We start from the raw sequence: 72089 nt of genomic DNA on the forward strand, positions 1-72089 counted from the left end.
ATATGTTTTTAGTATATTTAATTTTGAACACACTTTAATAAAAATTGATTTGTCAAATAGGGGCCCCGTTTTAAGTTGTTCTTAAATCTCGTCTAGGACCCCCGAATTCTCAGGAACGGCCCTGCCCACCACCACCACCACTGCCGCCACCATCACTATCTGTCACCTCCACAACCACTTGCTGCCACTTAGGCCACCACTCGCTCGCCGCCGCCACCACCTTCATCTGTTAACGTTTTTGGTCGCCGTAAAAATAGTTGGCAGTCGGCACAACAATATTATTTTTAACAAAAAAATTGTTTAAACTATTACGATGTGGTTAACGGTAATATATAGCTACAATGTTGTGGTTAGCAGTAATATAGCGTTATACGACTGCTCATCACAGTAATATTATGGTTAACCACAGTAATATTACTGTGACCACAATATTATTGTTGACAACAGTAGTATATGACTTTAATGATGTGGTGAACAGTAATGTACCACTATACTACTGCTCTCAAGAGTAAAATAGTATTATATTACTGCGAAAATTAATGTTACTGTGAACATTAATATTACTATAAAATAAAATACTCCCTTCGTCCCATATTATATGTCAATTTTGGTGGTTGGACGTATATTAAGATACTCAATAAACATGTATAGATTATATCAAAATAACATAGTAAATACTAAAATACCCTTGTCATTAATTATTTTTTAATTAACTAATTAATAGTTATAAGGGGCAAATTCGATAAAAATGCAATTAATGTTTTATTGGAACTCTAAAATGATAAATAAATTGGGAGAAAAAAAACACTCCAAAAAGACATTTAATATGGAACAGATGAAGTATCTTTTTTTTTAAATATTAATGTTCTTGTGAAAAATAATATTACAATGGAAAAAAAATTTAATAATTTTACGAAAATTAATGTTACTGTGAAAATTAATGTTATTGTGAGAAAAAAATAATGTTACTCTGAAAATTAATATTATTGTGAAAAAAGAATTAATGTTACTATGAAAAGTATGTTACTCTAAAGAGTATGGGACTGAAATTTTGGTATGTATATCAATATACCAATTTTTTTATTTAATTATTTATTTTTTATTTTAGTTTTGGTAGAACCACCACCATAATGAATTTTATCTAAATTTCGGTAATGATTTTTTGGTACAACATGTTGGTTAGAAGTTTATTTCCTGCATGTCTGAAAATGAGATTAAATGTTGAGACATGAAAAAAGAGGGGCTAAAAAGTATCTGCATTGGGCATCGTGTTGTTTTTATTAGTTGGCAAAATTAGGCCACTAATTAAGGAGCTTCCAGAATTAAGTCAGGTGTCCATATTTGACCACAATGGAGTCAATTTATGAGTTATTACAATGTGACCCGATCAATCTATGTGCATTATATTTTATACTTAGGGCTATTACGAATAAGTCAACGGTGAACATACATACGTTCATAAAAAATATTCAATTGCAAAAAAATATAAATATTGTTGTGATGTGTATAAAAGACTAAAACATTCCTTCAGATTTTTATATACTTTAATTTTATCAATTTGACCTCAATTTTACCGGGTATTCAATTGACTACAAGCTAATTTCGATATCAATCGTCGTTGACCTTTTCTTTTCGCCAATGCTATTGATTTTTACATAAAAAAAAAAAAATTTCTTAAATTTTTCTAAAAATATTTTTTTACGGGTGGTCCATATCAACCTTTTTTTTCCTGAACAATATTACTGTGTTACAAAATAATATTATTGTGTAACACAATGATGTTCTTTTAAAAAGGTCAATGAAGGAGACTAGCGTTGACCGCCGATCAGCGACGACAAAAAAAATCAAAAGAAGAGGAAAGAAAAAAGTCAAAATCCAATTTTAGAGGTTAAAGATCATGAACTTGAAGTTAAATTAGGATTTACAATTAGGAATTATTTATTTGATTTGACTCCAATCACACTGCACATGCTATTGAATTAACTATCACGAATTCTTCACTTGAGATATCAAAAAAAAAAAAAAACTTACCCCATTCTCATGATCTTATCATTCTTCTTCGAGATGTTTTTTTTTTTTGAGCTGGTATGGTTTTTTGATCGAAAATCCTTCAAATTCATTTGCATTTATACGAAACTCTATATCATGTGCTCGAGTGACCAATTCTTGAAAAAAAATAAGTTGAACCCCTTAAAGAATATACCGGGGTTCCAAACGCATTCTCTGAATACACAACTCAATAACTGATGTCTCAAACAATTGATCTTTCCAATTATAAGATTCCCCTTGTTCCACTGACGCAAAATTGGTGAGCTGAATCATGCTTATTGTCTTTTGTGTGTTGTAAAAACGGTTGATAAATTCTTATTCTAATTGTCATTCGAGTTAGCCTACAAATCAATGTACCAATTAAACGTATTCTCTTATAGGGATTGGATGAATTGCTTGACAAGGTAATCTGTATACATTCCATCATGATTGCAAGTGAAAATGAGGTTGCATTTGCCTTCAAATTGTTGAAATTTTGAGAAAAGATGAAGTTCTTGTATTGAAGCCTTCTTTTTTGTTTTGTTGGTTGTTGCTTTGCAGATGTCTCTACTTCGGCATGCACATCCGTCTAATTTTTCATACTTTGACTAACATCAAATTTAGCAATCTTATTGATCAACTTTTCGATATAAGAATCTTGTTTTTAGACATACTTTGTGAGTCCTTCAATAGTGTTTGTCAAAATAGCAATTTGCTCTTCATAGTTGTGGTAGTTGTCATGATGAGTACTACTCGACGAGAGAAAAAATAAAGCGCGACAAAATTTATAACAACAAATTTCTTATCTGGAAGTTTAACAAACTAGAAACATTTGCAGAAATCAAATTGATTTATTGAATCAAAATAAATATTAAGCTTTACAAACAGTAACATTTAATCAAAATTCAACCAAAGTAAATATTGAACCAAAATTGATATCTCGAATCAAATTGAATATAAGTATTAATTTCTTTTTAATATGATTCTTCTCTTAAAAATATAAAAAAAAAATTGATTCTTAACGAACGTTGATACTTTTTCAAGTGGATTGATATGAAAAATTAAAATTTAATGTAACACTGATTTTTATTTCAAATTTTAGTTAAAAAAAAATTAATCCAAAGAAAATAAAAATATTGAGAAGAAATTAAAGTAATTGCAATCAAATATAAAAAAAAAAAAAAAAAAAAAAAAAAAAAAAAAAAATTATTTATGGAGCTTGCTATGATTAAATGCATTTTACAATTTTTTATCCTTCCACTCCATAATGTTATGGCGTATCCAACGCCACGTTGCCCTTTTTCACTACCTTACCTCAATATTGGTACTTTTTGCACCAACTTGATTGTTGATCCCAAAATGTACTTTTCTCATATCAATCAATTGACAAAAGAAAACATAAAAACAGATTAATTAATTGAAACTTTGAATGTGGACATGACATTGCCATTTTCTTTTCTTTTTTCTTTTTCCTTTTCTTTTTCTTTTTTTTTTTCCTTTTCTTTTTCTTTTTTTTTTCTTTTTTTTTTCTGTTTCTTTATTTTTTTTTAATGATAGCTGCAATATAGAGGTGAGCAAAACTATGGTGAAAAGGGACAAAAGGTACACATGTGGTGGAACTTTTTCTTTGTTCTTTCCTGAGTTAGGGATTGTTTGGCATGTTATATGGTAGCTCGTGGTATGCATCACATGGAATTAATTATGTCGAGTTTCTTGTTTGTAAAGCTTATTCTATTTTAGTCCTTGTGATATGCGTGTTTTAATTTTTTTTTAAGCTAAAAAAATAAATAATAAGATTTGAATTTCTCTTTTTTTTTTCCCAACTGATTTAGTTGATTCCTAATAGGGGAAATATGCAATACCCCTTCAAATAGAAAATATTTTGAACTAAACCCAATTGATTATTAAAGACTTGGGATTATTTTGTAGACCCTCTTCATTTCCAAATTATATATAACTAACTACCAAGTGGATTACACTCTAGGGGAAACCCCCCTCATTTCGAAAATATTTTGACATACCCCCCTGGGCTACCTTGAAGTTCCTATAATACCCTTCTAAAATCAGTTTTAAACCCTAGCCACTCACGGTCTCTCTCTTCTTCTCTCACAAATTCAAAATCCCGCCTCCACAAACCTCCCACCGGCGAAATTGCTTCCCGGAGCCATAACTCTCTCTCCGGTGGTCGGAATTCGATGGATTAACTACCGTTGGATTCCTCTCGTCGAGCTCTTTCTTTTGGTGGTGATTTCATCCAGTTTCGAACGCTGATCTGTTTCTGCAATTTTTTTTCATTCGAGAACGGTGGTCTTGCCGGAGTTTTATTTTGTGTTCCACCCGTCGAAATTTGACGGGTCATCTACCGTTGGATTCCTCTCGTCGGGATCTATATTTTGATGGTAATTTCATTTATTTTTATGTTTTCAGATTTATTTCTATATTTTTTGCATTTGTGGCCGCGCGGAACCATTGGTGGTTATTAGCGGCGTCGAGGGTTTTGGTAGGAGGCGAGGGGGGTGAGGAGTCACTGTCTGTTTGATTTAAAATCTGTAGCATTTCCCAGCAATAATCTCTCCCTCTATCTCTCGATCTCTTAATGTTTGGTGATTTTTGAGTGTTTTGATGTTTTTCTTCAAATTTGTTGATTTGCACTAAAGTAATTTCTTTTTGTTTTGATTTTGCAATTGCAGCTTAATGAAGGCCATTAATCATTTCCTTGAAGGTGTCAAATTTTTGTTTTTTTAAGTTACATCAGATCTGTTCAACAGACTGTATACATTACTATACATTACTATACATTACTATAGTAACATGTAGTTACATATGCGTATATTTATGTATTTTCGATTTGTATTTTTTTGGTTCTGATGTGATTTATAATAAAAATTATTTAAATTTGTAAATTTTTGTTGGGGTTTTATGAATTTATTTTGTAGAAGTCAGTATTCGTGTGTGTATACAATTGATCGACTAAAAATATGGGGAAAAAACGAACATAACTATGAATTACTATAGGTACTATAGTTACATGTAGTCGTCATTTTCAGTCATATTGTTTTGAAAATTAAAAAAAAAAAAAAATTTAATTTAAAAAAAATATATATATATATAGTCTGGTTCGAATATGACTATTGCTGATTCACTCGATTAGTGATTTATTAATTTCTCATGTTCGTTGTCTCATCGATTTCTCTCTCTTTACACCACCATCGTCTTCACATAGATTTGTACACCACCACCACCGTCGTCGCTCGTTGCCGCCGCCTCCTCCTTCGTTTCCACATAAGGCTCTTTCTCTCTTTTTCGTTATCTTTCTCGTTTTCTCAGTTTTTTTTTTCCAGATGCCACCACCACCACCGTCGTCGTCTCTTTCACTCTCTTTCCTTCACCACCATCCCCGCCGTTGTCGTCGACTCCCATCCCTCTCTCTCGTTATTTTTCTATCTTTATTTATGTACTTTTCGATTTTTTTTTCAGATCTGAACAAGAGCAGTAACATGACTATAGTCATATGCAAGGTTGTAAAAGGCGGTAATCGGGTCCGAGTCGGTCAGGCACCGACTCACGATTAATCGGTGCGGCGGTGATTAATCGGTAATAAATCAGAAACAAATCGGTTTTTAAAATTTAATATAATATATTTCTAAATATTATTTATAAATACTCCAAACATATATAAAAAGATATTTAACATAGTTATATCTCCATCATTTATATATCCTAATAACATAATAAAAGTTTAAAAATTATAAGATCATAATACATAAATATCCTTATAAAATATAAATAAAAAAGCAAAATTTTTGAATTAACATTTATTCTTGAACATTCCTAGCATACATCATTAGTTTTTTAACAATAACAATTAACATAAACAAAATAAGGCATAAACTCATATTTTCTTTTATTAAAATCCAACTTTTATTTTGAATTATAAAAAAAAAAAAAAAACCGATTTTTAACCGATTTTTGCCACCGAGTTTGACCCGCCTTAAATGTTTGACTGCCTCAAACCGCCTCGAACCGCCTCAGACCGCCTAAAACCGCCTCACAGGCAAAAAACCGATTTTTCAAACCTTTACACTAAAATCGTAAAGGTTTTGGACCGCCTCCGCCTCGGAGACCGATTAATCGGCCGCCTCGGCCGATTTTTAGAACACTGGTCATATGTAGGGGTGGTTTCGGTACGGTTACCGGACATTTTGTTCAATACCGTGTACCTACCGTATCTTTCGGTATTGAAAAATTATATATCGTTGCCGTACCAACAATTGCGGTATACCGTTATTCGGTATACCGTTAGTTTCGGTACGGTATGATCGGTACGTTGTAATCTACCGTACATCATTTTGTTGATTAACTCGGATGATACCATAATTAAGATGAATACTAAATAAATGCATAAATACAACAAATTAAGCAAATGAATATGGTAATCATGCAATTTACACGAATGTACATTATACGACCGTAATATGGTAATCAGACAATTTACATGAATGTACATTATACGACCGTAATAGCACTTCAATTAACTAATGATTACTAAGATATCTATAGAAAAATTGTAGAAACTAATGAGCAAAAAAGTTTCATGGTTTATATAAAGAGAAATAAAAAAACTATGTTGCAATAATGCAAATGAAACAAAAGGCTGGGAACTTGGGGGGAAAGAAAGGGAGAAGAAAATTATGGCAAAAAATATTCCACCAATAAGAGATTAATTGGACTTTGAAACTAAAGAAGTACGTGGCATAAACAACTTCAACGAGAGCCAAATATTGAGTTTGCATAAATATATGAAAATAAAAAAAAAACAATTCTACTTATGTATATATAATATAGAGTAAACTGCAAAAACTACCCCTGTGTAATCTCGAAATAGCAAAAACCCCCCTGTGATAAATAAACTAGCAAAAACCTCCCCTGTGAAATTATTTAAATAGCAAAAACCCCCCTATGGAACTATTTGAGGGTTGACTTGATATAAAAAGACACAAATACCCCTGGAGTCTTGCAATTAATAAATTCTTATATTTTATAAATATTTTAATTATTTTATTTAAAAAATAATCAATTTAGTTGTTTACTATTTTTTTTTATTTCTAAACAAACAAATTAAAAAGAATAAATATACATATAATATGTATATATATAAATACATTTTGAGGGACAATTTTGTCATTTCAAGTCTAAAAAATCAGCTAGGGGGGATTCTGCCTTTGACTAAATTTCACAGGGGGGTTTTTGCTAGTTTATTTATCACATGGGGGTTTTCGCTATTTCGAGATAACACAGGGGTAGTATTTGCAGTTTACTCTATAATATATATAGGATGTATCATATCTTTATTCTTGTTTTTTATTTTTTTTAGTAATATTTGTTGACTATATTTTTTTATTTAACAATATAAATGGAAAAATATGTTAACTAATTTTTAAAATAAGTTGCGGTACGGTACGGTATTACCATGGTATTGAAGATACAATACCGCTATCGTACCGTAAGACAATGGTACGGTACCGATACCGTACCAAATGCAGTGGTAACCGATAGTTCGGTATTTATTCGGTAATTTGTGGTAGGTATACCGTGGTAATCAGTATTTGGTAATTTTTGCCCAGCCCTAGTCATATGTATGTATTTTTCGAATATGACTGTAGTCATATTCGAATATGACTATTGTTGAATATAATCTATCTTCTTGTTTTCAAGTTGACTTCTAGTAAGTAGATTCAAATTGATTTTTTGTGTGGATATTGATTGGATTGTTTTCGTAAACAATAGGGAATCTTCGTTGTTTTATATGATTTGGTAAACATGACTATGCCATATAATCGGGTTTTTTAAGTTCAAAATATAAAAAAACAACAATATAAAGAAAAAATATGACTATAGTTAATATAGTCACATATAGTCATATTCAACTATAGTCATATTCGGCGTTGCAAACATGTGGAGAGAAAATTTTCAGTTTTTTGTTTAAAAAAATAAAAAAAAAATAAAAAATTATTTTTATTAAAAAATATTAAAATAAAAATAAATAAAAAATGGCTAAATAAAGTCCGAAAATAATATAAAAATAAAAAATAAAAAAATAAAGTCCGAAAATACTTTTTCTTTTTATTTGGTAGCAATTTTTTAGGAATTTGGAAGCATTTTTTTAGAAATTAAATTGTTATTATGGAAAGAGAGAAAAAAAATGAATAATTGAGATAAATTATATTAATTAATCCTAATTAGCGGGATTTAGGTCCTCATTAATAGGAATTTTGTTGCCTTATTAATAGGAATTTTATTAAAAAAAAACGTGGGATTTAAATAGTAGATAATTATAAAAAAACGTGGGATTTAGTTGCCTTATTAATAGGAATTTTGTTAATGCTATATAATTATTAAAAAAAACGTGATGGGTAGTAGTATAAGGGTAAGATTGGAAATAAATATTCTAGGGGGTTTTCACAAAGGAATAATTATGGTATGGACATATCACTATTTTTTATCTATAGGAGGGGTGTATTGCTAATGACCCCTTCCTAATATTGTAGATGATTAGTTTAGTTGACTGTCATAATTTAGTAGTTGATTATTATAATTTAGGGTTAACTACAAAAAATCCCCACGTTTTTGCGCTTTATCCCTGAACGAAAAAAAGTTGCACGAGCATACATGAACTCAATTATTTGTAGCACCAGCAGTTAAATTGTCTAGTTTAAGCCAAATTACTCCCCGAATTGCACACATGTGATACACACGTGAGAATGGAGGGGCAATTTCGATAAATCATAAAAGAAAAAAAGAAAAAGAGAAAAGGAAAAAAAGAAAAAGATTAGTATAGTTCAATAACACAAATAATATTGATAAGTAATGGGCCTGCAATATGTCTAAAATAATATTTTAATGGTCATAAAATTGAAAAAAGAATTACTTATTTGTTATTGTTTACTCAAAATATATCGAAAATAAGATTTCACCCCGAACCCCATACGAATCCTTGTTTCTCGTACTCTCGCCCTTCAAACACATGATCTTGAGTCCGCCCTGCATACATCATTTTTTTTCATAGCCGACTTACACAAATTACGGTATGCATGCATGTATGGCGCATTGTAGTATGCATTTAGAAGTTAAAGTTGACGTAATAGAGATATCGCAATTGAAGAAGAAGAAAAAAAAAAGGAACAATTTGGCATACATGCGTCATGAACCCCTAATTTATGGCATTATACGCCACAATATTGACTTCTAAACTGCATAGTTTTAGTATTTCGAGACGAGTTTGAAAATCCGTTTTTCTTTTTACTTTAATATTCTTATCCATTCATATTTTTTAATAACGAAAAAACTCACAATCAACCATGTAAATGAGTTTGTTAATATTTAACCTCGTGCAATAGTCCCATCGAAGAAGTTTAAATGGGTACATGTAAATTGTCTGGTCACTTGAGCATAATTAACAATTTTGTAAAAAAATAATCTCTTTGATGGAGGTTGAAGAATTTAATTGATTTTCTTGTATTTTAGATCCATTAACCACTCTAGTTTGATTTATTAAAACCAGACTAGAATAGGTTAAATGGACAAATAAATGAAGATGAATAAAAAAAGAACAAGTTTAATTGATTCCAAAAGGAATATATCAATTATAGATAAGATAAATCTATAAATTAACATGTTAAATCGAGCATAAACAAGTTAAATTAATAGAAGCAAATGAATCAAAAGGATAAAATTAGGTACAACCGGTCATAAATACGTTGGATTAATAGTGAATCCATATTAAATTGACGTAACGAAGATATCGCAATAACTATTTTAATGTGTCCGGCAATTGAAGGAAAAAAGAAAAGAAAAAGGAACAATTTGGCATACATGCATGTAGTATGAACCCCCAATTTATGGCATCATACGCCACAACGTTGATTACCAAATTTAGTATAATGCATAGTTTTAGTATTTCGAGGCAAGTTTGGAAATATTTTTTTTCTTCTTACTATCGTATTCTTATCCATTTTTCTATATAACGAATGAACTCACAATCAACCATGTATGTGAATGGTTAAAATTTAATCTCGTATAGTCACGTTGGAGAAATGTTACATAGGTATATGTAAATTGCCCAATCAATTAAACATAATCAACAATATTGTAAAAAGCTAATCTCTTTGGTCGAGGATGAAGAATATAATTGATTTCTCTTGTATTTTAGATTTATTAACCACTCAAGTTTGATTTATTAAAATTAGACTAGAATAGGTTAAATTGACAAATATATGAAAATGAATAAAAATTTAACAACTTTAAACGATTTCAACAGAAATATATCAATATAATAGATAAGATAAAACTAGAATATAACATTCTAAATCGAGCATAAACAAGTTAAATTAATAGAAAAAAGAGAGGAAGAAAACTCATAAAAATAGGTACAGTGAATCATAAATACGATGCATTTATATTGAGGACAAGTTAAAGCTATGGATCCATGCTGCAAACTATATTGAATGGCTCGAAAAGATTCAATTAAATTTCAATTGAATTTAACATGGATTGAAGCTATAAAGATCTTTGATACAAAATAAATATAAAGACCAAATTAGATTTGAATCCACATTGTCATACTTAATTTGACCAAATCCTAGTTGTTTTAGCTGCAATTAACTTCTTTGGATCTAGTTGTTAGCTGCATATATTGAAAGTCGTTTCATTATTTTATGTTCCTTTGTATTATGTTCGTCTTTCAATTATTTTTCTCGTTCTAGACTTTTCTTGTTAGATCTTATTTTCTTTGTCGATGGATATTTTTTACAGTTGCCTTATTTAATATGATTTATATCTTTGCGTGTTTGGCAATCCATTTTTGTTGCTATTGTTCCTTAGATTTATAGCTTTGGTTAGGTGCGATATGTGACACTCATGGACCTTAATATACTTATTAAAGTGTATCTATCCCATGTATTGACGCACTCACAATTATAAATCGTGATTGTTGAATTGCAAAAACTAGTTCATCATCTTTTTTTGCACTCTATTGATTATGTGCAAAGATGTTATGCTTTAATCCTTGCGGACACGAAATTATTTTCACAAAAGTTGATCATGGTGGATATATTTCATCAGCTAAATAATAAGTTACTGTGTAATCGTGTCCATTAATTAAGAAGTTTGCAGGAGAATCACGACCGTCAAGTAATTCAGCAAAAATAGAAGATCGATCAAGCACGTTCATATCGTTAAATGAACCCAATCCAGCCAATGCTTCTAAAATAATTCTAGGTGTATGGATATGTCTAGTATAAATCTTTTCATATATTTCGACAATTATCTTTTGAGTTGGTGATAAACCAAGAATTCATGCAGCGTTCTTTCTTTGTGAAAATCAATTATCATGAGATTCTACAACTACTTTAATTTAGAGAAATAATTTACGGCTCATCTGAAATCTAATACAAAATATGTTATAGGGAATAGGGATACATAGAAAATAGTCTTTCCAAAGCCTTTCGTGATCTTCTTCTCTATCATGTTGAATTACAACACGACCGCAAATAGACCCACATCAAATATGATTGTCATTGTTGCGTACCACTTTCTTCTTCTAAAATCACTAATTATAAAGGCATGTTTTTTGGAGTTTAAAAAAATATTGAAAAAAAAATATATTGATAGTTATCTAAAAAATAATAAAACTAAGGGTAAATTACGGCCAACCCCCTGAGTTATGGTCAAATACGAAACGCCCCCTCATATTTGGGTAATTAAAACCACCCCACTCAACTATGTATTGTCTTATGAAAATACCCCTTCAGAGGTAAATTTAGGGATGTTAAATCGGTGAAACCGACTGAAATTTCGGTAAGCCGACATTTCATACCGTTTATGAATATACGATTTGGTTCGGTAAATAACCGAATTACATAAATTTTATGTACAAATATTTAAAAGGAGGGGTGGCTGTAATTACCCAAGAAGGGGTTTCGTAATTTAGCCATACCTCAGGGGTGGCCGTAATTTTCCCTAAAACTAATATGAACTCTTAATAAAAAAAGAGACGTGTTGTTTCCACCCTCAAAGTATCTTATTACACCACGAAATTAATTTTTTTTTTGCCATTTTACCCCTTCTTCTTTCACCTATATTTTTTACAAATTTATAAACCATCAACCACTGAACTAATTAAAATATTTATAAAAAAACCCACCATTTTCACTCGAAATCTCACCATCTCCACCTTAAATGAATAATACTTTCGTCAGAGGAAAAAAAAATCGAATGTCAAAAAGAGCAGGAATTCACTTTTTTGGAGAAATAAATTATGATTGTTTGTATGGAAGGGTCCCGAACTTCCTCCAGAATTAGTCAATTTGGCTTAATATAATTTTGTTTTCTAATAAAAAAATACATAATCTATAGTATTACCTAATATGGAAGTTTAAATATCTTGTAATAAATATTTCATTGCAAAAAAAAAAAAAAAATTAAAAAATTAAGAAAATAGAAATAACTTAGAACACATGAAGATTAAGTGCATATAAGGGTGGTGGGTTATAAATTTGATGGATATTTATGACATTTTACAATATTTGATAGGGAATTGAAATACTTTGGAGGTGGAAATAGCACCACTCTAAAACAAATTGACATATCTTTTGAGAGATGATGCTGAAAATAAGCTGAAATAGAAAACCAACGACTATTGTTTTTATAGTGTGATGTTTAAATAATATAGCCATTAGAATTTATGGCTCCTTCGACCCTACACCCGATGATAAACACTGGATGAGTCTTCTGCTGCCACGTGTCTTTTTTTTATTTTTCTAAAACCCCTAAAGGTAAATCACAGCGGAGAATATATTATAAAATACAAAAAAAGACACGTAACAGCAGAAGACCCACCCGGTGTTTATCATCGGGTGTAGGGTCGAAGAAGTCAGAATGTAATTGTTGTATCTGAGAGTTGTAATATAGCCATTGTAAATATAGCCGATAAAATATAGTCATTGCAAATATGATTGTTAAAATATAGTCATTGTAAATAATAGGGTAAATTATGGCCATCCCTGAAATATGGCTAAATTAAGAAAAACCCTTTTTGTTTGGGTAATAATTATAGTCACCCTCCTTTTAAATATTTTTACATTAAATTTATGTAATTTGGTTATTTACCGAACAAAATTGTATATTTAGTTATAAACGGTATGAAATGTTGGTGTACTGAAATATCGGTTCGGTTTTACCGATTTAACACCCCGAAATTTACCTCTGGAGGGATATTTTCGTAAGATAAAACATAGTTGAGGGGGTTTTCGTAATTTGACCATAACTCAGGTGGTGGCCGTAATTTACCCTAACTAATATGAACGTATTATTTAGTAAAAATAACATTTATTTGATATAAAACAATATAAATTATAACTTATTATTCAATAAATTAATACGTCTACAGAAATATATATATATATATATATATATATATATATATATATATATATATATATATATATATATATATATATATATATATATATATATATATATATATATTATTTCTTATAACTAAGTATTAAAAAATAGTAAAATATAATAGTTTACTAAAAAATAGTAACTAAAATACAATAAAAAAAAAAAAGCTAAACTTTAGATCTAAATCGTTTGAAGCCCAAACTCAATTAACTAGTCCACTTCCAACAAACAACAGCCCATCTCTCCTTTAAACTCTAAAAGAGCAGCAAAAATCATATTAATTAAAAAAAAAAAAAAAAAAAGAAAAAAGAAAATGGAAGAAGCAAACCTAGAAAGCTTCCTTGAATGGGGTGCTGCAATTGGAATCTCAGACACTCCAATTTCCGACAACCCTTCTTCCTCTTCTTGTCTCGGCCATTCTTTGTCCGTTTCCCATTTTCCTGAAGCCGGCGGGTATACTGAATATTTCTGCATATGTATGTATGTATTTCTATCACTAACTGTAATAAAAATCACTTCTTTGTAGGAGAGGTTTAGCTGCGGCGCGTGATTTAAGGAAAGGGGAATTGGTCCTCAGAGTTCCTAAGGCGGCTTTGATTACAAGCGACCGTCTAATTAACGATGATCCGATTTTGTCTTCTGCTTTGGTGAACTACCCTTCACTCTCTTCTAATCAGGTGATTATTATTATTATTATTATTATTAATTTTTTTTTATGGACAAAATGCACTTCACCCCCAAGAAATTCAGAAAGGAGACAACCCCCTCGAAATATTGTTTTCGTTGGACTTTGCCCCAAAAGCTAATTTTCGGTGGGTATCTGTGCAACAAAAATAACATTTTTAAAGGGGCAATGTGTAGAGAAATAATGTTTTTATGGGGCAACGTGCAACAAAAATATAATTTAAAGGGGCAACGTGCAAGAAAAAGACTCAATTCAGGTTAATAATTGTTCAGAATTTTGCTATCGGGGCAACAAGTATAACATTTTGAATGGGGACATTCATTCTTTTAAATTTTTAGGGGTAGAGTGCGAAAATTAAAAATGTATAGGGGGTGACATGCAATTTGCCCTTTATTTATTTGGATACCCTTTATTTTAGTAGGGATATTAATTTGATGAGACCACTTTGTTAGTCTTTTTGCCATGAGATATATATACTTTGAACTTCAAGATATATGATTTTGTCTTGAGCATTTCGTCAATTGTAATCAAGTAGGCCTCGTTTGGTTAGTATGATTTAGCCATATGATTATTTGAGTAATCGGACCTTATTGGATGTTTGTTTAGTTCAATTAGTGTGAAAAATGGCCAATTGTGAAACTATATATCTTGGACATTCCATTGTTTTAATTGGGTTTTTGTAAGATTATTCAATTTTATCTCGGTTAATCTTATCCTAGGAACCAAACGAGGCCCAAGATTGATAAATGGTGGCATTTCATGAACATATAAGTGATATTGGCTAGTCTTTTAATTTTGGCCTAGATATTGTCCGTTGCTTTACTAAATGAAGCGAACAAGGGCCGGAGTTCTTCTTGGTACACTTACCTAAAGCAATTACCACGAAGTTATGACTTGCTCGCGAGTTTTGATCGGTTCGAGATAGAAGCGTTGCAGGTCCGGTTCGGTTACCGATTCAATTATTTTCCGGTGTTTTGGAATTATTTTCCAAAATAAAAATGATTTTTAAGCATATAAAAATCACTTGTAGATTGACGATGCAATATGGACTGCAGAGAAGGCCGTTCATAAAGAAGAAAAGGAGTGGGAAGAAGCAACTCCTCTTATGTGTGAACTTAATTTCAAGAATCGACTCACAACATTTAAGGCTTGGCTATGGGCTTCTGCAACTGTAAGCGCATCTCTCGTTTGTTTTCATGTATATTGAACTTGAGTTTATTGTAATTAGTACCCTATGTGTTATATCGAATCGCCTTAAAAACTTATGATTTAATTGTTTTTAGCAATTAGTACCCCTGTTTAGGAGGTTGTATGCTAAAAAAATGAATCATGGGGGGGGGGGGGGGGGGGGGGGGGGGGGGGGGTTTGCCAATAAAATAACATAGGGTAGTTTTTTTAGCAATTTGATATAACACAAGGGTACTAATTGCAATAAACCCTATTAAACTTTGTTGATATTAATATTTTATTTATTCGTGAACATTTTTTATATATATAGGTATCTTCGCGCACTATGCATATACCATGGGATAGTGCGGGTTGTTTGTGTCCCGTGGGAGATTTCTTTAACTATGCGCCTCCTCAAGAAAATTTGGATAATTTGAAAGAAGACGATTTGTTAGATGGAAATACGGATAGGTTAACAGATGCGGGTTTTGATGAAGCGGTTGCGAGTTATTGCTTCTATGCTAAGAAAAATTACGTAAAAGGAGATCAGGTATTGCTTCTACCTTCTTTCTTTTAGTTGTTTAATTAATTAACCGTGTTGGCCCGTGTGCGTAAAAAGTGATCGTTTTTTGTTTTGACTTCGTTTTAGTTGCTTAAGGTGTTGGTATTTATCTTGTTATGTGTAGGTTCTTCTAAGCTATGGTACATACACAAATTTAGAGCTTCTAGAATACTACGGGTTTCTTCTTCAAGAAAACCCAAACGACAAGGCTTTCATTCCCTTGGAATCCGAAATGTACTCCCTTTGCTCTTGGCCGAGAGATTCACTATACATTTCCAAAAATGGGAAACCATCCTTTGCATTAATCTCCACCGTCCGTTTGTGGGCCACCCCCGAGAGAAATCGAAGGTCGGTTAAGCACATTGCATTTTCAGGACAACTTATCTCGAACGAGAACGAGGTTGCTGCAATGGAATGGATAGCAAATAAATGCCGGGATTTGTTGACCGGTTTTCCGAGCTCGATCGAAGAAGATGCTTTAGTGCTTTGTATGATCGACGAAATCGAAAATTGTAGTGGAGATAGAGAGTTGGCGATTCGTACTTTATTAGAGAGGAATAGTGTAAAGGCAACAAGATCTGATATTTGTAGGTTGAAATTGGCAGTTGAGTGGAGACATAGGTACAAGAATATTTTGTCTGATTGTATATTGTATTGTAGTTGTACTAGGATGTTGGATAATCCTTCTTGTTGATGATATATCGTTCGATCGTATTCTTGTCGATTTGCTGTTTGTTGTTCGAAAAGCGTATCCGATAGTTGGGGCGAAATTCATTGCACTTCACATCATATTAGATTCACATGATTGTTTGTGTAAAAGTTGATAATGGTTATTTTGCTTAGTTATTTATTTATGAGGACAAATAAGACTTGTGGCTAAATAGAACTTAGTACTTAGTAGATTAATCCCTCATTCGTAGGGATTTTTTTGTAGGTGAGTCTCGTAAATATTATTTTGCTAGAACGCTACTTGTGGCTAATTAGATGAGGATTCATGGAGCAACGATGGGTGGTGTTGTTATTATTGAGAAAATTCTCAGATCAATGAATATTGGCTCAAGTGTGGAACAATATGAACTTGTTCGGAGATATGTTGAAGAAATAAGAAATTGTAGCCCTAACACCACAGATAGAATCAAGACCAATGATGATTGAGGCAATCTGAAGTTTAAAAGAATCTACTTGTGTTGGGGAGCTTAGAAACAAGGCTTTCTTGAGGAATGTCGACCCATCTTTTTCCTTCATAGTTGCCACTTAAAGTAAGTTTATAGGGGATTTTACTATCTGATATAGGGATAGAAGCCAATAATGGTACTGATCCATTTGCATGTGCAGTTGTTGAGAAAGAGAATAGAGATTCATGAGTGTGGTTTATGAATTCGCTGAAAACAAATTTGAACATAGTAAATTATGGCATATGAACTATTATGAGTGACAAACAGAAGGATTGGTTGATGCAGTTGAGACGGTGATGCCTAATTTTGAGCACATATTTTGTATGATGCATTTGTACTGCAACTTCAATTCTCACACACACGATTGACTCAAAAAATTTGAGCACATATTTTGTATGATGCATTTGTACTGCAACTTCAATTCTCACACACATGATTGACTCAAAAAAAATATCGTCAAGCTGCAAGGGCTTCAAGCATGTAGATTTTGAAAGAATGTTGAGCTGCAAAAAGATAAAATTATCTTTCATTGGCTTGCTAAAAGGCCAACAACACACTAGTCTATCGTCATTTTTAATTGCAATTCCAAATGTGACACTCTTCTTAGTAACTTGTCCGAGAGCTTCAAACCCGACCTGCCCGCAAACCGCAAATTTTGCTTATTAAATTATCACTAGCAATTTGGTAAATGAACACCTGAATAAATAGTATGGGTCGGGTACCGGGTTTGAGAGTTACAACTTGCACCCGCACGCACCAATCACATATTTCCCTACAAGTTCAACAACAAAAAATCACACTATTTCTTATATCTCCATATACTCCACCCACAGCTTCCTTCCACCAACATTTTTTCAATTGATCTTGTGAACATGACACTAAATTTATCAATTACCATAAAAACAAACATTTTTATGCTCAAGACTATAAATTCATTTCAAACCGTTTGGAAGTTCATCAATGCAAGATTAGTTTACCAAATTTTTATAACCTTCTTGCTAAATTCACTACTTACGTGACAGTTTACCTCAATCAAAAATTGATATTGCTGATTTAAGTACTTCTGTCACAAAATTTCCCAATCAAATTCTACTACTGTTGCAGAATATAGTTCATAACAATATAACCAAAAACAATAAAAATAACCTTAACAACAATGTAACAATAACAACATCGCCATAACAAAATAAGCTCAATTCAACTGAATTTCATTAATTCAACTAGATAAAAAAATAGTCATTACAACAAAATGGAGTAATTCTGATTACACATTAAAATAGAGCACTCAAATACTACAAATTTGGTGATTTCTAACTCAAATTTGAACAACCCTTGTATCAATTGCTAACTTTTAGAGAGAGAAAGCTGCAGACAAGTCATTTTTAGAGACACATTGGTTAATCAATCCAAGTAAAACAACTAACACCCAAAACTTGATAAATATATAAAAACAAAATTTGAAGAAAATAACAAGATAGGTAATTTGCAAAATCCAAATAATTCAAAAACACTACTCTCAACTTATAAAAAAATTATATTCATAACTATAAAATTAATATCACTTCAAGAAGTAGAGACTTACCAAGGCATTTAACTCTCCAACTTATAAATTTGAAATAAACAACAGACACGTAAGATTAAATAACCAAATATATATTTAAAAAATGGTACAATAAATTTGGAATGGATCAGAATATTGGCTTGAATTTCTCCATGAATGGAGAAATTTTATTAGCACAGTTATATCACCTTCGATCATCTGGGGAAATAGTCCTCACATCCATTAAATCAAAAATAAATAAATAAAATATTTATTCAATTATACAGAGTAATTTATTTCAAATACAAAAAATAATATATCCAGTAATTTCCAGAAAAAAAAATAAAAAAAAAAATAATTAAATGATGGATCAGAATATTTGGCTTGGATATTCTCCACAAGGGAGAAAATACAAAAAAGCGCTCAGTAATTTCAGCTTCGAATCATCTGGGGAAAAATTCATCACCTCCATCTTACTACTTCTAATTAATATTTCACACTTCAATTAAAAAAAAACACATTATTTTAATTACAAAAAAAACTAAATTTTAACCAAAAAAAATTAATTTTTCTAGAGAGAAAGGATCAGAATATTGGCTTGAATCTCTCCATAAAAGGAGAGATTTTAGTAGCACAGTTATATCAACTTCGATCATCTGGGGAAATAGTCCTCATATCCATTTCAATTTAACCAATTCAAACAAAATCAAAAAAAAAAAATACTAATTTTCTCCAAAATAAAATTAAAATCGAATAAAAAATAATAATAGAGAAGGATCAGAAATTTGGCTTGGATTTTCTCCGCAATAAAGGGAGAAAAACAAAAATTGCGCTCAGTAATTTCAGCTTCGAATCATCTGGGGAAAAATTCATCACCTCCATCTCCATTAAAATTTAAAACAAAATTAATTTGAAAAAAAAAAAGAGAGAAATTTCACCAATTCTGTTAAGAGCAAATCCTCGAGAGAAACGAAGATCTGATTGAAAGGCAGAAACAAGGAGTAAGAAGTTTCGCGTCGGCTCATACGCAACGCCCATTTGCAATTAGGAGCGCCGGTAATCAGTTTTATCGACGCAGATTTTTCATTCTTGCGATTGAATTGAAATCAACAGAAAATCTGATTAGCGAAGAAATTGTGAAATTGAAAGAAAAAAAGGGGAGAAATTGGAATTAGGGTTTCGATTGGGAGAGGGAACTTGGGGGAGCGGCGGTGAATTGATGATATGAGAATGGAGGAGGTGGGTGTGTTATATATAGGCGTGAATGAGAGGTGGCGGAGCAGCTAGGGCTTTACGGAAAACCTAATTTCAGGATTGGGGTTTTTTTACTACGCCTCTAAATTCTCTTGTTAAATGTTAACAATGATTTTCCGAATCTTGAAATTTCGAATATTAATATTTTTTTAAGGAGTAATTTGACTCAGCCCCTTCAAATCTATTTATTGCTAGATATGAACCCATAATTTTCTTTTTCATTTTCAAAAACCCCTCATAAATCATATTTCTAAAATATCCCTTCTAGTTTCATTATGATTTTTTTTTAAACTCTTTTTATATTTTATATTTTTATTTTTTATTTTTTATATTTTATTATTTCTATTTTTCTTTTTTCCGTTGGCGGGTGGCTGAATCACTGATCATCTGACCACTTTTGGCGGGTGGCTAACTTCAAACTTCTTTTTATTTTTTAATTTTGTGGGTCGCTGGAGCTCCAATCAACTGAGTTCTGGTCGGCTAACTTCCATCAAGTCAACTAAATCAAATTAGCTTAATCAAGTTTAGTACATCAAGTCAATTTAATCAAAGCTCCGGCGACTCGTTACCGCTGCTGAAATAGTCAGCAACAAATGAAAGTCAGCTAGCTAAATCAATTCAACTAATCGAAAGTCAACTAATTCAAGTCGGCTAATCAAGTCAATTAATCGGAGCAAATTCAAGTCAGCTAATTAAATCAATTAATCAGAGCTCTAACAACCCCAAAAAATAATTTTGCGCAGAGCGCTTACTATCTTGGGCCGGCCCACGCCCTCATCTCGCCCTTTCTTCTTTTTTGTTCGATTCACCAAGTTTCTTACGTATGAGTTGTAGGGGTGAGCAAAAAAACCGAACCGAAAACCGAAAAAACCGAGCCGATATGTACCGTCCCGACTTAAAACCGCATACACGGTAAATTTTTTTTGAAAAACCGAAATTATCGGTTTGTGTATGGAGAATTTAAAAATTACCGAACCGATTTCCCGAACCGAACCGATTTATACAAAATGATGTATTTTTTATATATATTATAAATACTTACCCTAGCGTGCCTCTATCTTTCGAGCGCCTCCATGTGACATCGTTTTTTATTAATTAATTTTGGTTGTGACGTGTTTTTTATTAGTTAATTTTCGGTTGTTATTTGTTAATTTTCTCAAATAAATATAATGAAAGTCCAAATATATGGGTTTTATGCCGAACCGGTTCGAACAAATAGACGAAATCGAAACCGAAAATAAACCGAATTGATACCGAAACCGTTAACCGAAAACCGAAAAACCGATTCACACCGAACCGAAAAAAACCGACATATTCGGTTTTTAAAATATGAAAAACCGATATTATCGGTACGTGTTTGGTTTATTGGAAAAACCGAGCCGTACCGACCCGTGCACACCCCTAATGAGTTGAATAAGCAAGCAATTCAAGAGTATTGTCTCATGGCAACCCAAGGGTGGTGTAGACCATAAAATTAATTAATTGGTTAATTAAATTAGCCAATTAAATTGTGTCTAAATTAAATTATAATTTATCTTGCAAAATAAGTTATGGAGATAATTATCAATTAATTATTGGCCAATAGGGTTATTTCTTGTCTTCCAAGTTATAAGAGATAAATATCAATTTAAATAGAGACAATCGCGCCACGTCATCAAGAAGACTTTATGTAGGACTCTTATTCTACCACTATAAATAGGAGTTAATTGCAAATACCACCCTTGTGAAATCTCTAATTGTCAAATACCCCCTATCAAAAAATAATTCAAACACCCCCCTGAGGTATGGTCAAATTACAAAAACCCCCCTCTTGTTTGGATAATTACATCTACCCCCTCAACTATGATTTTTTCTTACACCTCCACCCTTATGGTGCCAAATTCAACATAATCATCTAGATTCCGTGAAATGTGCTCTAGTGTGTACTCGTTTTGTGTAAAAATACAGTTTCCGATGCACCACAAACTGATATATACAAGCTAACAATCACATATTATGATCATCTTGCTTCATAATGTAGAGTTTGAATGGGATAAAATGGGTACAAAAGTGATAATATTCTATATAATCTCGAAGATTCCACTAAATTTGAGGAGTTGAGGGGGTGGTTGTAATTACCCAAACAAGAGGGGTGTTTTTGTAATTTGATCATACCTCAGGGGGGTGTTTGTAATTTACCCTATTGATATGTAATACAAATAAGTAAAAAATATTAAAAAAAAGATAACTAATTTGTATTGTGTAAGTGATGAAATAAGCCAAAATAAATGAAAAATCTAAACATCGAAGCTTTTAATTTCCACATACAAAGAGCGAATATAGTTGGTCCCAAGTTTAACAACCATAATGATATATGAACGTTCAAATCTTGAATTTGATCCAAACAATCAGTGTTATTTTGTTTGATACCAACCGCCCTAAACGCATGCAACAAATCCAATACAATGAAACTCGCCTACATATGTTGTACAATGGTCATACGAAATATGTAAATTGTTACCAAAACAATACCAATATAACTGTTTAATGACATAAAATTATTGTAAAAAAATTACCTTCATGAAATATAGTGAGCGGAGTCCATACCAAATTCGTAGTACAACTAAAATAAACCTATAAATGAGGAATAACAAAACATATAAATAATAGATAATAAAGGTCACCATTGAGTATTGTAATTTTTTTATATATATAAAATTACATTCATATACGCTGAAAAACTTCCTTGTATATACAACATTATTTGTAATGTTGGTCGTATCACCAGATTCCGAGTTAATCAAAATCTTTATGCCACTTCGACTCTTAACTCTCGAGAGTACGACATAGAGCTGTCCGTGACTGAAAACAGGTCTCGGCAAGTACACGCCTACATGAGAAATAATTTGTCCTTGACTTTTATTGATTGTCATTGCGAATGATACCATTAGCGGAAACTGACGTCCCTGGAATTTAATAGGCAATGCATAGTTGGACGGTACCAAAGTCATTCTAGGAATGTACACCGAATCACCAACATGTTTACCGGAGGGGATCATGCAGTTGAGAACGTGTTTTCCCATATTAATAACATGAAGCCTTGTTCCATTGCACAATCCTCTAGCCTGATCAATATTTCTGATGAGCATAACGGGAACACCTCTTTTCAATGTCAGCTTATACGGTGGAATTCCGAAGCATGATATGGTGTTGGGAATTTCCGGGGTGAATATTTCTGCGTTGACATCCGATATTTAACTCTTTCTTGCACATACTATCGGAGCTGAAATAGACCTTCTCCTCTCATGTTATGATCGATAAAAAATGATCGTTCACAAAACCGACACTTTCATTAGTGGGTGCAAGAATTGCTCGGCCTTCGAAATACTCGGGAATAAACAGGTTGGTCACCAAATCGGGATAAACAAACTCGATAAGATCCAAAAAGGGATCTGCAGAATTACGAATCAGCATGTCATCGGGAATTTCAATTGTGGCATCACCGTCATTTACCTCGCCAGCATCGCCATTGCCGATATTAATATCTAGTCCGCAAATTCTCTTATTTCATCTGCATTGGCGGAAGAGGAGGACGACTGAAGTCTCATGTTCTTGTTCAACTTCATAACCTTACATTGTATACACAACGGTGATAAATTGATTGTAGCATGAACATTGTCTTGTCTCAACGCTTTCAACACAACTGGCAGAATTTGCCGACAATCCTCCAAGAACTACAACCTTGCCTCCGAATGACATATCTAAATCAAGTATAGATTTTATTGTTTTGTCAAGTGCGTCGAAACAGTACTTGTACAAATCTCGAATGCGCAGTTCTGCCACGGGGAAGTAGAAGCAAAGCAATACCGCTGGAAGCAACATCTATAATTATTTCCCCTTTTGAACGGATAGCAGCCGATAAACTTTTCCATATGAAAGTCTTCCCCATTCCTCCATGCCCACAAAGAAAAAACAGTCCATCTTTACATTTGTAACAGCATCCATGATATCATCGAAACCGTTTTTCTATTCATCAGTAATGGATGAAATGTATTTCTTAAGTTCTTCATGCATCGCATCAACGTCATAGTCCAACTCGTCGAGAACCAATCTATTTGACGTGGCGTCCGTCATCGACCCAATTGGAATCGACATTGGGGGAAAGTTACTCAAGCTTTTGGTGTTGCTTTGTAATATGTTTTCTATTTCGATCAAAACTTAGTTTCTCGTATTATCGTCGGACACATGTGGACCTTCAATATAGTATAATATGAAAAATCAACAAAATGCGGCGATTATAAAAATATATACTTTTAATTCAATCTTTTGTAGTAAATTGTGGAAAAATGTAAAATGTATTGTCATACTTGAATTGGTACGACGTTGTTGTAGTTTGTAAGCAATGTCCTCTACGAATTCCTTCCAGCAACACTCCCACACATATTTTGGTCTGCTCATATTATTTGCGACCAAAAGTACGACGAATAATCGTCTCACATAGTTACCACTGGCCCACTCGTTTGCCTCATTTATGCCAGCTATGTACTATTTGTCGTCGTCTAGCAGTCCCAGCGCAAAGCCCACATCTTTGAAAGTTGGGTAGACGCGATCCTTGATTTTCCTAAGATCATCGTAACACGTGCAACCTCTTTGAAAGTTCAGCAACAGTCTCAAGTAATAGTCTTCACCCCTGCCCGGCGGTACATTAGTAATAACCCTTCCTATCGAGAATCCTATCTTTCTTATAGATTTTTTTTCTTCTTAACTCTCCATACCTCAAATTTCTAGCTTCATGGTACAACTTATTCACATAGAATCAAGTAAGGAACAACGTTTGCTTCGCAGTCGGTCTGTTCCGCACATCAACTAATGAGTCACTATTCGTAAACAAAACAGTCTGACTGTCCGGAATATGAAAGTTTAACCTAATCACCGGTTGATCTCTAAAGTGAATGTCAAAGCTAAATAACCTCCAAGCAGCCTCGCATTCCGAAAGATATCTGCAGTCGTAGTATATCTTTATCTTATCGCAACTTTCGGGAGTTGCATCTGGATTATTTGATTGATAAAATGCCGCTGTGACCCGATTGTGTCCTTTGTTGACGTACTTGAATAAGTACTTTATCAACTGAAATTTTTACATTTTAAACTTATTTTATAAAAATTGTATGCAAATCTTTTCAATGATTGATGTGAGAATATTTATACTATTATAAGAGTAGACAATGTGTAAAATATATAATATATTATATTATTAAATTATAAATTAATGCTTACATGCTCTAATGCGGCCAAATATTTTGCCTTCTTCAAATCTGACATCAGAACTGTCGAGCTTCATCTTAAAAACTCTAGCAAGAATATCGGGACGGTCTTCACCCGTGCGTTGCACGGAGGTCAGTTTCAATTAGTGATGCACATTAGTCAAACTACAATCCAAATTATAAATATTGTAAAAAAGATAAGATTTATACGCCAGTATCATGACATACTGATTTGTTAAACATGAAAGGAAGAACACCACATATTACTAATACTAATTTTAGTACTAATACTAATAATAATACTAACACGAATAATACTAATACAAATACTAATATTAATCATAATCCTAATCCAAATCTTAATGCTAATTATAATCCAAATTCTAATACTAATCATAATCCTAACACTATTACTAATCACTTATTGTACAAAGACTTATTGTGCTGCTGGGACAAGATGAACAAAGACTTATTCTCATTTTTTTTGTATTTTTTTAATTTATTATTATTATTATTATTATTATTATTATTATTATTATTATTATTATTATTATTATTATTATTATTATTATTATTATTATTATTATTATTATTATTATTATTATTATTATTATTATTATTATTATTATTATTATTATTATTATTATTATTATTATTATTATTATTATTATTATTATTATTATTATTATTATTATTATTATTATTATTATTATTATTATTATTATTATTATTATTATTATTATTATTATTATTATTATTATTATTATTATTATTATTATTATTATTATTATTATTATTATTATTATTATTATGATTATTATGATTATTATTATGATTATTATTACTATTATTATTATGATTATTATTACTATTATTATTATGATTATTATTATTATTATTATTACTATTATTACTATTATTATTATGATTATTATTACTATTATTATTATGATTATTATTACTATTATTATTACTATTATTATTACTATTATTATTACTATTATTATTACTATTATTATTATTATTATTATTATTATTATTACTATTATTATTACTATTATTATTATTATTATTATTATTATTATTACTATTATTATTATTATTATTATTATTATTATTATTATTATTATTATTATTATTATTATTATTATTATTATTATTATTATTATTATTATTATTATTATTATTATTATTATTATTATTATTATTATTATTATTATTATTATTATTATTATTATTATTATTATTATTATTATTATTATTATTATTATTATTATTATTATTATTATTATTATTATTATTATTATTATTATTATTATTATTATTATTATTATTATTATTATTATTATTATTATTATTATTATTATTATTATTATTATTATTATTATTATTATTATTATTATTATTATTATTATTATTATTATGATTATTATTATTATTATGATTATTATTATTATTATTATTATGATTATTATTATTATTATTATTATGATTATTATTATTATTATTATTATTATTATTATTATTATTATTATTATTATTATTATTATTATTATCATTATTATGATTATTATTATTATCATTATTATTATTATCATTATTATTATTATTATTATTATTATTATTATTATTATTATTATTATTATATTATTATTATTATTATTATTATTATTATTATTATTATTATTATTATTATTATTATTATTATTATTATTATTATTATTATTATTATTATTATTATTATTATTATTATTATTATTATTATTATTATTATTATTATTATTATTATTATTATTATTATTATTATTATTATTATTATTATTATTATTATTATTATTATTATTATTATTATTATTATTATTATTATTATTATTATTATTATTATTATTATTATTATTATCATTATTATTATGATTATGATTATTATTATGATTATGATTATTATTATGATTATTATTATTATTATGATTATTATTATGATTATTATTATGATTATGATTATTATGATTATTATTATTATTATTATCATGATTATTATTATTATCATGATTATTATTATTATTATTATTATTATTATTATTATTATTATTATTATTATTATTATTATTATTATTATTATTTATTATTATTATTATTATTATTATTATTATTATTATTATTATTATTATTATTATTATTATTATTATTATTATTATTATTATTATTATTATTATTATTATTATTATTATTATTATTATTATTATTATTATTATTATTATTATTATTATTATTATTATTATTATTATTATTATTATGATTATGATTATGATTATGATTATGATTATGATTATTATTATTATTATGATTATGATTATGATTATGATTATGATTATGATTATGATGATTATTATTATTATTATTATTATTATTATTATTATTATTATTATTATTATTATTATTATTATTATTATTATTATTATTATTATTATTATTATTATTATTATTATTATTATTATTATTATTATTATTATTATTATTATTATTATTATTATTATTATTATTATTATTATTATTATTATTATTATTATTATTATTATTATCATTATTATTATTATTATTATTATTATTATTATTATTATTATTATTATTATTATTATTATTATTATTATTATTATTATTATTATTATTATTATTATTATTATTATTATTATATATTGAATTTTTTGTTTAAAATTGAAAAACTATTAAAAAAATCTTAAAACACTAATATGATTTACTAATTGCAATAAAGCCCCAGGGCATTCTCGTCTTTTTATGCTTGGTCAAAGATTAAAATGACAATAGATGCAGTGTGCTTCAAAACATGTTTCACAAGGGGATATGTGTGAATTTGTTTTTTGACAAGGTGGTATTTGACAATTAGAGGTTTCACAGGGGTGGTATTTGCAATTAACCCCTATAAATAGGGACCATTTCTACACAATTCAAGACACAACTCAAGAAGAAGAAAAACCGTAGGAGAAAATTCTCTCTACAATACTCAAGTCGTTCTTCATCAAATTCAAGGCGTTCTTCATCAAATCGAGGGCGTTCTTCAACAAATCAAGATCGAAGGAAGATTGAAGGGCCAAATCCATCAAGAACTCCAAGATCTTCAAGTCAAAGCTCGTCAAAGTTCAACGTTCGATCCGAGATTCAAGTCGCAAGACCCTCGGAAGACGTTATTCAAATCCAAATCAAATCTAGAGTAGATCAAGTCAACTACCCGACTCCGAAATTCAAAAGTCAACATATATTGTTCTTGAGAGAAGAATCAGAGGATTAAATTAGAGTTTGTAACCTGCAATATTTTATTTTAATTCAATAAATTTTATTTGTGCAAGTATTTTTTGTTTGTTTAAATCACAGATAAGATTTTGTTGCTAGAAATTTTGGCACGCCCGGTGGGACATCTATACCTCTCATCTCTTGTCTCTCTCGAAGATCCTCAAAGTGTTGCAGTGACTGCTCCACGTTCGCAATGATGACTGCTACTTCGGATTCATCAAGTGTGGGCTTAGTTACAAGGAGTATGGCTAAGAAACTGCAAGCATCCTCCAAGACTAGCTCGACGCGCCCCAAACCGTTCAGAAAGGCTTACCACCTCTTGTCAACACAAGCGCAGACATGGAAGGCTCAAAACGAGCGATTTCACAGCCCACGCCTCATTCAACATCAAGCTACTCAGAGATGGTATCCGCCATGACAACAAACGCTACAACTATGGAAGAGCAAATTGCAAGTTTGGCCAAGGCTATTGAGGGACTCAGAAAGCATGTTCAACAACGAGATTCTCAAATTGCCAAGTTGATCGACAAGATGGACAAAGCCAATGCTAGTCAAGTTGTGGATCAGATAGACGCTGCGACATCCACAAAGCAACAATCAGTTGAAAACGAGAAGGCTCCAACTAGAGAACTTCAAGTTTTTTCCGAAGGGCTGATTCATGTAGATCAAGTGATGATGCTGATCAGTGAAACCATCAAAGACAAGTTAGAAGGAAGCTCTAAGTCGCCGTCAACCTATGTCAAGCCCTACACGCCAAGTATTTATGATCTAAAGATGCCAATGGGCTACATACCTCCACAGTTTTAAAAATTTGACGGCAAAGGCAACCCCAAGCAATGTGTGGCACACTTCGTGGAGACTTCCAATGACGCCGGAACGTACGGAGATCACCTCGTCAAGAAATTCGTCCGATCGCTCAAAGATAACGCGTTTGATTGGTACATCGATTTGGGGGCAAACTCCATTGATAGTTGGAAACACTTAAATGAAGAATTTCTCAACCGCTTTTACAACACTCGAAGAACTGTCAGCATGATTGAGCTCACCAATTCCCGTCAATGGAAGAAAGAACATGTCATCGACTACATCAACCGTTGGAGAAATTTGAGTCTTAATTGCAAGGATCGACTGCTTGAGACATCAACTATTGAACTGTGCATCCAAGGAATGCAATAGGGACTCCGATATATCCTTCAAGGAATTCAACCTAGAAGTTTTGAAGAGTTGGCCACTCGAGCACATGATATGGAATTGAGCATAATTGCAAATGAAGGTGAAGAACCTTCAATCCAAAAGTCGCACCAGCTCAATGAAGAACATGTCGAAGAAGAACAAGAAGATCATGATGATGGGGGCAAGTCTTTTTCTGAAGAAACAACACCCTATGCAATATGACAAGTCAAATCAAGTTAAACTCTCCATGACTCGAGTATAAAATGTTTACATGTCCATATCAAATGAATCACTCATTAACATGAGTTTAAAATGTCTACATGTCCAAATCAAATAAAGCACTCCTTGATACGAGTTTAAAAGGTCTACATGTCCAAATCAAATAAAACACTCATTGAGACGAATTTAAAAGGTCTACATGACCAAATCAAATGAAGCACTCCGTGACACGAGTTTAAAAGGTCTACATGTCCAAATGAAGTACTCCTTGACACGAGTTTAAAATGTCTACATGTCGGAATCAAATGAAACACTCCTTGACACGAGTTTAAAAGGTCTACAAGTCCAAATCAAATGAAGTACTCCTTGATACGAGTTTAAAAGGTCTACATCCCCAAGTTCAAGTCAACACTCCTTGACACGAGTTTAAAAGGTCTACATGTCCAAATCAAATGAAGCACTCCTTGACACGAGCTTAAAAGGTCTACATGTCCAAATGAAGCACTCCTTGACACGAGTTTAAAAGGTCTATAAGTCCAAATCAACTGAAGTACTCCTTGACACGAGCTTAAAAGGCCTGTTGGAAATTTTGAGTATTTGACTCAAATTTTGTTGAATATTTAAGTGGTTTAATTTAAATTCTCAAAATTAATTTTTGATGAATGATAAATTAATGGATCATTTAAAATATTTAAGTGTGGAAAATAATAAAGTGAAATATCACCATTGAAAAAGATGGAGGTGTTTAAGCACCTATTAAATTGAATAGGTGTGTGGTTAATGGGAAAAGGTGTGATACCTTTTCATGAAATTATTTTTCTAAGAGTTGTGACTTGTGGTCATAACCTTTGAAAATCTATAAATAGATTCCAAAATCCACCATTTGAAATAGTTCATTATTCACATGGAATTCAATACATTAATTGAATTCACTTCTCGTCATAACATATCATTGCATATTGTTGCATTACCAAGTCCTTTCTTCGTGTCTTATAAAGTCCTAAACGTCGTTTCGTTCGCCGTGTTCCAATAATTGTTGTGCTGCTTTGTTGGAACTGAAATAGTCGTTGTATCTTGGGAGACAATTGCCGTAAACCGAGAGCACTGCACGGGGCAAATTTGTCTTAAGGAGAAAGAACCTAGTTCTTGCCTCGACTACATTTTTCTGGTCAAACTTCTGTCCAAATTTTGTTCGTTCCCATTTCAAAATACACACACCCATATAACAATCTTATGACAAATGTTTTTAGTTGTATTTTCGAGTGGAGAAGAAGATATTCTGCCCAAAATCAAAGAAGTTTCGAAATCAAATTGGAAGAAAAAATTATTTTCGGACAGAACACAACATCTATGTTCCAGCCCAATTTTGGACGTGATAAAGTCAGAATCTGTAAAAGTACCATTTCACAAAAGTTGCGGAAAATCAAGTTAGCTTTCCAGAACATGCTAAATAATCCCAATCGGAGCTCATATGGAGGAGTTATGATGAAAATACGAAAGGGTGACAGAACTGCCAACACATCTTTTCATGAATAATGCAACCGTTTGTGAGGCGATGCAACCCCAGCGTACCAACACGTCTCTAACACATTGTGGTGCACGAAATTTTGGTGAAAGAAAACTAGATCGAAGAATAATGATGGAATCATACCATAAATATGATGAGGTATTATATTATTATTGCTTCATGAATATTATTTAATATTTTCATGGTTCCATTGTAGGTGCAATTTTACACAACACACATACTTCGACTTGGAGGCTTAATTTGATCATGATACAATTCGAATCTAGAAAATCGTAAAAGACAAAAGATGTAGGAAATTCCGTTGGCTATTCGGATCATATTGAATCAACAAAATCGGACATCGGATGCTAAAGATATGATTAAGTTTTTTCCGGGCTGCCAAAATTGCCGATGCATTCCTTATGCGAGAATTTCAAATTCGTCCCAGAAGTTTGAAACGACACGTCTATAATCATTTCGGGTACGCCTTTTTATTTATAACACTGTATCTTATGCAATTTAGTGATAATATTATATGATTAATAATATGGTATTATATGAGATAGAAACATGATTATGTTGCATGATATAGTTATGGCGTAATAGTATTTGCACTATATGTTATAATTGGCATGATAACATTATTTTTTAGAGCATGATAAATCTTGAATGTTGTTATGCTTGAAGCATGTATAGATACTTTGAATGTTATTTCGATATGTTGAGATGCATGGATTAATCTTGATATATGCATGAGATTTTGCTGAAATTCGTATGCATCATTTATATTAAATTAGTGCATAATATTATGAGATGTTAGTATTGTCACACATTTGAAATAACATATAATAAAATAAAAAATTCGTGATATGTTATATTATTTATATGATGTCTATGTCAATGAGTACATAGAATTAGGAGCATATAATATATGTTTGTTGAAGCATAATTTTTATGAATTGGAAATTATGTTATAATATGTGATTAAATTATATGAATATTTATGCTATGAATATAAGTGATTTTCAGCATGAATAATGATGTTTAATCGGATATGTACGAATGGATTATTTATTCCATGTTAATTTTGAAATAATGCTTATTTACATATAAGTATTTTGTATGCATATATTATATAATGCATGTGAATATTTGGAATTATTTAATTATGATTATGTGCATATATGTATGTTTAAAAGCTCATGATTAGTTCCAAATGTTATGTTATATCATAGATATTCATGCAATTTGTGATATTATTATGCTTAAACTTCAATATTTAGTATATTGAATATTAAGTTGATGCACTTTTATCTCAAAATGATAATTTCGTATGTGTGTGCAATTAGAGGCATGTAATATTTAAAATTGATATACAATCGAAACTCAAGAAGCTCAATTTCTAAATGAATATTTGAGTAGTTGTTATCTAAAAAGAACATCGAAGATGATCGATCTGTTGGATTGCCTTGATTTTTAGATATTGTATTCATAAGACATAAGTATAACTTATGAATGAATGAAATCGAATTTTATGATGTTGAACATCTGATCCATTCGTAAAGCAATGGATGTTTTTCTTAAGGAAAATGTCAAACGATCTCTATATGAGAGATTATTTTGGACAGTTGTACTGTTGTATCAATATTTCTATATTGATAACGGTAGGAGTTTCTAAACTCTAGATCTGGATTGTGTACAAACTGTCACAATTTGATAAGAACTTTCTTGATTTGAGTATCTTGAGAAGTTTCTTATAGTGTGTTATATTAAGAGAAAATAAACACAGTGTGTATAAAGTTAAATCACATTGGTGATTTAAGAGATTGTACAATTTATGAGAAAAGTATTTGTTACTTTTGTGGTATTTATACCAAAATTTTATTATGTATCTTTGTTAAGTAACAAAGATGAGGCCTTAGAAGCATTTAAATGAGAATGGTCATGGTATATGAATAAAAATTGTTATTCAAAGTGATTGACGTGGATGATATGAAGTCTTTTATGACAAGTTTTGTACTTATCAAATCGCTAGTCCTTATCAACCACAGTTGAAAGTATTGAGAAATGAAATACTCGAACTGTTAATGAGTAAGAAAGCCATGTTGATAATTCTAGAGTAAGCTAGAATTTGTGGGGGAGATTATGGCTCACCACTTTCTCATTATTTTACCACATAAAGGTTTTGGACCGTAGAAATGTGGGGGTGTTTTGACTAAGGTAAGAGTACCTAAGTTGAACAAATTCAAAAGGCCTAAAAATGTTGAAATGCATATTTATTGAATATGCTAAGTACGAAAGTGCTCAAGATAGTCATTCCTGATGCAAATAAATGTACGGTCTTTGAAATTAAATGTGTTTGAAAAATTGGAATTTGACCCAAGGTTGACAAACAATTTAAGTGGATTCCATTTGATAAGTGATAAGTGTTCGTTTTGCACGATTTTTGCTTATCAAATCTTCGAGTTTTGGTCTTCGTTCGTCCGAGTTTCGGCTTTATTTGTATATATTATTGTGTTTCTTGTTTTATTTCTATTTCAGGGTTTTATTAGGTATTTTTGCCGAGTCGAAGCCATTTGAAAGCGAAACCGAATTTTCAAGCCAATTTTGGGGCCAAGAAGACCCAGATCGCGATCTGACATCTCTGGATCGCGATCTGGGGGTTGTCACAGTGCTGAAATTGATCAAGATCCAGATCGCGATCCAGCAGTCCGTATCGCGATCTGGGGGGTTTTACAGTGCTGAAATGTTGAAGACCCAGATCGAAATACACATTTCTGGATCGCGATCTGGCATGGCGGTGGGCAGTTCCCCGAGGCTACCAGATCGCGATCCAAACAACCCAGATCGCGATCTGGGCACGCCTTTTGAGAAAGATATTTTGTTTTGCAAAGCTTCTTGAGGAAGCTTTGCATTTCACTATAAATAGAAAGGCCCTTTCATTCTTCATTCTTCTGTGACTTTTTACGGTTTTCGATAGTTCTTCGCGGGAATCATCAACGGGGGTTTCGACTTGGGTTTTTCTTACGCAATTTCTTTACGTTTTGTTCTCTATTTCCATTGTACATTCTTTTGACATTATGTTTGTTATGAACTAAGAACATTTTCTTCTAGGGCAATGAAGCATTGTATATATTGATTTCGATCGTCATTTCTGTTATCTTTTTGTTGTGTTTCGATTTCGTTTATGTTTCTCTGTATTAAATGCTTCCGATTGTTTGATCAACTCTCGGATTGATATTAAATAGGAATGAACTCGAGAGAGGATTTCTTGTTTGAAGTTAGGAAAACATAGCTCGGGGTGTGGAAACGGAGACATGATGCACTTCGGGTAGCCCTGAAGGACTTGACCTTAATGCTCTCTTAATAGCAGGTTCTGAACGGAGACGTCGGACCTGTGGTAGACTCTAACTACACTGGATACGGGGGTTAGAGTACATTAGCGCCTGGGTTAACGAATAGGAATGTGGCCTTAGATAACGGATTTGTAGATCGTCGTTGATTATACATAGGTGGATTTGGCCCTAGAAGTCCCCTTTAAATCGAAGTCCCCCCGCGTTGAGTTGTCGTTACTTTATTTACGTACATTCCATATTTGCATGTTTACGATCTTGCATGCTTATAAATTAGGGTTTATCACCAATCCAAATATTTACGATCGGCTAGATAATATAACGATAATATAATTACACTACTCAGCATGTGAATCTACAAGGTCCCTGTGGATCGATATCCGGAACCACTGTTCTGCAAAATGCGATACTGTGTACTTGCGTTAATTTATACGTGAGGAAAACGCATATCAAGTTTTTGGCGCCGTTGTCGGGGACCAATTTAATTTTATCTTTGTTGATAGTGTTACCAATTATCTGATTATTAATTTAGCTATTTACTTGTTTTATTTTCGATTTTTACCTTGATTTTAACGAATCACTTTGTTTATGCCCAGAGTCGAAATTTGGAAATCATACCTTACGATCCCGAGATTGAAAGGACGTTTCGAAGACGACGGGCCACGCGCAAACAACAAAGTGAACCAATGGCCGAAGATCAAGGAAATCCAGAGCACCTGGCATTTGAGTACGATCGAGAGCCAGGACGAGATCACGAGCAGCCAAGACCGAACTTGCCACCCGAGCGAACAATGCGAGAATACCGTACTCTAGCTGTGAATGAGAACTATTCAGGAATCAGGAAACCGACGATAGCCGCAAACAACATCGAGCTAAAGACGGGGCTAATCAACATGGTCATGGCGAACTAATTCTCCGGAGCAGCCACTGCGGATCCGAATCTCCATCTTGCCAATTTCTTGGAGATTTGTGACACGATCAAAGTTAACGGTGTTTCTGATGATACCATTCGGTTGAAGCTATTCTCATTTTCTGTCAGAGACAAAGCGAAGAGTTGGCTTCTGAGTCTCAATCCAGGATCACTCACCTGTTGGGAAGAATTATCACAAGCCTTTCTGGCACGATTCTTTCCACCCTCGAAGACCGCACAACTACGAAGAGATGTAGGCAATTTCAGACAGATGAGCCAAGAGCCGATGCAGGAGTCTTGGGAGAGATTCAAGGAATTATTACGACAATGTCCTCAACACGGATTCAACCCGTGGGATCAAATGGAGTTATTCTACAATGGGCTCGATCAACCAGCCTGATCTTTAGTCGATGCTGCCTCAGGTGGATCTTTGCAAAACAAGACTCCCACAGACGCTCGAGACATTGTCGAGCGAATGTGTGAGAATGCTTACCATTGGCCGTCCGAACGGAGTGGTATACAAAAGGTGGCCGGAGTCCACCAACTCGATCCTTTAGCCGCAGTTTCAGCACAACTAGCGACCCTATCAAATCAGGTCGCCCAATTATCAGTTCGAGGGCCACATACCGAACGAGTAGCAGCAGCAAGTACTTCGCAAGCCACAAACGACGATTGGGAGCAGTCACACTTTATGAACCACCGATTCAACAATTTCCGGGGAACCAACAATCAGAACCAAAACCCTACTCATTACCACTCGGGAATTCGGAATCACGAGAACTTGTCTTACGCCAATCCAAAGAATGCTCTACAACCACCTTCCGATTTCAACCATCAAAGAGAGCAACGAGGGCCAACGTATGACGAGCGTCTTCACCGACAAGAACAGGAAATGGAGGGCCTAAAATCAACAATGAAGAACATGGAAAAGCAAATAGGGCAAGTCGCCCAATCCATGTCCACGATGGCCAAGGGTGGATTTCCGAGCAATACCGAAGTCAATCCAAAAGAAAGCTGTCAAGCCATAACCACCCGAAGTGGTTTGAAAATGACCGATCCTCCTTATCCGACAGACGAGTCACCAAGGCCAGCTGTACCACCAACCCTGGTCGAGCCGGAAATCACCATTTCAGGGAGTGGTACAAAAGAGGCTAGTAAGCCCAATAACATTTCTTTTCGTGATAATCCCCCTCTTATGATAACTCCTATTCCTTTTCCAGAAAGATAGAAGAAGAAGAAGTTCAAGGATCAATTGAAGAAGTTCATTGAAAAGATCAAACAGATTCGAATCAACATCCCTTTTGCAGAAGCCTTGGAGGTAATGCCAAACTACACCAAGTTCATGAAGGAAGTCCTATACAAGAAAATTCGGATCGAAGAAGACATACCAGTGACACTCACGGCAACTTGCAGTGCCATTCTTCAGTCGAATCTACCACCCAAAATGAAAGATCCAGGGAGTTACACTATTCCTTGTATTATTGGAAATTCTACATTCGATAAAGCTTTATGTGATTTGGGGGCAAGTATTAATTTGATGCCTATGTCTGTGTTTCTAAAACTGGGCTTAGGAAATTTGAACCACACTCGCATGACTTTACAACTAGCTGATCGTTCATTGAAATATCCCGATGGGATTGTAGAAGATGTGCTAGTTAAAGTAGATAAATTCATTTTGCCTGTTGATTTTGTGGTACTTGAAATGCCTGAAGATGATGAATCACCCAATCATTTTAGGTCGGCCATTTTTAGTCACTAGTAAGGCGATGATTGATATGGAATTATGATCTTTAATGCTTAGGGTAAATGGGGATGAAGTTGTTTTTAATTTGACAGATGCATTTAAACATTCTGAGCATGTTGAGCATTGCAGTAGAATAGACGTGATCGAGGACTGTGTTTCCTCTTTTTTTGATTTGTATGAATTATGTGATTCTGTTGAGCACTGCATTGTTAATTCTATTGATTTGCATTCTGCCTCCCCTGTAACTCCTATTGAAAATGATGTGCTTGATTGTGTGTTGTTTCTTCAGTGTGCCGAGATTTTAGGCGTAGACGAGGTAGGAATCGTCCCTGAGATACCAGTTAGTGTGAAAACGGCCACCGTACTGGAATTGAAACAATTACCGGATTATCTTTGTTATGCTTTTCTTGGAGCAGACAAGACTTATCCGGTGATTATTTCTTCTAGTTTGAGCGAGGCCGAAACAAACACACTGCTGGAGGTCCTTAGACAATATAGGTCGGCTATAGGTTGGTCTATTGAGGATATTAAGGGAATTAGCCCGTCTATTGTTCAACACAAAATTCTAATGGAAGACGTCTATAAACCGAGAGTCCAACCTCAGAGGCGGTTAAACCCTTCAATGAAAGAGGTAGTAAAAAAAGAAGTCTTATAACTGTTAGGCGCTGGTATGATTTATGCAATTTCTGACAGTCCGTTGGTCAGTCCGGTGCAGGTTGTACCAAAAAGGGGTGGGATGACGGTTATTGTGAATGATAAAAATGAACTTATTCCGTCTAGAACAGTCACTGGGTGGCGTGTGTGTTTCGATTACCGATTATTGAATGCTGCCAACCCCGGTTAAAAAATAATCGCAAAAATCCACCTAGAAAAGACCATTTCCCCCTTCCCTTTATCGATCAAATGCTAGACAGGCTAGGAGGTTTCGAGTATTACTGTTTTCTTGATGGTTATTCGGGGTACAATCAAATTTCAATCGCCCCGGAAGACCAAGAGAAAACTACTTTTACTTGCCCCTACGGTACTTTTGCATTTCGTAGGATGCCTTTTCGGTTTGTGTAATGCACCTGCTACCTTTCAACGATGTATGATGTCTATTTTTCATGATATGGTAGAAGAATTTCTTAAGGTGTTTATGGATTATTTTTCTGTGTTTGGATCGTCTTTCGATCATTGTGTGCACAATCTAGAACTTGTTTTAAAAAGATGTACAGAAACGAACCTTGTATTAAATTGGGAAAAATGTCATTTTATGGTTCGTGAAGGTATTGTTCTAGGTCACAAGGTGTCAAAAAAGGGTCTTGAGGTGGACAGGGCAAAAATCGGAACGATTGAAAAATTGCCTCCACCGAAGGATGTCAAGGGGGTTAGAAGTTTTTTAGGGCATGCTGGGTTTTACCGTAGATTCATTAAAGATTTTTCGAAAATAGTAAAACCATTATGTCATTTGCTTGAGAAGGAAGCTGTATTTGATTTTGATTCTGCTTGTTTGCAGGCTTTCACGTTTCTCAAGGAGGAGCTAACCCAATCACCGATTATGATTACTCCCAATTGTGAAGAACCATTCGAGATCATGTGCGATGCGAGCGACTATGCTGTATGTGCAGTATTGGGACAAAGGAGGGACAAAATCTTCAAAACCATCTACTATTCGAGTCGTACACTTGACCAGGCACAAATAACTATTCAACGACCGAAAATGAAATGATTGCTGTCGTTTATGCCGTTGACAAGTTCAGACTGTATATTTTGGTGTCTCAGGTGATCATTTACACCGACCACGCAGCTATTCGATACTTGTTCGCAAAGAAGGACGCCAAGCCCCGACTCATCAGATGGGTACTCCTACTCCAGGATTTCGACTTGGAAATCAAAGACAAAAAGGGGAGCGAGAATGTGGTAGCAGATCATCTTTCCAGACTCATACTAGAAGAAGTTCCAGCCGAAGGAAATATTCAGGAATCATTCCCAGACTAGCAGCTGCTCGCCATTAGCACTCACACTCCGTGGTATGCTGATGTGGCCAACTTATTGGCCAGTGGAATCATTCCTGACGATCTATCCTATCACCAGAAGAAAAAATTCCTTTACGACAGTCGTTTCTATCTATGGGACGAGCCGTTGCTTTTCAGAACCGGCCCCGATCGTGTCATCCGAAGATGTGTTCCAGAAACCGAAGTTCGTGAGATTCTCACACATTGCCACTCTTCACCTTGTGGCGGGCATCACGGGGAATCTCGCACAGCCGCCAAGGTTCTGCAGTCAGGCTTCTTTTGGCCAACCCTATTCGGAGATAGTTACGAGTTCGTGAAACGGTGTGATCGATGCCAACGAACAGGGAACCTATCCAACAAAAGCCAAATTCCTTTGAACAACATGCAAGAGATGGAGCTTTTCGATATTTGGGGCGTTGACTTCATGGGACCATTCCCTTCTTCGAACGAGAAGTTATACATTCTTCTTGCCGTGGACTACGTGTCCAAATGGGTCGAAGCAATTGCCATCACTGCCAACGATGCTCGTACAGTCCTCAAATTCTTCCACAAGAACATATTCTCAAGGTTTGGGACACCCAGGGCGATCATTAGCGATGAAGGATCTCACTTCTGCAACAAACTGCTCACTAATCTCACGAATAAGTTGGGGATCCGACACAAAATTGCGCTAGCTTATCATCCGCAAACAAATGGCCTTGCTGAGTTGTCAAACTGAGAAATCAAACAGATTCTGGAGAAGACCGTGAGCACGAACCGAAAAGATTAGGCGTTGAAGCTCGATGATGCACTTTGGGCCTATCGAACCGCATTCAAGACACCGATTGGGATGTCTCCGTACAAACTTGTATATGGGAAAGCGTGCCACCTGCCAGTGGAATTGGAGCACCGAGCTTATTGGGCAGCCAAAAAGCTCAATTTCGATCAAACAACCACTGGCGATCGTCGATTGCTTCAACTCAACGAAATGGAGGAGTTCAGAAACGATGCTTACGAGAATGCCAATATTTACAAAGAAAAGACGAAAAAGTGTCATGACAAAAGGATTACAAAGCGAGAGTTCCGGGCAGGTGACCAAGTCCTGCTATTCAATTCTCGGCTACGACTATTTCCGGGAAAGCTCAAGTCCCGTTGGTCAGGACCATTCGTAGTCCTGAGCGCAACCCCACAAGGAGTTATCGAAATATGAGGACGAGACGGTCCATCATTCAAAGTGAATGGGCAACGAGTTAAGCATTACTATCCAAATGGTGCTCCCGAGGAAGTGGAGCGTGTCGCACTAATTTTCTCCCAATAAATCCAAAAGAAGTCGAGCCGTCGACTGTAAAACACGCGCTAAATGGGAGGCACCCCATTATTGCTCATTCTCTGTCATTATTTTTTGTTCTTGCTTTCGTTTTCGTTTTTAGTCTTTTCTTGCATTTTTATATTTTTTAGGGTTCAATATCTCTATCTCACCCGTTTAAATTTCGAATTTTATTCAGAATACATGACCTAGATCGCGATCCAGAACCTCGGATCGCGATCTGGGGGGTCTTACAGTGGTGAAATAGATGCGGAACCAGATCGCGATCCACACACCCGGATCGCGATCTGGGATGTTATACAGAAGAAAAAATATGACAATCCAGATCGCGATCCAGCAATCCGTATTGCGATGTGGGGGGTCTTACAGAGAGAAAATTGAGGTAAATCCAGATCGCGATCTGGGGGGTCTTACAGAGGCTACAAGTTGCGGACCCAGATCGCGATCCGGCCCTTCTAGATCGCGATCTGGGGGCAAAAACTATACTTATACGAAAAAAAACCTCTCTTCTTCTCACTTCCTTATTTTCAAAAACTCGAAACCCTTTTCCCCCAACCCTAGAACTTCAATTCTCTTTCAAATTTCCTCTTCAAACTTGCATATTTTTAGATTTTCATCAACTATTAACGATTATTTCTTGCTTTTATTGAGAATTGTAGACGAATCTTCAACAAAGGTATGTTCTTGACCCAAATTTTTAAGTTTTGCTTGAAAATTCGAATTTCATCCAATTTTCTTGTTTTGTCCCTTGGTTCTTCAATTCTTATTGCTTGTACGTAATTAGGTACTTGATTTTGGAATTTAAAGGCTTGTTTAATTGGTTGAACCAATGTTTAAATATAGGAATTGCCCTATTATGCTTAATTTCGAATTTCTTGTGAATTTTTGAATGGGTCGAGTCATATTATGCTAATTTTTGCTCGTTGATCGTCATTAATTGTTGTTGTTGTGTTGATTGATGTACGAGGGTTAGTTTTCGAAAGAAACTAACATTCAAGGAGTTTCAAAGAACTTGCGCACGCCAAGTGTTCGACGAATTGTCCGAACCAATTTCAAGTTTCATTTTGCACCCTCATTCACACCATGACTTCACCGGCAAACAAACTCCAAAAGACGAGCGAGAATTCCAAGAAAGCCCAACCGAAGGGCAAAGGAAAAGCATCGGAAAAGAAGAAGGGAAAGGCTCAAGGCAAAAAGGGGGAAGAAGGCTCTTCACACTCGCCTTCACATTCGGAGGGACCAACCGAGCAAACCATTCCTAGAACCGGTGACGTGCCACTCAACACGGGCGCCCGAGCCAATCAACGCACGCTCGTGAGCGACGTCACCTTCGACGAACACGATGAAGACATCTATGTGAATGTCGAAGCCAAGAGCGAATTTATCGACCGCCTCCCTCGTTCGATCGTCCCAGAGCGTGAGTTGTGTGTCCGTACGATTGGATGCCCCTCGGTCGTCAACAACATCCAAGAAAGGTGTTGGAGAGTACTCGTCGACAAACCGGGCACCTACAACGAAAACTTGGTCCGGCTCTTCTACGCCAATGCCGGTCAGTACAAAGGCTCGGTGGTTCTCATCCGGGGCGTCGAAGTTCGTTATGACGCAGACGCAATCAACCGAGTCTACAAGCTTATCCCCCGTCTTCCGGACATCCCGACCGAGCCGTTCCAGACACTGAAGATGGAGACGACGTACAAGGACCTCATTCAGGCCCTGTGCCCCCGAGGATCGTATTGGGCATCAGGAGATAAGTGGTTCTATCGAGCCGAGCTCTCGAGGGAGGCGAAGATTTGGATGTATTTCGTTTGCTCCCGACTCATGCCGACGGTTTCAACGGCCCAGCCCTATGCCACTCGCCTCACGTTGATGTACGCAATCATGAAGGGCACCCCTCTGAACGTGGGTGCCATTATCCACTCAAAGATTCGACGGTGCATGGGCGACACCTCTTTGGGCCCGATGTTCCCCTCCCTCATCACCGCCTTATGCAAAAATGCCAACGTGGCGATGTTTGCCGACGACAAGGTCACAAAGGCTCCGAAGCCAATCTTCCCGTTCGACAAGCTCCAGCCAGCTTCCGGTCCACAGGGCGAGGGCGATGGTCCTGAGCCAGATGCGCCACCATCCGAGGATTCCCGACTAGCCCGAGCCGCACCATGAGGCGGAAAAAGACAGCATACAGCAGCAGCAGCAGCTCCGCCACTTCCGGAGTATATGACCGAGTGGATGGATGCTATGGAGGAGAACGTGGGCTGGTTCAAGAATATGATCAAGGTGATGGCAGCAGCACTCCAGTGCAGGATGGACGACGTCGTCGAGCCACGACCATTCCCACCACGGCCTCGTTTTGACGGAGCATCTACCTCCACCGCAGCCGCAGAAGAAGCTGCACGAGCGGCAACCAGCACACTAGTGAGGCCCGTCTGGGAGGAGCACGAGCGTGGACTTCGAGAGGACGAGGACCGAGCTATCGAGGAAGACCATGACTTCTAGGGACGTTGTGTTTTCTATCCCTTTTATTTTTTATTCTAGTTTTGAGCATAGGGACTATGCTAGAGTTTGAGTTTGAGGGTGGTGTTTGTTGAACCTCTTTTTTTTTGTTTTTATTTTGTTTGTTTTGGGATAAGTCGTTGGATTGATATTTTCGTTTACGATGTATCTTTTCTAGACTTTGTTTTTATTTTATTTTATTTATCTTATTTTGATTTGGTCTTTTGCATGCATATCATATAATTTAGTTTCGTTTATGTATTTCAATTTCCGTCATTGTGTTATGTTTGTCACATGCATTTCATTTAGGATCGAGTGTAATTTTCATTTCTGGGTTCTATTGAAGCAAAGAAATTAATGAATTAGTAGATGGGCTAGTTGATTTTAAAATTGAAATTATGGATAACCGGCTAATTATAGATGAACCTTCCGACTGCGTTTTTGCAACTTGTGTGGATAGCCTTTCGAATCCTTTCTGATTAGGCTTGAGCGCGCTTTTCTGAGGGGTATAATAGTCTGAGGTTTGGGGGGCGAGTTAGAATTGAATTATGTGTTCACGATTTCCAGTTGTTGGCTAAAAGTTCTATCAATGGTCTTTACGTTTTTATTTTATGTTTTACGTCAAAAAAAAAAAAAAGAAAAAGAGAAAAATAATAATTTGTGGTATTGTTGTGATTCACGCTCTGATTTCCCCGCCTTTCTGACTCGAGCTTAACCCATTGGGTGCACCTCGTCGCCTAAGTCTCTCGAGCTGTCGAGCTTGGGGGTTTCTTGGACTAAAGTTCGATACATGGGTCAGGGAGATAACACAGTGGTGTCGAGCCTTGCACGAGTCACGATTATGCCCGTTTAAAAAAAAAATGAAAAAATAAAAAAATTGTGATGAAAATCACCAAAAATATTGTTGTTATCATTTCTTATTGAATAAATAGACCTACTTATGCCCAACTCGAGTTTTTGAATTTCAGAATCAAAACTTGCTTTCACCCACATTTCTACTCAAAACCCTCGATGATTGTGTTTATTGTTTAATTACGGATTCTTGAGTCTATCTTTCGTTTTGGTGTAGAAACAACTAATTGCGTCGGTACGTAGGAAAGTCGAATACCTTAAGCCGTATGCCATTCTAAGATTTGAAGTTATCTAGCTCGTTTTATCTTTGGAATTAATTGCAATGCTTTGACCAATCCGGCAACTTTGTGGGTGTGTTGTCTGAAAACCTTCACGAGACACAACTCGTCCTTTGGGGGTACCCAGGGGTTCAAAGGCTTGTTGCATACGCTAAATGCAATCGTGATTCCCTACGTTAGTGGCCTAGTTTAGTTTGTTGTTTTTATTTTCTTTTTGTTGTTGTTTCGTTTTGATTTACTCTGGACGAGTAAAGATCTAAGTTTGAGTGTGTGATAAGTGTTCGTTTTGTACAATTTTTGCTTATCAAATCTTCGAGTTTTGGTCTTCGTTCGTCCGAGTTTCGGCTTTATTAGTATATATTATTGCGTTTCTTGTTTTATTTCTATTTCAGGGTTTTATTAGGTATTTTTGCCGAGTCGAAGCCATTGGAAAGCGAAACCGAATTTTCAAGCCAATTTTGGGGCCAAGAAGACCTAGATCGCGATCTGCCATCTCTGGATCGCGATCTGGGGGTTGTCACAGTGCTGAAATTGATCAAGATCCAGATCGCGATCCAGCAATCCGTATCGCGATCTGGGAGGTCTTATAGTGCTGAAATGTTGAAGACCCAGATCGCGATACACATTTCTGGATCGCGATCTGGCATGGTGGTGGGCAGTTCCCCGAGGCTGCCAGATCGCGATCCAAACAACCCAGATCGCGATCTGGGCACGCCTTTTGAGAAAGATATTTTGTTTTGCAAAGCTTCTTGAGGAAGCTTTGCATTTCACTATAAATAGAAAGGCCCTTTCATTCTTCATTCTTCTTCGACTTTTTACGGTTTTCGATAGTTCTTCGCGGGAATCATCAACGGGGGTTTCGACTTGGGTTTTTCTTACGCAATTTCTTTACGTTTTGTTCTTCATTTCCATTGTACATTCTTTTGACATTATGTTTGTTATGAACTAAGAACATTTTCTTCTAGGGCAATGAAGCATTGTATATATTGATTTCGATCGTCATTTTTGTTATCTTTTTGTTGTGTTTCGATTTCGTTTATGTTTCCCTGTATTAAATGCTTCCGATTGTTTGATCAGCTCTCGGATTGATATTAAATAGGAATGAACTCGAGAGAGGATTTCTTGTTTGAAGTTAGGAAAACATAGCTCGGGGTGTGGAAACGGAGACGTGATGCACTTCGGGCAGCCCTTAAGGACTTGACCTTAATGCTCTCTTAATAGCAGGTTCTGAACGGAGACGTCGGACCTGTGGGTAGACTCTAACTACACTGGAGACGGGGGTTAGAGTACATTAGCGTCTAGGTTAACGAATAGGAATGTGGCATTAGATAACGGATTTGTAGATCGTCGTTGATTATACATAGGTGGATTTGGCCCTAGAAGTCCCCTTTAAATCGAAGTCCCCCCGCGTTGAGTTGTCGTTACTTTATTTACGTACATTCCATATTTGCGTGTTTACGATCTTGCATGCTTATAAATTAGGGTTTATCACCAATCCAAATATTTACGATCGGCTAGATAATATAACGATAATATAATTACACTACTCAGCATGTGAATCTACAAGGTCCCTGTGGATCGATATCCGGAACCACTGTTTTGCAAAATGCGATACTGTATACTTGCGGTAATGTATACGTGAGGAAAACGCGTATCAATAAGTTATGGAATAAAAATCTACATTTTGACTAGATAAATCTAGTGTGTTTAATTTCTCAAACTCGACTAGGGGTGAATGGGAAATTAATGTATATGGAGGTGAAAAATCACCATCCAACATTGACAATGAGCTACACTTATAGCACTTTATTAAGTGTAAATGGTTAGCTAAAGATATATCTCTCTATGAGATCAAGTGGTAACCAAACCTCTATGAGATCAAGTGGTAATTTATAAAGTGATAAATAACCAAATGCTCAATTAAAGAGAGCTCAGAAAATCAATAGTTTGATTTTGATTTTTTAATTTATGAATTAAAAAATGAACCTCGGGCAATTAATGAAGTATTGTCCACTTGGGGGTTAATTGTCTTTTAGACAAAGGAAAAATTAGTGAAACTCGTATAGTATGAACTTAAATAAGTTCTAAAGCAATTTCATATTTGATAAGAATCTGTTATCAAATAATTTTAAACTTGGCAAGTTTAAAAAGTACATGCACATAAGAGTACATGTTTATGAGTAAATGACATGTTAATCATGCAGTATAATCATGGTATTATCATGAAAACTAATGAAATATTAGTAAAATATTTCAAATGTGGAAAATATGGTCCTATTTACGCAATCTTATAATAGATTAAAGTCACTAAGGATTTGACGAATTATTGAAGTCTCGTTATGTTGAGACAATGTTGTCATCAATATAAGACTATAAAGAATAATGGTGAACAATGGTTCAACTAAAATATTCTTGAAGAGATTGTAGTTTAATGAACTACATGTTGATTGACTCATTAAGCAAGTCAAGTAAATAGGTAATCCTATATGTAATAAGTTGATGAACTAATAAGTTTTATTGGAAGTACAAACGTAAATTACATTATAGAAGATATCCAATTGTACTTGACAAGTAAACTTATACGAAATGGATATTTGCTGCTAAGATACTAAGTCCATAAATGATTTTGTATTGTGGAATTCCTCAAAACAAATGTATAACTCAATTCACTATGGAATTCGAGTTATAACTTGGAAGGTAAAGAAAAATATTGGATAACTCAATAATTTTCCAAAGGACTTTATGTGATGGACTTAGTTGGTGCTTGAATACAAGTGTAGCGGTCTGTTGGCTATACAAAAGAGCACAAAATAATATGTAAAATGGTAAAGTCTCGATCGTAGACACAACACCATTCAACAATTGATCTCTAGTGAAATTATAAACGTTGACTTTACGAAGTCAAGAGATAATTTGATTGATCATTGACGAAGGAATCAATAGAGATCAAATGTGCTAGTTAGTGATGGGAATGGGTCTATAAACCCACAACTCAAACGAAAATCCATGATGGTAACCCAACCTTGTAGATTGGAGATCCCAAGATCTTGGTTCAATGGGACAACTAAGTTATGGAAATTCAAATCGAGCACTTGGAAATAATTCCTACCATTCCCTAAAATCCAAGTGCTACCTGTCGAATGTGGTAAGGTTAAGTCTAGTGACTTTTAATGATTCCTATGACCTTTTAAGGTGGAATACGGCAGGGTATTTGTTAAGTGTATATTTTTACACTTAATTGTACCTTTTAATTGGAGCTTTTGGTGTGTTTCAACGATAATTGGTGCTTAAAATGGTTGTTATTTGTATTATAGATACAAATTGAAGAATTGGCAACTTATGGGGTGAAAAGTGCAAATTCGGAGAAAAAGTGGGCCAAAAGTGAAAAAATCAAACTCTGAAGAATTAAAGACCGGACGGCCATCCGGATTTAAGAATGAATTCTCGCACGGCCGTCCGGGTGAACGAAGTGGCGCAGTGAAGGAATTTTAATTACACAAGGAAACCGCCCTTTTTATATTTTTGCACCCTATTTAAAGGCAAAATAGCACACAATTAGGAATCTATCTTTTTACCTTTCTACACGCTATCTAGGAGCACAAGAACGGGGCAACGAAGACGAAGACTTGACGAATCTTCATCATAGTTCTCCTCTTTTTATTTTTATTCATAGCTTTTATGATTTTTCGTATTTTTATTATGCTTTTCGTAGGGAACATGAGTAGCTAAGTTTTTATTCTAGGATTTTGTTGGAACCCTATGTGGTGATTCGAACCTATTGTTCTAATATTATGCAAGTTTAAATTCTTCGATTATTTCTCCTATTTGATCTTATTTAGCGCATGAAAGTAGCTAATTTATGTTGCTATATGTTATTGTTAGAATTGATTGACATATCGTTTTAATAATTAGAACAAGGATAGGAGAGCCTTCGAGTAGTTTTCACCGGATGAGTGTGTTAATTGCATGTATTATCGTAGACATACAGATAATACCTTAGGTAGCCGTTTACGAGACTTGTTATTTTAATGCTTTATTCATACTTGGTTTGCATAGACATATAGTGAATCGTTTATGAATAATAGACTCATAATACACGCGACAGCGGGTTATGAGTAATTTCGTGTCTTGGGTTAATAATCGGGAATCGTAACTTGCATGATAGAGGTTTAATTGGGTGAAGAATTATCGCATAGGGGGAAGATAAAATCCTTGATCCGTTCTTATATTGATACTTTCTCGTATTTATTTGCTTTCGTATTTAGTTTAATTAATTAGTTGAATAATTTGACTACCTTGCATAGGCTGGATAAAAATCGTAATTGTTAGAATTTGGTACTTAGGATTAGGTAATTTGAGTATTCCCTGTGGGATCGACATCCGACTCTCACGAGTCCACTTTACTACTTGTTTGCGATACGTGCACTTGCGTGTTAGGTATTTAGCCCCAACAGTATTCTTTATGGGAGATCACCTATTTAAGTGTGAAGTATAGGGCCACTTCAATGAAACACTTATGAATCCAAAAATTGGTCCAAGGCCGAAATGGACACAACGTGAGAACAAAAGACGTTAGAGATGTTATTGTGTAAGTGTTGTTGTCTTGGTTTACGTAAAAGTTGATTAGTTCAAGACATCGCGTTCACTAAGCAACAAGTAAATCCGATAACATTTTACTAGGGAAGGTTCAAAGCCATAAGCTACCTCTCCCGATGCAATAACAAATCGCTTGGACTTTGAATGTGTCTGCATGCATTAATTTCATTCATGTGGGGGATTGTTGGAAATTTTGAGTATTTGACTCAAATTTTGTTGAATATTTAAGTGGTTTAATTTAAATTCTCAAAATTAATTTTTGATGAATGATAAATTAATGGATCATTTAAAATATTTAAGTGTGGAAAATAATAAAGTGAAATATCACTATTGAAAAATATGGAGGTGTTTAAGCACCTATTAAATTGAATAGGTGTGTGGTTAATGGGAAAAGGTGTGATAGCTTTTCATGAAATTATTTTCCTAAGAGTTGTGACTTGTGGTCATAACCTTTGAAAATCTATAAATAGATTCCAAAATCCACCATTTGAAATAGTTCATTATTCACATGGAATTCAATACATTAATTGAATTCACTTATCGTCATAACATATCATTGCATATTGTTGCATTACCAAGTCCTTTCTTCGTGTCTTATAAAGTCCTAAACGTCGTTTCGTTCGCCGTGTTCCAATAATTGTTGTGCTGCTTTGTTGGAACTGAAATAGTCGTTGTATCTTGGGAGATAATTGCCGTAAACCGAGAGCACTGCACGGGGCAAATTTGTCTTAAGGAGAAATAACCTAGTTCTTGCCTCGACTACATTTTTCTTGTCAAACTTCTGTCCAAATTTTGTTCGTTCCCATTTCAAAATACACACACCCATATAACAAGGTCTACATGTCCAAATCAACTGATGTACTCCTTGACAGGAGTTTAAAAGATCTACAAGTCCAAATCAAATCAAGGCTCCTTGATACGAGCATAAACTATCTACTTATCCTAACCAAATCAAGGCTCCTTGATACGAGCATAAACTATCTACATATCCAGATCAAGTCAAGGCTCCTCGATACGAGCATAAGATATCTATATATTCAAATCAAGTCAAGGCTCCTTGATATGAGCATAAACTATCTACATATCCAGATCAAATCAAGGCTCCTCGATAGGAGCATAAAATATCTACATATTCAAATCAAGTCAAGGCTCTTTGATATGAGCATAAAATATCTATATATCCAAATCAAGTCAAGGCTCCTTGATACGAGCATAAACTATCTACATATCCAAATAAAGTCAAGGCTCCTCGATACGACCATAAACTATCTATATATCCAAATCAAGTCAAGGCTCCTTGATACGAGCATAAACTATCTATATATCCAAATCAAGTCAAGGCTCATCGGTACGAGCATAAACTATCTATATATCGAAATCAAGTCTAGGCTCCTTGATACGAGCATAAACTATCTACAAATTCAAGTCAAATGCTCCTTCAACACGAGCTTAAACTGCAAATGCTTCTCCTTGCCCACATGTGTATAAACTGTGCACGACATCCCTCAAAAGGATATATTTTGAACTACGTTATGACTTTATCCCTTTATAGGGTACGTAGGCAACTTAGAATCTCTCTAAGTTCAGTCAGGATTTCAAAAGATATATGTGCTTTGCTAGATCAAGCTGCAATTGAAGTTGAGCAATTATCGAGACTCATTGACTCTAAGATGCATTGTCCGTGAACCAGTCTCGAGGAGGCATTTGTAGAAGCATTGAATTAATTAATTGGTTAATTAAATTAGCCAATTAAATTGTGTCTAAATTAAATTATAATTTATCTTGCAAAATAAGTTATGGAGATAATTATCAATTAATTATTGGCCAATAGGATTATTTTTTCTCTTCCAAGTTATAAGAGATAAATATAAATTTAAAGAGAGCCAATCAAATCGCGCCGTGTCATCAAGAAGACTTTATGTAGGACTCTTATTCTACCACTATAAATAGGGACCCTCTATACACAATTCAAGACACAACTCAAGAAGAAGAAAACCGTAGGAGAAAAATCTCTCTACAATATTCAAGTCGTTCTTCATCAAATTCAAGGCGTTCTTCATCAAATCGAGGGCGTTCTTCAACAAATCAAGATCGAAGGAAGATTGAAGGGCCAAATCCATCAAGAACTCCAAGATCTTCAAGTCAAAGCTCGTCAAAGTTCAGCGTTCAATCCGAGATTCAAGTCGCAAGACCCTCGGAAGACGTTATTCAAATCCAAATCAAATCCAGAGAAGATCAAGTCAACTACCCGACTCCGAAATTCAAAGTCAACATATATTGTTCTTGAGAGAAGAATCAGAGGATTAAATTAGAGTTTGTAACCCGCAATATTTTATTTTAATTCAATAAATTTTATTTGTGCAAGTATTTCTTGTTTGTTTAAATCGCAGATAAGATTTTGTTGCTACATGCGGACTTAAAGCGCACTTCTTTGCCCCGAAAGGGATGGCCTAGCAGTTGGATCAAGTGAGCATGTGACAATTAACTTAGATTCAAATCCTCTTGTTAACAGTCGCTAGGTCGAGTTTGTGACACATGATTAGCCTAGTGTAGTTTACGTCTCTCGCATAGTTTGCAAGCTACTATACGAAAATGTAGGTTTACCCGATACACCTATATAGTTGACTATGAGTTCTTTCATTACAAAAAAAGCTTACCTCTTTGTTTAAAATATTGATTCATTAACTTTGATAACCATATATATATATATATATATATATATATATATATATATATATATCTAAAATATTTGTTCATTATGAAGTAGTTTTCTCAATTTATTTAGCCCATTAAATTATTTTTTATGTAATTCCCCAAGTCCAAAAATAAAACCATCTTACACAAATTAACTTTGATAATCATATATATATATATATATATATATATATATGTGTGTGTGTGTGTGTGCGCGCGCGCGCGTGCGCACCCGTGTGTGTGTTAGATTTATTTGTCTGTGAAAATCTACTGTGCTGTTGAGACAGATTATTGTTAAGGCATTGACTATGTTGCAACATATTTTCGTGTGATATAAATAAATTTACTAATGGAATCCAAATGATCTCTGGATTGATCAGAAGATCCTTTCAGTTGGCTAGAATCGTTACTTGAACGAAACTGGATCTTGTGGAATTATATTGAATATTGGACGATATATTATGTACCTTTCTAAAAAACCGATCCTTATTTACCAACCACACATTGTCTAACCAAATCAAATTATCTCTTGATACGTTCCTCACAAAATCCGATTCGTGTGGATTCTTCCCCCAACTAACGAAGAGATCTTGGCGAAATTGCCATATATGAAACTGAGCATAATTTTGCAAAGAAATAGCCCCCTTGTTTCTCGAGAAGAGATGGGAAACATGCTCAATATCATTTGATTGAATAGTTGATCCAGTCCTTTGTTGTTTGAAGAAACCCTCCACTTCGTTGGTATTTTTTCATGAAAAGCAGACATGAGATAAGAAATCCCGTGTTTGACTAAGATTTCGAATAGCGGTTCCGAATTCAAGTTGATTCTATTTCGCCTCTTCCTCAGAGAAAGACGATCAAACAATTCCCAATCATGGTCCTTGCGGATCGGATCATCTATACAATATACAAAAAGAAACTCCAGATATTTGATATCTTTCTCTTTGAATAAGATCTCAATTCCAGCGGTTTCATTAGATATCTTACAACTAGAATCCCTCTTTTTTCCGATCCAGTTCCTCCACCATCGCGAACCCCATTTAGATTCAAGAATGCTACACTTTTTAGTTATTGGGAGAACCCAAGTATTCTCTTTCGGATTCAAGAAACAAGTCTTAGAGATTTTTTTTCCTTTTGGAAGATACAGAAGCGAAACAATCAACCTATTGATATTGCAAGACCCAACCGATTCTTCTAATGTCTCATTTTCTGGTCCAATGAAATTCACAGGTATATGAAGAAGCCCCCTCAAATAGAGATTGTTTCTTTCGACCATATTTCGAGTGTTAATACGATATATAAGGACTGCTACTACAAAGAGTATTACACCCTTGATCGTGAAATTCGATTGCTTGTTGAACCATGTGAATTGCGTGAATGTAGGATCTGAAAATTCGGGGGTCTAAGATTTTTAGAAAACGTTCTTGGTGGGAAAAATGTGAATGAAAGACCCCACTGAATTGAATTGGGTCCATGAATCTAAGAAATAGTGAGAATTCTCGATCTCTCTTAATTCGAAAATCCAGGATTTAAATTGATGTCATTTCGATTCCTCCTAAATTGCATTGATTTATCTTAAAGATTTCATTTCAATTGTAATTTGATTATTCACCATGTACGAGGAGGATCCCCGCTAAGAATCCATGGCTGAATGGTTAAAACGCCCAACTCATAATTGGTGAATTCGTAGGTTCAATTCCTACTGGATGCACGCCAATGGGACCCTCCAATAAGTCTATTGGAATTGGCTATGTATCAATGGAATCTCATCATCCATAAATAACGAATTGTTGTGGTATATTCATATCATAATATATGAACAGTAAGAACTAGCATTCTTATTGAGACTAGAACTCATAGGCAAGGTTGTAAAAAGCGGTAATCGGGTCGGAGGCGGTCAGGGACCGACTCACGATTAATCGGTGCGGCGGTGATTAATCGGTTTTAAAATATAATATAATATATTTCTAGATATTATTTATAAGTACTCATATCCTTATAAAATATAAATAAAAAAGCAATTTTTTTGAATTTACATTTATTCTTGAACATTCCTAACATACATCAATAGTTCTTTAACAATAAAAGTTAACATAAACAAACTAAAACATAAGTTCATATTTTGTTTATTAAAATCCCAACTTTTATTTTGAATTATTAAAAAAAAAACGGATTTTTGGCCGATTTTTGCCACCAAAGTTTCACCCGCCATAAAGGTTTGACCGCCTCGGACCGCCTCAAACCGCCTAAAACCGCCTCACAGGTAAAAAACCGATTTTTCAAACCTTTACACTAATCGTAATGGTTTTTGACCGCCTCCGCCTCGGAGACCGATTAAGGCCGCCTCGACCGATTTGTAGAACACTGCTGATAGGAAAGAAAATTGATTTATGGATGGAATCAAATATGCAGTATTTACAGACAAAAGTATTTTGTTATTGGGGAAAAATCGTAATGTTGAATCAGGATTAACTAGAACAAAACTAAAGCATTGGGTCGAATTCTTCTTTGGTGTCAAGGTAATATGTGACACCCCTCTCTCGATTACCCTTATTATATGTAATCTCAGCGGAAGACTTTTGAAAACATGATTTTTGTGGATATAAATTTACGTGAAATTTTTTTTTCTTTTTAAATCAGAGGGAGAGAGGGCACAGCTTGCTAAACCCTAATCGATCAATTAACTCCAATGCATGCTAAATGCAAGACTAGAAAGTAACTAGGCATGATGGACTTAATGCAAATGCGGACAGATTCAATGCAGAAGCTTTAAAAATTAATTCCTCTTAAACCACTCATGCAAATAACCCCAAAATTATACCATACCATCTAACACGGGTCATAATCACTCAGTTAAAACAGTTTTGAAAGATGCTTGGCCATTTAGGAGAAATAAATAAAATGGCACAGTCACTCAGTTTAAAAATCCAGAACAGGGGAGGGAGTTTTGAAAATTCATAATAAATTCCTCACTGACCAAAAAACTACCAAATTTTACCCCAAGGCAGAAAGGTAAGTTGAAAACATTTTCCAAGTGGAAAAAAGGCATTTGAGTGAGTGAAACTCCAGTTATACCAGAAAACACCCGAATAACCCTGTTTCAATGCAGTAGTGAGAAACAAATCATAACTAAATAAATAATTACCCAAATCATGCACAAGACCTATCAATATGATGAGAACAGAGAGATGCAGAGACTCCTAAAATTTCATAATTTTCTAAGCAGAACACCTATATGAAAATGATTTTAGACCATGGAGGCAAAACACGAAGAAATTACTAGCCGAAAGCATGCATGCATATAAATAGTGAAAATTTACTTTCGCTTACAAAAGGCTACGGATTACCGATTAATTATCCAAAATAGGGTAATCCTAATTACTATTACACATATCGTCTTTTAATAATTTCCACCGATCGGAGGAAGCGACCGGTAGAAAATACCTAAAACCGTATCAAACGTTTTTATAAGCATATTATACGAATAAAACCACATAACTAGATTAAGAGCCAACACTATCCACAACCCCTCCATACGATCTCCTTCCGATTCTCGAGCTCGATCCCCAACTTCACTCCTCGGGCCCTAAATCGGGTATACCTACAAACATACAACACCTATATGAGTCTTTGAGGACTCAATGAGAATCTTGAAGTAATAGCAAATACACATAGCACATAGAGCATACATATATCTATACATATATATATACATACATATATCTTATACATGAACATACAACATGAAGTAAAACAATCATATACTTCCCTTTTTCGTCGGCGATCTTCATTCACATAATTGTCACCACGCATAGAGTGAGATAATTCCCACCTTTATAACCCTATGATCCCAAGACCATAGAGTGAGAATATCCCACCTTTATAACCCTATGCCATGACACGTATTGAAGATAATAGAAGGAATTTCCCACCTTTATAACCCTATGCCATGACACGTATTGAAGATAATAGAAGGAATTTCCCACCTTTATAACCCTACGGTCCCAAGACCATAGAGTGAGATTTCCCCCCCTATATCATCAACACCATAATGCAACATGCATGACATGAAAAATTGTCGGGAATCCCTCGGAAGAGCCAATCTAAGTTACCGGTAAATAACCCCATATATTTCGAACCATGTCTAACTACGTGGGATCAAACCACCCCTAGGCCCTACGGTACCAGGCTCGCCGTACCCGAGAAATTTACCGTACCCTCGAAAGACTTTCCAACATAGTTTTATCTTTTTTTTTAAAATTCATGACACTTAATGCACCCACCCATGCACCCTTCTACTTACCCTTCTCTCATCCTTACACCCAATGATTCACATAAGCAAGCAAGAGCACATAGAAAATACACATAAAGTTTCACAAAATCATTTAATCATAAAAACATAGAAATAACCGAAATCTTAACATGCAAAAACAATCTAACATCAAAGTTCACTAGATCTAGCATTTTTCCAAGAATAAAATTCAAGACTTCCATCTTTACATTTATTCAAGAAAATACACTAGATCTTCACATGCAAGAGTATTTTAAATCAAATTAGCACAAATTCTTAGTTCTTAACCATTTTTCATAGAAAACACTAGATCTTAACATGCAAGACTTTAGATCAACCATCAATCACTAGATCTTAACATGCAAGACCTTGGATCAACAATCAATCACCAACCTTAACATGCAAGGCCTTAAAACAACAATCAACACAAGATCAACACATGCAAAACACAAAATAAACCACATAAGCAATTTTAAGCATTTTACCTCAAAAATTCGAAGTTCCGTAGTTAAGTCAAAAATTCATTTTCTTTTCAAAAATCAACAATCAAATACTAGATCAACACATGCAAGGCACTAATTAAGCCAAATAAGCCATTTAAAACATTTTTCCCCAAAAATCCGAAAGTTTCATGGCTAGGCCAAAAATTCATTTTCTTTCCAAAATTCAACAATCAAACACTAGATCAACACATGCAAGGCACTAATTAAACCAAATAAGCCATTTAAAACATTTTTCCCCAAATTTTCGAAAAATCATAGAATTTCAAGAACAAGGTTATCTTTTCAAAACACTAACATGTAATCATCATCTAAACCATATAATCAAATAATATGCAAGAATCAACAAATAAATCACATAAAAATACATAAAAACACATAAAAAAACATAAAAACCGAAAATACTAGTGGTGTTGTATGTTTGAGCAAGAATTCAAGAATTCTCACCTATACTCTTTAGGGGAAGGATTTGTTAGCTCTTTTCTCTCTAATACAAGAAGAGATAAAGAATTAGATTACAAAACAATATGAAGAAGGAAGAGAGGAAATTTTCGAAGAAGAGAGGAGATGAAGCTCTTAAATTCAAACTCAAGAATCTCTTGAAGAAAATATTTTGAGCTTCTTCTACTACTAATTTCGAAAATGGAAGAAGAAAGAAGAGAAGAGAGATTTCTTAGGATTGTAGTGGGGAGATGAGAAAACACTTGGTAATGGGTTCTATTTATAGAATGAGGAGGCTTGCAACCTTAATGGGTAAGTATTGAGGAGGGGCTTCTTGGCAATTAAATCTTTAGGTGGGTTGGGGGTGATTTTGCAATTTTCGAAAATGGGAGTGGTGGTGGTTCTTGGGTGGTTCAAGCTTGAGAAAATGGTGGCTATGGTGGTGGTGGTGTGGCTGCCGAAATGAAGAGGAAGGAGGGAGAAGAAGAAAGACCTTTGGTCTTACTTAAAGTGGAGTGAAAAGCATGCCTAGTCTATAAAGTAGGGGACTAGGCTTGGGTATTTCTTTCTATGCTCAAAGTACAACCACACTAATGCATGTTTTTCTACCAATTAATATGCAAAATTTATAAATCATGTGTGTGTGTGAGGTGTCCGAAAATTCAAGAAATGTGGGGAGGATTTTCAAATTTTCGACATTAATTAAAAATCCTAAAATGCATGATAAAAAAAATTTATTTTCTAAAATTTTGTGCATGCATAAATATGATGAAATGCTCATTTAAATTACATGCAAGAATAAAATCCTAGTTTATGAAAAATAATTTATTTCGACATACTATTTCGAAATATTTCCTAAGCACATAATTCACATAATCACCTAATTCACATAAATACTAATCATGCAATAATTATTATAAATTCTAATTTCACAAATATGCACATAGAGTTGGTAAAATAAAATAACATCATGTTACCGGAAAGGCGGGGTGTTACAATCTTCCCCCCTTAAAAAAATTTTGTCCCCAAAATTTGTACCTTTTTCGATTAGTTCCGGATAACGACTCACAATCTCATCCTCAAGTTCCCACGTTGACTCATCCGGAGAATGGTTTTTCCAAAGGATTTTGGCTAGGCGAATTTCTTTGTTTCGGAGTTTCCTAACTTTTCGGTCTAATATTTGGGAGGGTTCTTCGGTAAAGGATAGGTTCGGGGATAAATCAAGGGGTTCGGTTTCAAGGATGTGATTAGGGTTGGGAATATATTTTCGGAGCATGGAGACGTGAAAGACATTGTGGATCTTGGATAGTTGAGGCGGTAGGGCGAGGCGATAGGCTTGGCCACCAATTCGGTCGAGTATTTCGAAGGGTCCAATGAATCGAGGGCTTAATTTTCCTCGTTTTCCGAATCGCATGATTCCTTTGAGTGGAGCAACTTTCAAGAATACGTGATCACCGGCTTGGAATTCCAATTCTCGTCTTCTTTTATTTGCGTATTTTTGTTGGCGATCTTGGGCGGTTCTCATTTTCTCTCGAATATTCTTGATTATGTCGACGGTGTGTTGGACTAGCTCGGGTCCTAATAATCTTCGCTCTCCTACTTCGTCCCAATGGATTGGAGAACGGCATTTTCTTCCGTACAAGGCTTCGTAAGGTGCCATTCCGATCGAAGATTGGAAGCTATTGTTGTACGAGAATTCGATGAGAGGTAGACGGCTTTCCCAATTACCACCAAAATCCATTATACATGCTCGAAGCATGTCTTCGAGGGTCTTGATTGTCCTTTCCGATTGTCCATCGGTTTGGGGATGGTATGCCGTGCTAAAGGCTAGACGGGTTCCCATCGTTTCGTGCAATCTTTTCCAAAATTTGGAAGTGAATCGGGGATCTCGGTCGGAGATGATTGATATCGGAACGCCATGGAGTCGGACGATTTCTCCGATATAAAGTTCGGCCAACTTTTCGAGACTAAAAGTGGTCTTGACCGGTAAGAAGTGTGCGGACTTAGTTAGGCGATCGACTATCACCCATATTGAATCGGATCCCTTAAGAGTCTTCGGGAAACCTTGAACAAAGTCCATCGTTACTCTTTCCCATTTCCATTCGGGAATAAGGTTGGATTGTAGAAGTCCACCGGGCCTTTGGTGTTCCGTTTTGACTTGTTGACAAATTAGGCATTCGGATACGTATTTGGCTATATCCTTCTTCATGCCTGGCCACCAGTACAACTTCTTCAAGTCTTGATACATTTTGGTTTCACCCGGATGGCAAGAGTAGGGTGTTTTGTGAGCTTCGTCGAGAATTAATCCTTTGATCTCTTTGTTCGCCGGAATGCAAATTCTCCCTTGAAATTTCAAGATTTTGCCATCGGTTATTGAGAAATTTGGATTTTGACCGGTTGCTAAGCCTTCTCGGATTTTGACAAGTTGATCATCATGGTCTTGAGCGGACTTGATAGTTGATTCGAGCGGCGGTTTAATGATCAAGGCGGACATGGATTTTCGGCTAAGAGCGTCGGCGACAACGTTGGCTTTACCGGGATGGTAAAGGATTTCGCAATCATAGTCCTTGATTAATTCAAGCCATCTTCTTTGCCTCATATTGAGCTCTTTTTGAGTAAAGAAGTACTTGAGACTTTTGTGGTCGGTGAAGATCGAACATTTTTCGCCGTAAAGGTAATGTCTCCAAATTTTGAGGGCGAACACGACTGCCGCGAGTTCTAAGTCGTGCGTCGGATAATTCTTCTCGTAGTCTTTTAATTGTCTAGAGGCGTAGGCAATTACATTTCCGTTTTGCATTAGGACGGCTCCGAGCCCGTGCTTGGAGGCGTCACTATAGACCACATAGTTTCCACTTTTATCCGGTAGAGCGAGGATTGGTGCCGAGGTTAATCGCTTCTTGAGTTCTTGGAAACTAGACTCGCATTCGGGAGTCCATTGATACTTGACTTCCTTTCGGGTCAAACGAGAGAGTGGAGCGGCTATCTTGGAAAAGTTCGGAACGAACCGTCGGTAGTAGCCTGTGAGACCGAGGAAACTTCGGATTTCTCCGACATTACGAGGAATTGACCAATTACAAACGGCTTCAATTTTGCTTGGATCAACGGCTATGCCTTCCTTGGAAATTACGTGACCAAGAAAGTGGACTTGTCTTAACCAAAACTCACATTTGGAAAACTTCGCATAGAGTTGGTTCTCTCGGAGAGTTTGGAGCACCATTTCCAAATGATTCCGATGTTCTTCATCATTTCTTGAATACACCAAAATATCGTCGATGAATACGATCACAAATTGATCGAGATATTTGCGGAAGACTCGATTCATGAGATCCATGAAAGCGGCGGGGGCGTTGGTTAGACCAAACGACATCACTACAAATTCGTAATGGCCGTAGCGAGTCCGAAACGCGGTTTTCGGAATATCTTCCTTCTTGATCTTCAATTGATGATATCCGGAACGAAGGTCGATTTTGGAATAGACCGTGGAGCCTTGAAGTTGATCGAAAAGGTCGTCAATTCGTGGCAATGGATACTTGTTTTTGACGGTGACCTTGTTGAGTTCTCGGTAGTCGATACACATTCGGAGAGTTCCGTCTTTCTTTTTCACGAAGAGTACCGGAGCACCCCATGGGGAAAAACTAGGGCGGATGAACTTCTTGTCGATAAGATCTTGAATTTGGTCCTTGAGTTCCTTTAGCTCTAACGGCGCCATGCGATAAGGTGCCTTCAAGATAGGAGCGGATCCGGGGATCAAATTAATTTCAAATTCGATTTCACGATCGGGCGGAAGACCGGGGAGATCTTCGGGAAAGACATCGGGAAAATCGCAAACGGTTGGCACTTTGGAAATGTCGGCTTTATCTTCGTTGAGAGCTTCCACTATGTCGACCAAATGACATAGATGCCCTTTTTGAATAAGTTTGCTCGCTTTGATGGCGGAAATGATAGGAATCGACGGATTGTACGAGCTTCGGAATTCGAGAGAACTCCCATTCGGTAAGGAGAAACGAACGGTTTTGTGGGCGCAATTGATTTGGGCGTCGAATTTTGATAACCAATCCATTCCGAGGATTATTTCGAAATGTTTAATGGGTAGGATGATTAGATCGGAGGCTAGGGTTTGGTTATGAATCTGAATAGGGCAATCTTTGATGATGAAATTTGATTTAAGTTCATCACCGGAAGGAATAAGTATGCTAAACAAGGCATCGGCTTGGCTACGGACTAGGCGGAGTTCGGCAACGAGGGTACTTGAGATGAATGAGTGAGTTGATCCGGAGTCGATGAGGGCATACACAAAATTATTATACACATTAACGGTACCTGCGATCATTGACGGGTCAGCTTCGGCTTGGTCTCTTGTCATGGCGAATACTCGTCCCGGCACTTGTCTCGGGGCGATAGGGCAGTCTCGAACCATGTGTCCGGGCTTCTTGCATCGAAAACAGTGGTTGGTTCCAGCAACACAATCGCCAAAGTGTTCTCGCTTGCATTTGGGGCAAAAGGGCTTGTTGCTCGGGGTCACGGTTGCTCGGTTGATCGGTTGCTTTCCTTTGGCGTTGTTGAGGTTCGGTTTCTTCCATGGTCGAGAAGAGGCATCGTGAGGAGGTCTCCATTGTCGTATTTCCATCTCGTCTTGTTCGGCTTCCAAGGCTTTGTCCACTACTCCGCGGAAAGTAGAGGCAGAGGTTAGTCGAACGTCGCGCTTGATTATCGGGTTGAGGCCTCTTAGGTAGTGATTCATCTTTTCGGTGTCGTCTTTGGATATGAAAGGTGCGTAGAGGCTTCCTTGCTCGAAACGGCGTGTGAATTCGGCAACGGTTAGGTTTCCTTGTTTGAGTTCGAGAAACTCCTTAAGCTTTTGTGCTCGAACATTCTTGGAAAAGTACTTTTCGAAGAAAAGAACTTTGAAAGCTTCCCAAGTGGTATTAGCTAGATCGATTCCACTCTTTGCGCCTTCCCACCAATTTCGGGCTTCGTTTTTCAACAAGAATAGTGCACAATGGATTCGGTCGCTATCGTTCATCACCATGTACTCGAAAATAACCTCAAGGGATTTGATCCATTCTTCGGCAACAGTTGGACTAGGGCCGCCGTGGAATTCGGTAGGATGCATTTTCAAAAATCGCTCGTAGGTGGCTTGTGGGGCTGTATTTCTAGGTTGGGGAGGAGGAGTAGGATTTCGGTTTTGAAGGTTAACAAGGCGGTTGATTTGTTCATTTTGTTCTCGGACGAGGGCGGTGAGGTCTTGGATGGTACGAGATTGATTGTGAGGATCGTTAGCGGCATTTTGAGCTCGAGTTCTTGCTCCAGACATCTTAATACTTAAACATATACAAACAATTCACATTAGCCATAAAATTCACATAAAATTCACATAAAACATATACCTGCCCGAGTGTTCAGTTGGAGTCGTGCTTTGAGAATCGTGAAGATCATTAGGTCGTATGGAGGTTTCCGGGATCGTTGCTCTGATACCACGTCTGCTGTGACACCCCTCTCTCGATTACCCTTATTATATGTAATCTCAGCGGAAGACTTTTGAAAACATGAATTTTGTGGATATAAATTTACGTGAAATTTTTTTTTTCTTTTTAAATCAGAGGGAGAGAGGGCACAGCTTGCTAAACCCTAATCGATCAATTAACTCCAATGCATGCTAAATGCAAGACTAGAAAGTAACTAGGCATGATGGACTTAATGCAAATGCGGACAGATTCAATGCAGAAGCTTTAAAAATTAATTCCTCTTAAACCACTCATGCAAATAACCCCAAAATTATACCATACCATCTAACACGGGTCTAAATCACTCAGTTAAAACAGTTTTGAAAGATGCTTGGCCATTTAGGAGAAATAAATAAAATGGCACAGTCACTCAGTTTAAAAATCCAGAACAGGGGAGGGAGTTTTGAAAATTCATAATAAATTCCTCACTCACCAAAAAACTACCAAATTTTACCCCAAGGCAGAAAGGTAAGTTGAAAACATTTTCCAAGTGGAAAAAAGGCATTTGAGTGAGTGAAACTCCAGTTATACCAGAAAACACCCGAATAACCCTGTTTCAATGCAGTAGTGAGAAACAAATCATAACTAAATAAATAATTACCAAAATCATGCACAAGACCTATCAATATGATGAGAACAGAGAGATGCAGAGACTCCTAAAATTTCATAATTTTCTAAGCAGAACACCTATATGAAAATGATTTTAGACCATGGAGGCAAAACACGAAGAAATTACTAGCCGAAAGCATGCATGCATATAAATAGTGAAAATTTACTTTCGCTTACAAAAGGCTACGGATTACCGATTAATTATCCAAAATAGGGTAATCCTAATTACTATTACACATATCGTCTTTTAATAATTTCCACCGATCGGAGGAAGCGACCGGTAGAAAATACCTAAAACCGTATCAAACGTTTTTATAAGCATATTATACGAATAAAACCACATAACTAGATTAAGAGCCAACACTATCCACAACCCCTCCATACGATCTCCTTCCGATTCTCGAGCTCGATCCCCAACTTCACTCCTCGGGCCCTAAATCGGGTATACCTACAAACATACAACACCTATATGAGTCTTTGAGGACTCAATGAGAATCTTGAAGTAATAGCAAATACACATAGCACATAGAGCATACATATATCTATACATATATATATACATACATATATCTTATACATGAACATACAACATGAAGTAAAACAATCATATACTTCCCTTTTTCGTCGGCGATCTTCATTCACATAATTGTCACCACGCATAGAGTGAGATAATTCCCACCTTTATAACCCTATGATCCCAAGACCATAGAGTGAGAATATCCCACCTTTATAACCCTATGCCATGACACGTATTGAAGATAATAGAAGGAATTTCCCACCTTTATAACCCTATGCCATGACACGTATTGAAGATAATAGAAGGAATTTCCCACCTTTATAACCCTACGGTCCCAAGACCATAGAGTGAGATTTCCCCCCCTATATCATCAACACCATAATGCAACATGCATGACATGAAAAATTGTCGGGAATCCCTCGGAAGAGCCAATCTAAGTTACCGGTAAATAACCCCATATATTTCGAACCATGTCTAACTACGTGGGATCAAACCACCCCTAGGCCCTACGGTACCAGGCTCGCCGTACCCGAGAAATTTACCGTACCCTCGAAAGACTTTCCAACATAGTTTTATCTTTTTTTTTAAATTCATGACACTTAATGCACCCACCCATGCACCCTTCTACTTACCCTTCTCTCATCCTTACACCCAATGATTCACATAAGCAAGCAAGAGCACATAGAAAATACACATAAAGTTTCACAAAATCATTTAATCATAAAAACATAGAAATAACCGAAATCTTAACATGCAAAAACAATCTAACATCAAAGTTCACTAGATCTAGCATTTTTCCAAGAATAAAATTCAAGACTTCCATCTTTACATTTATTCAAGAAAATACACTAGATCTTCACATGCAAGAGTATTTTAAATCAAATTAGCACAAATTCTTAGTTCTTAACCATTTTTCATAGAAAACACTAGATCTTAACATGCAAGACTTTAGATCAACCATCAATCACTAGATCTTAACATGCAAGACCTTGGATCAACAATCAATCACCAACCTTAACATGCAAGGCCTTAAAACAACAATCAACACAAGATCAACACATGCAAAACACAAAATAAACCACATAAGCAATTTTAAGCATTTTACCTCAAAAATTCGAAGTTCCGTAGTTAAGTCAAAAATTCATTTTCTTTTCAAAAATCAACAATCAAATACTAGATCAACACATGCAAGGCACTAATTAAGCCAAATAAGCCATTTAAAACATTTTTCCCCAAAAATCCGAAAGTTTCATGGCTAGGCCAAAAATTCATTTTCTTTCCAAAATTCAACAATCAAACACTAGATCAACACATGCAAGGCACTAATTAAACCAAATAAGCCATTTAAAACATTTTTCCCCAAATTTTCGAAAAATCATAGAATTTCAAGAACAAGGTTATCTTTTCAAAACACTAACATGTAATCATCATCTAAACCATATAATCAAATAATATGCAAGAATCAACAAATAAATCACATAAAAATACATAAAAACACATAAAAAAACATAAAAACCGAAAATACTAGTGGTGTTGTATGTTTGAGCAAGAATTCAAGAATTCTCACCTATACTCTTTAGGGGAAGGATTTGTTAGCTCTTTTCTCTCTAATACAAGAAGAGATAAAGAATTAGATTACAAAATAATATGAAGAAGGAAGAGAGGAAATTTTCGAAGAAGAGAGGAGATGAAGCTCTTAAATTCAAACTCAAGAATCTCTTGAAGAAAATATTTTGAGCTTCTTCTACTACTAATTTCGAAAATGGAAGAAGAAAGAAGAGAAGAGAGATTTCTTAGGATTGTAGTGGGGAGATGAGAAAACACTTGGTAATGGGTTCTATTTATAGAATGAGGAGGCTTGCAACCTTAATGGGTAAGTATTGAGGAGGGGCTTCTTGGCAATTAAATCTTTAGGTGGGTTGGGGGTGATTTTGCAATTTTCGAAAATGGGAGTGGTGGTGGTTCTTGGGTGGTTCAAGCTTGAGAAAATGGTGGCTATGGTGGTGGTGGTGTGGCTGCCGAAATGAAGAGGAAGGAGGGAGAAGAAGAAAGACCTTTGGTCTTACTTAAAGTGGAGTGAAAAGCATGCCTAGTCTATAAAGTAGGGGACTAGGCTTGGGTATTTCTTTCTATGCTCAAAGTACAACCACACTAATGCATGTTTTTCTACCAATTAATATGCAAAATTTAAAAATCATGTGTGTGTGTGAGGTGTCCGAAAATTCAAGAAATGTGGGGAGGATTTTCAAATTTTCGACATTAATTAAAAATCCTAAAATGCATGATAAAAAAAATTTATTTTCTAAAATTTTGTGCATGCATAAATATGATGAAATGCTCATTTAAATTACATGCAAGAATAAAATCCTAGTTTATGAAAAATAATTTATTTCGACATACTATTTCGAAATATTTCCTAAGCACATAATTCACATAATCACCTAATTCACATAAATACTAATCATGCAAGAATTATTATAAATTCTAATTTCACAAATATGCACATAGAGTTGGTAAAATAAAATAACATCATGTTACCGGAAAGGCGGGGTGTTACATAATAGCTATGAATAGTCATCGACTTCCCAGAAAGGGTAGAAGGATGGGACCTATTATGGGACATACAATGCATTACAGACGTATGATCATTACGCTTCAACCGGGTTATTCAATTCCACCTCTTACAAAGAAATTACTTAAATCAAAATACTTAATAGCATGGCGATGCATTTATACAAAACTTTTATCCCGAGCACACGCAATGGTACAGTAGACAGTCAAGTGAAATCCAATCCATGAAATAATTTGATCTATGGACAGCATCATTGTGGTAAAGGTCGTACGGCCAGAGGAATCATTACCGCAAGCCATAGAGAGGGAGGTCATAAGCATTTATATCGTAAAATCGATTTTCGACGGAAAGAAAAAGACATATACGGTAGAATCGTAACCATAGAATACGACCATAATCGAAATGCATACATTTGTCTCATACACTATGGGGATGGTGAAAAGAGATATATATTACATCCCAGAAGGGCTATAATTGAAGATACCATTGTTTCTGGTACAGAAGTTCCTATAAAAATGGGAAATGCCCTACCTTTGAGTGCGGTTTGAACTATTAATTTACGTAATTGGAAATAACCAATTAGGTTTACTATGAAACCTAGAAATCGATCAACATTACCTTGCAGTTTGAGTATCGCGAGATCAAGGAAGCTGCCGACGCAGTTTCTAAGATGGGGATTTTTTTTAATCATGACCCTCTTTTTTGAACAACATTTTATATCTGAATCACATGCTCGCAAATATTCTTCTCGCGCCAAAACTGTTGTCCTAAAATAATATATTAGTTGTTGTTAATGTTAAAAAAAAATAAAAGAAATCCATCCCGGCTTTTTTGTTTAAGATCGTGGTTGCTCATTTATTAAATCATTCAAAATATAAACATACACTCAAATAACTTATAAGTTCTATATTCAAACAGTTTAACCTTTAAAATAAGATATAAGAGTTTATCAGCTCAAAAAACATCTTATCAAATGTAAGAACTTATATGATATTTTAAATAAGTTCAGCAAACCGAAGCATCTTCTAATTCATCTTTATCGTAGATTTACATTTTGGGATAATTAGTGAAAACCCCCCAGCACATTAAGATATATTAGGATGGATCTACACCCTTTTCCAATATTAGTGAGACCCCCCTTAATTATTTAATTAAATTAATATTAATATAATTATTAAATATTATACCTATATTACCCCTAATTATCAGATCTTATAATCACAAACCCTAGCCATATATTTTATATTCAAAACCGCCGTTCTATCATCCCGATTCACGTTTTCTCTTCTTTATCGATCTGAAATCCACTTCTCTTCTTTCTCAATCTGGGAATCCCGGTAATGGCGGTGGAGGCGGCGGCTACGGAGGACGAAGGTGGCGCCACGTCTCAACAACGACGAAGGAGTCGTTCTCAAATCTCCGGCACCGTGAAGAAAATTAAAGAACAATAGCCGCTATGGAGTCGATTCTCGCTTAGTTCGCTTCGTTCTCAGCCGCTATGGAGTCGATTCTCGCTTAGTTCGCTTTGTTCGTTATATTCGGTGGCCACCAAAGGCGTTGGAATCGAATATGGGAGACCCTTCGTTTTTTTTTTGGTAATGGTTAACCCCTCTCTACCTCCACCCTCGTCTGCATCGTCAGATCTGGTAACATCGCTCTGCTCCACCGCAACCATAATTTAAAAAAAAAAATCGGAGATGTTTTTATTGATGGGTATCTTTTGCAGCAATATAGTTGTTTTCGTTATTCTACTATTTTTAGTATAGTTGTTTTCGTTATTCTACTATTTTGTATAGTTGTTGATGGGTATCTTTTGCAGCAATATAGTTTTTTAATTAGTTGTTTTCGTTATTCTAATTAGTTAATCTTATAATGGAAATAATATAATATATAATTAATTTAATAAATTGTGAAACTGATGTATCATTGTTTTAATACCAATAACCGGAAATTCTCCTGATCGATGAGATGTTTGCTGTAGAAAGCAAGGATGGTGGTATATTGGTGTTCTTTTATTTGCTTTGTTTGTTTTGATATGCTAATTATTGTTTAATTATGGAGTAGTTTCTATTGTCCATGCTTTAAAAATCATGGAGGTTTGAAATTAGAAAATCAAGATTTGACGAGAATGCTCGAAGCAAACTATTTGATATGCCTGGATGTGTTGCGATGTTCATGTTGTTTCAATTTCGGAGAAATAGTTGTTTGTATCATTTTTGTAGTTGTATTTTCTTTTTTTTTTTTATAGTTGTTTTGTTAATTTTTGTAGTTGTATTTTCTGCTTTTTTATAGTTGTTTTGTTAATTTTGTAGTTGTTTATGTTACTTTTATAGTTGAATACTTGTTACCATTGTATTTTATTTTTTTATTACTTTTTGTAATTGATTTGTGATATTTGTCGGTGTTTTAAATTTGTAGGTGGTGAACTTTTGTCAACAATTGCTCCCATTCTTTGGATTGTTGTTGGAGGTGGACCTGGAGAAGAAATACGTAAAAACCCCCTAATTCATTTACTTACGCGTAATAGCGTGTCGTTTTTGTTGGAATTTTGGTGTGTTTTTTTGCTTTTGCTTTTGCTTTTGTGGATTTCAATAATTTGTAGTTGAGTCAATATAGTTGTTTTCGTATAGTAATATAGTTGTTTTTGCATAACAATATTATTGTTTTCATTACTTTTTAGTTTGTTTGAATAAATAGTTCATTTAACAAATAGTTGTTTTGGAGATGTTTTAATTAAATAATTAGTTAATCTTCTAATGGAAATAATATAATATATAATTAATTTAATAAATTGTGAAACTGATGTATCATTGTTTTAATACCAATTGTTTTAATAATAGTCGTTTTATAATAGTCGTTTTAATAATAGTCGATTTATTGGCATATAGTTGTTTTAACTGAAAACTAAAATACTATAGAAAAGTAATATTTAAAGAAAAATATTAAAATAAATATAAAAAAAAGTTTTTTTTAAAAAAAAATTATTTTTTAAAGAAGAAATAAATAAAAAAACGAAAATTAAAATTAAAATATAAAAAATAAAAAAAAAATATATCAAACTAATGGATAATGAGTAGTGAATACTAGTGGGATGGTAAATTTGAGAATACAAAAAGAATAGGTTTCTCACTAATAAAGGAAAATGAGCTGGACCCATCCTTATTAAAATAATGTTAGAGGGGGTTCTCACTAATAGTCCCTTACATTTTAGGGTAATTTCCATCTACTTCCCTCGGATTATGATCAATTGGCAACTACTCCCTAAACAGTTAAAATTTTGGCACCCACATATCCTAACCTATGGCTTTTGGCATCCCAGGGTAATTGTACCTTCAATCAAGCAAAAGCAAAAACCGAACAAAATCATCAAATATTTATAAGCAAACATTACAAATAAGTCCATCAAGGGATATTTATTCATAAAGGGATCCATACAAAAAACTCTTTTACAAAAAAAAATCCACACATTGTCCGGAGGTGTGTAAACGACTAAAATAGCCCCTCACGTTTTAGTATGCTCCAATTTCATCCTTTAATTTAATATAACCTCAATTTGACTCCAAATTTTATAAATTCTTCAATTTTGACAAAAAACTCAATTTTGAGTACAATTTTACTCATCGCCGCTGTTGACTTTTTTTTTTCTTCCTGAATTTTCCGCCGGTTTCCGGCGTTGACTTTTTCAATTTTTTTTCTTGCTTCTACCGCCGCTGATCGGCGTTGACTTTTTTTTTTGATATTTTTTCTTTAGTATATTTTTGTCCTGTTTAAAAAATGATATTGCTGTGGTAGTGTTAAGTGTATATTTTTACACTTAATTGCACCTTTTAATTGGAGCTTTTGGTGTGTTTTAACGATAATTGGTACTTAAAATGGTTATTACTTGTATTTTAGGTACAAATTGAAGAATTGGAAACTTATGGGGTAAAAACTGCAAATTCAGAGAAAAAGTGGGCCAAAAGTAAAAAAAATCAAAACTCTGAAGAATTAAAGACCGGACGGCCGTCCGGATTTCAGAACTAATTCTCGCACGGCCGTCCGGGTTCACGAAGTGGTGCAGTGAAGGAAGTTTAATTACACAAGGAAACCGCCCTCTTATATTTTTGCACCATATTTAAAGGCCAAAAAGCACACAATTAGGAATCAATCTTTACACACGCAATCTAGGAGCAAGAGAACGGAGCAACGAAGACGAAGACTTGACGAATCTTCATCATAGTTCTTCCTTTACTTTTAATTCTGGATTTTTATGAACTTTCGTATTTTTATTATGCTTTTCGTTAAGAACATGAGTAGCTAAGTTTTTATTCTAGGATTTTGTTGGAACCCTATGTGGTGATTCGAACCTATTTCTCTAATATTATGCAAGTTTAAATTCTTCGATTATTTCTCCTATTTGATCTTATTTAGCGCATGAAAGTAGCTAATTTATGTTGGTATATGTTATTGTTAGAATTGATTGACAGATCGTTTTAATAATTAGAACAAGGATAGGAGAGCCTTCGAGTAGTTTTCACCGGATGAGTGTGTTAATTGCATGTATTATCGTAGACATACAGATAATACCTTAGGTAGCTGTTTACGAGACTTGTTATTTTAATGCTTTATTCATACTAGGTTTACATAGACATATAGTGAATCGTTTATGAATAATAGACTCATAATACACGCGACAGCGGGTATGAGTAACTTCGTGTCTTGGGTTAATAATCGGGAATTGTAACTTGCATGATAGAGGTTTAATTGGGTGAAGAATTATCGCATAGGGGGAAGATAAATCCTAGATCCGTTTTTATATTGATATTTTCTCGTGATTATTTGCTTTCTTAATTAGTTTAATTGTTTAATTGATTTAAATTGACAAACTTGCGTAGGCTGGATAAAAATCGTAATTGTTAGAATTTGGTACTTAGGATTAGGTAATTTGAGTATTCCCTGTGGAATCGACATCCGACTCTCACGAGTCCACTTTACTACTTGTTTGCGATACGTGCACTTGCGTATTAGGTATTTAGCACCCAACAAGTTTTTGGCGCCGTTGCCGGGGAATACGGCTAAATTATTTATTTATCCTAATATTAAATTTGAGCAATTTTTTTTACTTCAGCCATTTTATTTATTTTATTTTATTATTTTATTTTTATTCTTTTGTTTTAGGTACTTTTTATGCGAAGAGAACACGATACGAACTTGCTACCTCTCGACCCCGAAATTGAGCGAACGTTTAGGCAAGCCAGGAGAAATCAACGGTTAGCTCAAAACGCTCCCGCAACAATGGAAGAAGAGATTAATCGTGGGGGAGGTGACCAAAGGCGCCCACCGAATGCGGCAGGAGAAATCGTCAACGAGCAAGAGCAACGCCAGCTAATTAATCCACCACCTCGTCAACGAGCATTGCATGAGTACACCGTTCCGACACTCAATGGGTTTCAATCAAGCATCCAGCAGCCCCCCATTGAAGCCAACAATTTCGAAATTGGAGCGGGACTCCTCACTATGCTCCAAAACAATGGGTTATTCAGTGGATTGGCTCACGAAGATCCACATCTCCACTTGGTCAACTTTCTCGAAACGTGTGATTCGCACAAGATGAATGGAGTAACACCCGAAGCACTGCAACTCCGCCTGTTCAAGCACTCCCTACAAGGAGCAGCCCGAGAATGGTTGCAAACTCGCGCACCGCACTCCATCTCGTCTTGGGCCCAGCTAGCACAACTTTTCATGAACACATACAACTCCCCAACAAAAACTGAGAGAATCCGGAGAGAAATTCAAAACTTCATACAAGAAGCCGGTGAAGAATTATTCGAGACGTGGGAGCGGTTCAAACAGTCAGTAAGGAGGTGCCCGAATCACGAACTTCAAGAGTGGCGCCAACTGCAAATATTTTACGATGGATTGCAAGACAACTCGAGGACCGTGCTCGACTCTGCAGCTGGGGGAATGTTCATGAGTTTAACTTACGATGAAGCATACGAACTCTTGGAGCGAATCGCCAGAAATAAATACATGCGGGCATCGGACCGGTCGAATAGCGGAGCTGTCAAGACGGGAGGAATTTTGGAGTTAGACGGGGTCACTGCAATCACGGCCCAGTTAGAGAAGCTATCAAAGCA

The 72089-nt window shown here is 34.8% G+C and overlaps 3 protein-coding genes, 1 long non-coding RNA gene, 4 other non-coding genes and 1 pseudogene across 9 annotated transcripts; 2 read left to right on the forward strand and 7 right to left on the reverse strand.

The window, feature by feature from the left end:
• The first annotated feature begins 13708 nt into the window (after positions 1 to 13708).
• Positions 13709 to 16629, forward strand: SDG40 (SET domain group 40). The gene is made up of 6 exons (XM_088825524.1): positions 13709 to 13944; positions 14018 to 14168; positions 14981 to 15112; positions 15207 to 15347; positions 15675 to 15893; positions 16030 to 16629. Exons 1-6 carry the CDS (start codon positions 13805 to 13807, stop codon positions 16597 to 16599), a joined length of 1353 nt encoding a protein of 450 aa, XP_088681650.1. The 5' UTR covers positions 13709 to 13804; the 3' UTR covers positions 16600 to 16629.
• Positions 16630 to 18763: 2134 nt separating this feature from the next.
• On the reverse strand, positions 18764 to 18864 carry LOC148767055 (small nucleolar RNA Z103). The gene has a single exon (XR_016034586.1). It is a non-coding gene; the product is annotated as a small nucleolar RNA Z103 (small nucleolar RNA).
• Positions 18865 to 18985: 121 nt separating this feature from the next.
• On the reverse strand, positions 18986 to 19092 carry LOC148767056 (small nucleolar RNA Z103). The gene has a single exon (XR_016034588.1). It is a non-coding gene; the product is annotated as a small nucleolar RNA Z103 (small nucleolar RNA).
• A 108-nt stretch (positions 19093 to 19200) lies between these two features.
• On the reverse strand, positions 19201 to 19301 carry LOC148767057 (small nucleolar RNA Z103). The gene has a single exon (XR_016034587.1). It is a non-coding gene; the product is annotated as a small nucleolar RNA Z103 (small nucleolar RNA).
• Positions 19302 to 19392: 91 nt separating this feature from the next.
• LOC148767058 (small nucleolar RNA Z103) lies at positions 19393 to 19502 on the reverse strand. The gene has a single exon (XR_016034589.1). It is a non-coding gene; the product is annotated as a small nucleolar RNA Z103 (small nucleolar RNA).
• A 2974-nt stretch (positions 19503 to 22476) lies between these two features.
• Positions 22477 to 23802, reverse strand: LOC105961826 (uncharacterized). The gene is made up of 4 exons (XM_012986092.1): positions 23721 to 23802; positions 23195 to 23305; positions 22576 to 23088; positions 22477 to 22487 (listed from the first exon to the last, which is right to left on the reverse strand). The coding sequence occupies exons 1-4, from the start codon at positions 23800 to 23802 to the stop codon at positions 22477 to 22479; spliced, it is 717 nt and encodes a 238-aa protein (XP_012841546.1).
• A 13104-nt stretch (positions 23803 to 36906) lies between these two features.
• LOC148767059 (uncharacterized) lies at positions 36907 to 40656 on the forward strand (annotated as a pseudogene).
• A 14159-nt stretch (positions 40657 to 54815) lies between these two features.
• Positions 54816 to 62161, reverse strand: LOC148767060 (uncharacterized). 2 transcript variants are annotated; one of them, XR_016034467.1, is made up of 2 exons: positions 56778 to 57181; positions 54816 to 55140 (listed from the first exon to the last, which is right to left on the reverse strand). XR_016034467.1 is itself a non-coding variant. In XM_088825693.1 (2 exons), the coding sequence occupies exons 1-2, from the start codon at positions 62083 to 62085 to the stop codon at positions 55112 to 55114; spliced, it is 1023 nt and encodes a 340-aa protein (XP_088681819.1). In that variant the 5' UTR covers positions 62086 to 62161; the 3' UTR covers positions 54816 to 55111. The 2 variants fall into 2 exon arrangements, 1 of the variants encoding a protein (XP_088681819.1); XM_088825693.1 differs by lacking the exon at positions 56778 to 57181 and adding an exon at positions 61092 to 62161.
• An 846-nt stretch (positions 62162 to 63007) lies between these two features.
• LOC148767061 (uncharacterized) lies at positions 63008 to 65421 on the reverse strand. Its single transcript, XR_016034468.1, has 2 exons — positions 64969 to 65421; positions 63008 to 63332 (listed from the first exon to the last, which is right to left on the reverse strand). It is a non-coding gene; the product is annotated as an uncharacterized LOC148767061 (long non-coding RNA).
• Positions 65422 to 72089: the final 6668 nt, after the last annotated feature.

The sequence above is a fragment of the Erythranthe guttata genome, chromosome 11 (genome assembly GCF_056151865.1).
Source record: "Erythranthe guttata isolate IM_541 chromosome 11, IM_541, whole genome shotgun sequence".
In the NCBI taxonomy this organism is placed as follows: Eukaryota; Viridiplantae; Streptophyta; class Magnoliopsida; order Lamiales; family Phrymaceae; genus Erythranthe; species Erythranthe guttata.

Excerpts from the sequence above, each read along its gene's own strand:
- LOC148767060 (XM_088825693.1), bottom strand. The coding sequence starts at position 62,085 with ATGTCTGGAGCAAGAACTCGAGCTCAAAATGCCGCTAACGATCCTCAC. Across the intron at positions 55,141-61,091 it reads TGACCCGTCAATGATCGCAG|GTATACCCGATTTAGGGCCC; the intron begins GTACCGTTAATG and ends GTATGTTTGTAG.
- SDG40 (XM_088825524.1), top strand. The coding sequence starts at position 13,805 with ATGGAAGAAGCAAACCTAGAAAGCTTCCTTGAATGGGGTGCTGCAATT. Across the intron at positions 13,945-14,017 it reads CATTTTCCTGAAGCCGGCGG|GAGAGGTTTAGCTGCGGCGC; the intron begins GTATACTGAATA and ends ACTTCTTTGTAG. Across the intron at positions 15,113-15,206 it reads TCGAGATAGAAGCGTTGCAG|ATTGACGATGCAATATGGAC; the intron begins GTCCGGTTCGGT and ends AATCACTTGTAG.
- LOC105961826 (XM_012986092.1), bottom strand. The coding sequence starts at position 23,802 with ATGGGGAAGACTTTCATATGGAAAAGTTTATCGGCTGCTATCCGTTCA. Across the intron at positions 23,306-23,720 it reads TATAGATGTTGCTTCCAGCG|ATCCCTTTTTGGATCTTATC; the intron begins GTATTGCTTTGC and ends GTAATTCTGCAG. Across the intron at positions 23,089-23,194 it reads ACCCACTAATGAAAGTGTCG|AAATATTCACCCCGGAAATT; the intron begins GTTTTGTGAACG and ends ATGTCAACGCAG.